Source organism: Amblyomma maculatum, chromosome 8 (genome assembly GCF_055883805.1).
Source record: "Amblyomma maculatum isolate TAMU_Amacu chromosome 8, ASM5588380v1, whole genome shotgun sequence".
NCBI classification, from domain to species: Eukaryota; Metazoa; Arthropoda; class Arachnida; order Ixodida; family Ixodidae; genus Amblyomma; species Amblyomma maculatum.
The window spans coordinates 16,461,337-16,533,425 of NC_139351.1; the positions used below are offsets into that span (position 1 = coordinate 16,461,337).

The 72,089-nt window shown below is 47.6% G+C and overlaps 2 protein-coding genes across 2 annotated transcripts in view; one reads left to right on the forward strand and one right to left on the reverse strand.

Moving 5' to 3' along the window:
- Positions 1-1,433: 1,433 nt before the first annotated feature.
- On the reverse strand, positions 1,434-51,473 carry LOC146180614 (gamma-secretase subunit Aph-1-like). Its single transcript, XM_084576096.1, has 6 exons — positions 51,075-51,473; positions 45,510-45,653; positions 41,681-41,766; positions 21,724-21,846; positions 15,835-15,962; positions 1,434-2,132 (listed from the first exon to the last, which is right to left on the reverse strand). Exons 1-6 carry the CDS (start codon positions 51,185-51,187, stop codon positions 1,947-1,949), a joined length of 780 nt encoding a protein of 259 aa, XP_084432222.1. The 5' UTR covers positions 51,188-51,473; the 3' UTR covers positions 1,434-1,946.
- A 12,330-nt stretch (positions 51,474-63,803) lies between these two features.
- Positions 63,804-72,089, forward strand: part of LOC146180615 (phospholipid-transporting ATPase ABCA3-like) — a 131,579-nt gene continuing 123,293 nt past the window's right edge. Inside the window, exon 1 of the mRNA XM_084577788.1 lies at positions 63,804-64,125. Coding sequence (XP_084433914.1) covers positions 63,804-64,125 — 322 coding nt within the window. The remainder of the gene's footprint in view (positions 64,126-72,089) is intronic.

The following is a 72,089-nucleotide window of genomic DNA, read 5'->3' on the forward strand; positions in this document are numbered from 1 at the left end:
TTTCGCCTCCATCGAAACGCGGCGGCTGCGTTTCGATGGAGGCGAAACGAAGTGGCGTCCGTGTGCTGTGCGATGTCAGCGCACGTTAAAGATCCCCAGGTGGTCGAAATTACTCCGTAGCCCTCCACTACGGCTCCTCTTTCTCTCTTTCCACTTTCATTCCCATCTTCCTCCCTTCCCTTACGGCGCGGTTCGGGTGTCCACAGAGCAAGTGTGACAGTTACTGCGCCTTTCCCTTCCTGTGAACCAATTTAAATTTAACAAGGTGACTTGTGAAAAAGAGAAAATTTAGAGGATACTAGCATTTCTCCATGGCCATCTCCCTCACCACATGGAAAATTCAAGGGTTTTCAATGACCCCACAAAAATTCCCCAACTCTCAAGGCCCTTGAAAACACTTCTACCAAATTCAAGGGTTTTTAAGGTTAAGGACTCGCATGGACCCTGCCATTGGTACAGACAGCAGCCTTTGGCACAGCTCCTACTCTCTTCATTTCATCACGTTCCACATAATACTAGAGGTAATACAGAACATACCATGCCTGCTGCTATGTACAAGGTCGGTGTTGGCAAACACTCTCAAGGATACATTACATGAAACATAGATACCCAAGAATGTAGAAGACTCCAGAGTCACCACTCTATCATGGTTCGTAGAGCACCACCTGCAGTATGTTGTTTTTTTCTTTTACTCTCTCATCAACTATCTTTGACCATAGAACAATAACACCATTCATTTCACCTGAATGCCAAAAAGAAAAGAAAAACGAAGAAGAAGAAGAAGGAAACCTTCTTCCGTTGCTTTCCTTGGTTTTCAGACTGTAGGTTTCCTTCACACGTCCTTGTTACACAGGGCTTCGCTAAATGAATTCTGCAAGATAGTGACAGTGCTGTTTTTTAGGGAGATTCCAAAACCACCCAGATCTTCTGACCTTACAATGTCCATTGTGATTTTGGGATTGATCACATTGTATTATTTCATTGCAAACTATTTTACTGTACAGGCAGTCGTTTTCAATTGAATCTGAGCATTTATTGATGTGCTATGCGTCTGTATTCTACCGTTTGCATGCTTTTCAAGCAGGGAGCGTTGGAAGTCGAGACATGCGATGTTCCTCAGCGCCTTCTGAAAGATGTTGGTGTTCCCCAAGACTGAAAACAGTGGTGGAGAGATGGCACGCCACGTCTGAAATCCAGAGGGCAGCAGTTCAATTCCTGCTCAAAGCAATAATTCTTTTCTGCGCAATTGATCCTTCTCAGGAGACACTTTGTAACTGTGACGTCACCACTGTGCCGACCAATCAGGGCATTTGATAATCACAATGATAGCACTTAGGGTAAACGCGCATTCTAATTACACTGAAATTCGAAACAGGCTGATGACTCACCAGTGCTTTCTTTGACAAACCAAGAACCTCTAGAAGCCACAGATGTAAAGGCCTCACAGAACCATTTTATTGTCAACTGGGAGCAGCAGGCTTAAATAGAAATACAAAACACTTCAGTATTTGTCAATGAAAACAACGTAAAGTTCAATAGGCTGTAAAAAACATAAATAATCCCTATCAGGCAGTCCAGCTTTTTGCAAAAAAAAAAAAAAAAAAAAGGAAAGTCATACATCCACTGTGGCCTCTGATCACATGCCCTCACATATTACGCAGCTCTACATTGTGTGCCTTCGCACATTACGCAACATACAACTTCTTCATACATACATCGCCTTATTACAATCTTATTGTCTGTGCATTGTCACTTCTCTCACAATTACGTGTCTATAAGACAGGCATCTCGCATGTCTTACAGACACGTGTGAACATCTCGCACATCTTAGGGATGTGCGAAGCACACATGCGTCTATACGAAACACAACAGCCTGCAAACTAAGCAGAATAGAGGGCGCATCAATCATTCAGTCTACTAAGCCACCATTTGGTGAGTGTCCGGGTTCAGTGAGGGGATGGTGGTGCCTGCTGTTGCGACTGCTGTTGCTGTGGAAGGCTGAGCCCCTTGAAGCGCAAAAGCGCGTGTAGCCGACCCCCGGCCGCATGAAATGCCAGCACCGCCGATACCAGCAGCAGCAAGTAGATCGGCACCAGGGAGGCGACGTGCAGGCCGGATGGATTCAGCAGCGTCTGCATCAACAGAGCAAGAATGTGGGCTCTCGTTCGAGTGAAGTGCAAGGGCTATTATGCGTGATGTGGGTTATGGAGAACCCTAAAGTGGAGGACCCTGAACACTTGCAGTTCTTTTATGCGCATGCTAGTACTCTCTAAAAATGGGTGCAATTTGGTAGTTACGGCCAATCGAAATGTAGGTACAGTTCTTAAAAGTACGAACTAAAACTACCATATTTATCTGCCCAACAAATGCACTCTGCTAAGGTAACAAATGCACTCGTTTACATTATTGTCAAAATACAGGCTTATTTGCCAACACATGACACGGCGTCTGCAGAACATGTTCGCAAAATCATGTCCGCAGCAGTTGTAATTGAGAAGTGGTAGAGGTTAATGACTGGTGTCAATCGATAGAGGGTGATGTAATGTGTCCGAGAAAATAAGTCAATAAGTTAATTAGGTAATTAATTAGGGGCAAAAAATGTAAAAGTAAAGGCGAAAATGGTCTCATTAGCCAATGGCTTGGCACCACATTTGAATCTATCGAATACTAAAATAGTTAAGTCAGTCAATTAGAGTGCGATCAAGATGTATCAAATACTAAGTAGTTAATTAAATCAGTCAAGGTGACGTTACGCAACCAGAAGTCAAGCCAGAAAAGGGCATAGGAAGACATTGGCGTGCAATTTGAAAGTACCAAAGACTAAAATCGTTAATTTAGTCAGTCAATTAGGGTGACGTCATGAAACTGGAAGAAGAGACAAAAAAAGGCATAGGAAGGGATTGGTGCGCAATTTGAAAGTACCAAAAACTAAAATGGGTAAACAAGAAGTGAATTAATGTGACTTAGAGGATGTGACATCACACAAGCGGAAGCAGAGCTGAAAAAGGGCATAGGAAGGCATTGGCACGCAATTCAATAGTACCAAAGACTCAAATGAGTAAATAAGAAGTGAATTAAGCAACTAGAAGCAACCAGAAGCAACCAACTGCAGCATCCGTGCTTTTGCATTACTCCAATGCAGATTCTGCAGTGCTCTTTAATTTTTTTATGGAGAAAATATGCACGTGCTATGCCAATAAATATGGTAGTATGTGACAGGGCAGTGTGTGATGATGTCTATCGTGGCGAGTGCGCGGGTTGCTTGTGGAGAGGAAAGGAAGTGCAGCCGCGTACGGGGCGAGCCAGTGCGCGCGAGTTTGGTCGGGCAAGAGAACGGGACGGACGTTCCTGGGTGTCGCTGGCAGTTCAACTCATCGTTCTGAGCCTGGCGGCAAAGGCCAGCTCGCTAGCACCGGCCGGGCACTTGGTCCGGGGTCTGGTGCCGCACAGCGCTTCGCCATCTACTTGTGGACAACTTCCGGAGGCAGCTCGACTGCATCGAGCCTGACCACTGCACTTGTGCCACCGCAGTACCCGGACGTGACCCATCGCAGTACCTAGTACCGAGCACTGGGACGTCGGGCGTGGCCTGCCGCGCTACCCGGTACTCGAATGCCTGAGCGTGAACAGGGCCCGCATCATTTCCCGGCCGCAGGTCTCCGTCACCTCAACGGACTTCGAGCATTGTCGGACTCGCCTGCACCGGCGTCGAGTCCACGACTGGATCAAGTCATAGTAGGACGGTTTTTGGACCTGCCACGTTAGCGCTTAAACAAAGATGTATGCGTGTGTGATCCGTGATCCGTTAATGGTCGAGAAAAGAAAAGCGTGTGTGTGTCCGTGAATCTGATATGGTACCGTCCCAAAGCTCCTGAACGGACCTGGGTCCATAACATAATTTACATCACACAGTGGGTGGCCCTCAGCCAAAAGTGGTCTGCCTCAGCTGACAGCAACAACAGGCAAGAATGGTATGACTTTGGCAAAAAATGGTCTTGTTCATGTTCGTGCTCATACCGGTATTAAAGAGGCACTAAAGACAAAAATGAAGTGGGCTTGCGTCGATAGAATGCCAGTTCCTGGTTACAAAAAAGCCACTCTTACTGAAAACAGAGCTGTCATAAAGTAGCAAAGAGGAAGAACAGGAATACAGGTATCGCCGCCACAGCCGGAACGGCCGAGGCTTGCAACTACAAATCACGTGACGCGCAAGGGATCCTGGAGGCTGACAAATGCGAATTACGTTGACCGTTTGAATGCGGTCGTAGGTTTTGTCTCGAATATAAAAACATGCTTTTATCCCACGTAAACGACGGCGAAAACACAACGTAAATTTTGCAAGGCAAATATAAAAATATGCTCGTTTCTTCCGCTTGCCGGTAAATGCCCCTAGTCTCTCAACTAACACGGCGCTACAGGCGTCCACTTCAGTTTCGGTTATGTTCCAGCTCAGGCACTTCATGCGTGCTCGGATAGTTTGGTTTGGGCCTGTGGCACCTGAAATACGAGCTCGGAGCAGCAGATGCGCCTACCCTAAGTGCGTGTCGAATGAAGATCATGACTCGGCACGCACCTGCGAAGTATTCTCCACTCCCCGCGCACCGGCAATCATGGAGTCTCCTATTGCGTCATAGAGTGCGTCATCCTACCCTACTACGTAGTAGGAGAAAACAGTTTGAATTCGATAGGCGGGAACAAAAAAACCTCAACTTCTTATCGCAATATCTCATCAATAATTCGATTTTCTGCTGCCGGATATGCGGCGACAGTGTCACCAAATGCCGTGTATTAGATTTTGATAGCATATTTGGGGTGTCTTTAGTGTCCCTTTCACACTGCCTGAAATGGTTCTCAAGAAAAAAAGAAAAAGAAAAAAGTTGTGGCACTGAGGTCATGAAGGAAAGAAAACCGCCAAACGTCCTAGCTATCAAAAACTTTGCAGGTTTCTATTGACAGCTCAGTGCCTTCAAAAATACTACTAGAGGCAGTATTGCATGCTTGTAGTTTCTTTTGGCCTACACAGGTACACAGAACGATTTGTAGACTGCATTTGCATGCATAAGAAGCAATAAAAAATTCCATGCCTCACAGAAGGTTGGGGTCTAACAAATCAACTGTTGTCTGAAGCTTGTACATCGCTCTGGTAGTCAACAGACACATTTTACAACAGGCTGAAATCTTGGTGTCTATCATAATGAGTTTACGCGGCAAGAGTACCATCACAGGGAAAAAAAACATCTCCACAATAAGGAGTGTGAGCAGTTAACATGTCAAAACATGCAAGGTTAGGGTGCTGCTGGCAGATGCATATGCACTGGTGGTGCCCTGGCAGTGGAGGGCAGTGACAAATAATAAAAGCACAGCAGCAAGGTGATTCAAGCAATAGAATGACACGAAGAAGGCTGTGTACACTACTTCAGCTGTGATCTTGCCCTTACTAAGCAAGTCTAAAGAATGCTTCCAAGGCATCAAAGAGCTGGACTATAGTCGGATACAGGTCAAGAAAAAAGCAGCATCCAGCTATCAAAAGGACCCCCTTCCAACCAATAATTGCCGAGCTATACCATGACGACACGGCCAACCATCTTGCTCCTACGAGTAGAGCTTGGAACGTGGTTTCTTCAAGCGAGTTCATGCTGGCAAATAGTTCCTAAATGTTTTGTGAGTTCCAGCAAATATACATTCCTTTACTCAGTTCGATCGATAGTTGTTTGCTCAACAGAGTACAAAAGGTAAAACGACTAATCCTGATGGTGAATTTCAGTACTGTCGAGCTTTCCCGAAACTGCTTCGTTGTTCTGCGCTTCACTGCCCCAGCAGTGTCAAATCGTAGGGCTCCATGGAGCCCTTATGAGGTGACACTGCTAGCAACACCAACAGACGGACGCGACAACCGAAGGCAGCTATTTTGGTAAAAGTCCGCGAGACCGTGAGAGCGGAAGAACAGTTTTTTTCTTTTTTTTTTTTCTTTTCCCACGTGTGCTGCGACGTCACACATTTCGAGCGATACCACTGGCTGGAGAGAGTTCCTTTGAGGGCTGTTTGCCACTTTCTTTCCTGACCTTTATCTGACTATAACAGACGTGCACCTGATTTACATGCTCTCGGCAGGCGCAAAGGGCCAAAGTGCAGTATTCGCAAACACTGCAGTTTTGAAAATGTTTTACACTGGCAAAGCATTGTTTGAAAGCATTAAGTGCTCTACCTCTGTCACTGGCCGTCTTTCCTGCCACTTTGCACAAAGAAATTGCACGATAACAGTCTGTAGGCGTGGCACACAGTTGGCAACATGAGAAAATGAGTCAAAACAACACGCAGAAAGGTGACAAGGAAGGCATGATTCATGTGGTCATACTTGGTTTGCTCACTGAATTGGCTCCTAAGCTACATAGTCCCATTTGAACAAGTTTTCTTCACTATCAAGCCCATTACACAGCCACAAAGCCCTTCCCCTCTTTTTCCTTTGTGGAGGAAAGGGGCCGAGCCATTTCTAGAGTTCCTACGCTTGAACAATGTTTGGCAAGAGACAAATTTCGTTTAGATCTATGACCAGTTAAGGAAAGAAATGAACTTGGCTCAGCCTTTTTGAACACTCAGTACATCCTCCACTGAAGTAGGAGAGTGGCACTGGGCAAATTCTGGCCAAGGATGTGAGAAAAGAAGGAAACAATGCAAGCCTGTAAACAATCCACCCACAATGACAATCCAGAGGAAAAGAACTACTAAGCAGGTATGAAGTCAATACAATACTGCTTTAGACAAAAGTTTGCTAACACCAATGAAACAAAAGGTGCAAGGTATGGCTACTCAATGCAGTATGAGCAAATAGACAGGCAAAAGCAGGATGGCAGGCCTAAACATGAATATGCAGGCAACTGAAGTCACTTTCAACAGTCTCGAAAGCAAGGAAACAGCAGTTTAAAATAGGCAGTAAAGCGACTGAAGTGGTAAGAAAATACATCTACCCAGGGTGAGGTATACCAAGATACTTTGTTGGGCGAGTTGGTACTTATTCATTATTAATATAAACAGCGCGAACACGAAGACAAAGGACAAGATAAAAGAAAGCCACAGTACAAGCGCTGACTCACAACTATGCCTAAGCCTATTACTCCAAGGCCCAAAAAAAACAAACATGAAGAAAACGAAACAGTCACGTGAAACAACCCCTGGGTTCACCTGCTGCACAAAAAATCACTTAAAAAAGACACCTCTTTGCTTGAAAGAGCAAGAGAAGCCTTGCTGACACACTTATTGTCCGTTGAAATAAAATATGATTCCACTATCTTTCTCGTCATCTTCTTTGTGGCGATACAAAATCCTAACCTTGTCAAACTTAGGAGTGCACTTCTTCTCCTTCTTCATTATTTCACATGAATGGCAACGTGATACCAGAAACATTTTGTCCTTTCCACTTTCCAAGTTGTTCCGGTGTTCCTGTAGTCTCTTATTAATACATCGTCCTGTTTGTCCTATATAACTGGCTCCATAGGCTCCACAAGCCTGTACACAACAGCTGTCTTGCATCGAACATATGGGTCTCTATGTTTCACCCCACTATCTTGCTTCTTCGCTTCTCTTTCCCTTTGAATAGCCGGGCAGGGTGAGGTAGTGAATCCAGATCCCACTCACAAGAGTGAAATAAAGTACATGTGGCAGACACGCTCAGATTATATATCGACCATGAGGAAAATGCACTACAGAAAAACCTCGTTTATCCGGATCTCATTAACTTGGAAATTCGGTTAACTCGGACTCGCTGCGCGGTCCCGGCAGGACTGTGTATGGGTACCGTGCAAAAGTAACTCTCGACGTAACGCGCACCTCTCGACGTAACGCACGCCTCTCGCGGCGGGAAGGAGATTTTTGTAGTGGCCCTTGCGTTCGGCCATGCAGTGGAGACGTAGCGGATCTGCTGTGCGTGGGGCGTATTCGCTGTTCGTTCTTTCGATTCGCGACATTCTATGGTCACAAATAAATTGCTAGGTTGCGGTCCCTGGGTTGCTGCTGTTGCACACATTTTCACTGGCCCGATAAAATATTTTTCACGTCACCGAATAAGCTTTACAAAGCGAAGCGACGCTAAGTTCGGATTGCTGCCGTCCAACGAGCAGTGAGCTGGGAATCATGCCCGGGTTTGCCACGTCCAGATTTTCTGCGAAGCATTTTCCCCGAAAGAGGACACACTACCTTCACCTGCATTAGCATCCTTTCTCAATCCGAAAAAAGAAAAAAAATTAAAGAAATTGGGCAACTACAGGCATCAGCGCTATCTGCATGGTGCCAAATGGCATGCCCGACAAATGGTATGTGCGTCTACTGGGACTGCCGTGCGCGCTCAGTGGGCCGCGCTCGTGGATGCAGTTGTTCATTGCATAATTTTTATTTAAGCTGTCCTGTGGTCTATGTTTCCCTGTCTACGATAGCTTGCATGAGCACCAAAACAATGCAGAGTAATTTTAATTTTTCCTCCCTCTCAGCTCATTTCTTTTTTTCCTTCCACACCCTCTTCTTCCAAGCTTATGCCGCTACTGTCCTTCTACTTTCCTTTGTCCGTCCCCCAGCCTGATTTCTTTTCTTTTTTTCCTCGCCATCCTCCGCTCTAACCCCCCCCCCTTTTTTTCTACTAAAGTCCGCACTTTTAACTGTAAACTTTTCTCTTTGCCTGCCCTGCATCCTGCAACATCGGACGATTGGCCAATGTCTGACCCGCTTTATTCATTTCCTCAAGTATTATCTATAAACTTTCAGCTATGTAGATGAGTACCTTGTTTTCCTGGAATGCAGTGGAAACCAAACAAGAATATGTAAAAAAAAAAAGCTTCTTTATCTGACGAAGTACCTGCTGCCCGCTTTGCCCTCTCTGTGGATGTGATTCATAAAGCCCCTGTCTGCCATTCAATACGCTTTATTCATTTAGTTGTGTTAATGACATTTCGATGTCGAGCTGTTGAACCAGGAATGATGAGCTGTTTCTCATGCCATACTGCTCAATCGAGACTATAGTAAAAAATAAGTAAAAAAGATAAATGTTATTATTATTTTTTTTACTTATTCGGGGACGCTCCGGACAGGTCTTGCATTCATTACACGTTATCCTGCTCAAAACAAGTGTTCGAGCGGCTGGCTGCCACCTGTTACCTTCCCCTGCCAAACTTACTTTTGCGGCTGAGGACATGAAAGTACTGTTAAACAGGCAATAAGGATCGATAAAAAAAAAAAAAAAAAAAAAAAAAAAAAAACGAAAGAAAACTAGCATTCAAATTAGGATTTGAGGCAGGCCGTTCTTTCAACGAAAGAGAAAATTAGGCATGTTAAATTCTGACATGTGACAAAGAGGAAGACATGCATGTGTATTAGAAACCACAGATCGCTTGTTGTGCAGTGCTGTAAGGGAGTTTTCCATTCTCATAGCTGTGTCGCTGCATCAGCGACTGCGTGCCATCTGACATCCTTTCCTTTATCGTCAAGAAAAGTGGCAACCGCCTCACAAGAAAAACAGCTAAGTTCTTCAAAAGCCGTCTGCATAATATAAACGCCTGCGACATTTTCAAGCCCCGGTAATTGGGTTCGCAAGTTTTCAGGCTTGTCGCATTTGTTTTTTGTTTAGGCTTTTTTCTCTTCTTCGCTTCTTCGACTCCAGCTTCATTCATTCCTATTCTTCTCCCATACTCGTTCCATCCTTCTGGGCTACTCGATTCCCCAAAGCTTTTTTTTTCTTTTTTTCTTTTCCAGCCCAGCTTTGGGCGTTCCAAGCTGGCTTTTGTGAAGCTGTACCACACTTGGGAAAAGCGGTGTTCCCCACAAATGTTTTGTATTTTTCTACATTTTCATCGTGTTTTTGCGTCCCCCGCCCCCCACCTCTTTTGTTTTTTGCTCGGCCTTTTCCAACTGCGAGCGCTTCTTCTGTCGTCTTCCGTATCTTGTGTTTCCAGCCTAGAAATAAAACGCCCAGCGCGCGGCTAGGACTCGTCCCTGTCTCTCCGTCTTGTGTTGTGTGGCTCTCGCATTGTTTGCGCTTTGCTACATCGCTTGAGCTGGCTGAAACTGCCACCATTTCGCTGCGCAGGCCGCCTTTTTCAAGCGCGTGTCCTGTCCAGGCGGCCGCGCGGGCCACTACGAAAATGTTCCGGCACTCACTCGTGGTGCTGCCTCTTTGCTGTGAGTGCTGCCCCCTAGGTTTCTACACGGTGCCAATAGTTCAATGGCGGCAGACGCTTTATTTCGGAGGCATTTACCCGCACATCGGTTAACTTGGAAAACTCAGAAGATGAGGGCTACCAACTTTCCTGCGGTACTGTGCAAGACAGCATGGATGTGCATCCACAGCGGGCGGGCAACGGAAAATCTATGCGAGGTGAGTCGGTCTGCGCGCTGCTCGGACAAAACGAAAAACAGCGGGGGGAGGGGGAAAGAAAGAAAAAAGCTCAAGGACACGAAATGTGGTGCCGATGATGCGGATCATGTGAACAGTGGCTAGGTGGCGCTGGCGACCGCGCGATTCAAAGAGAGAAGCCTTACTATCATCATCATCATCATCCTTAGGGCAGCGAGACTGTTTGTATTTTACTGTTAAATGATTGCCACGGCCCACTGCTGTCGCGTGGCTGCGATGGCTGTACTGAATGCACGCCTGATTTCTTTGTCCCAATTGTTTGTGATGCGACGGTGACAGCATGCAAATCATGAAAATCAGTGCCCATTGCTCGGTTCGACTGTGTTTGGGGCCTGTCACCGCTGCCGTTGCGCTCCACAACGATGGCGACCGCCACTCCAGTGAAGCGACGACAATGTTGCAGTCGCTGGCATGCTGACTGATGACAACATGTTATCGGAAGTTCTCGATGAAGACGGAAATTGTTCTGGCGATGAAAGTCATGAGCAGCCACTGCCGCGATGTCGCACTGTGCAAGAGGCCGCCGAGGCTCTCGATGTACTGGGGGAATTTTGCGTCGGATCAAGCGACAATGAGTGTGCACACCACAACTTGATAGGACTGAAAAAAATTGTTATCGCGCAAACAAAAATAACGCAGTTTTTCATGAAATAAAGGTATGTGCATGCCCAGTGCATTTGTTTTTGTCGTTTTCATGGTAAATTCGATAATCCTGAATTCGGTTAACTCGGACATTTCTGCTGGTCCCTTGCGATCCGGATTAACGAGGTTTTACTGTATAACATATCAGCGGTGTAAAGTGCCTATAGAGGAAACACATGATCCAGAGAATGTTGCTAAACGTGCACTGCAAACAGCATGCAAATAAACGAACAACGTGTTTATGGCCACACACACATAATCTAGATCCAGGGAGTCAACCGGCCAGGAAGTCATCGCTACCTGCTTCAGAAAGGTCGGGATTAAAGCTGCGTGCAACTGTCTGGATTCGGGGTGAATGCAATGATGCCAGTGAAAAAGAGGCGCCTTCACTGTCAAATGTTACTAACTTGTGGCAGTAGCTGTGCGAGGAAGGTGGCAGCCTGAGGATGCCAGCCATAAAGGTTTTATCTCTAGTAAAGAATATGCTGTCACAAATAAAGAGCTGGACGACAGTGTCTTAACTGAAAGTCTCCAAGGAATACTCATAAAAAGGACCATTATGATGTCACGATCATGCCCTTTGTAATGGGTAATGACATTGATCCAGACACTGAGGAGTCTATGAGGACGCCTACTACAACAGGATTGCTGAATGCCATTGATAGACTATGTGAGCAGGTATGCCGGCAGGCATTAGCATGAACATAACAAACCTATATGCACCATATAAAGCCTATGCCCTTAAGCAAAATAAAGGAAAAACAATGCACTTTATGATTGCGCTGTGAAAAGCTTGCAACATGTAAGGATAACTCATGCCTATTTCATCACAAGTGGTTCCGTGAGGTTTGGACACAGCCGATGGTTTCTAAACCATGTACGGCACAAATGGCACAAAGCAAGACAAATCAGATGCTCTATTTTGCGGGGAACTTTTGCATGCACGCCTCGTTCACACATGACGGATCAACAAGGCTGCCTGATGCCACTAATGGCTTGCCACAATGTTGTGTGGCAGTCACTGCAGCAACACGGAAAGCTTGTGAAGCTATATGTTAGTGCCGTTTATCTATAAGCAACAGCCAAGATTTCGAGATATCTGCCATTCAGCCACAAAATGCCTTGAGGTAAAGGGTGTAATATAAATGTGCACCACCTGTGGGGACCAGCTTGGCCCTGCAGGAAATGTAAACTTGACCGATATTTTGAGATACACGACTTGACTTCGAGTTAAAAGGGGGGACACCCCTCTTAAAACTTTTTTCCTTATTTATGGGTGGATCTGACTGAAACTTGCACCATTAATGTACTTTTGCATGCTGATTTCAAATATCTGATTAGTTTTCTTGTAGATGAAATAGCTTTCAAAATAATCCCTAATTCATGTTCTTCGTTTGGAGGTGAGTTAATTACTAAACACTTTATGGCATGAGGAGAATAGCCCTGCCAGAGTGATCTAGAAGGATCATAGAGTGCCGCTAGTCATGAATTAACGTGGTAGAAGAATTTGAACCAAAGTTACAAGAAGTCAAACTTTTATGAATAAAAGCCCAGGTTGGCACCTAAGATTGATAATTAATTCGGTAAATGTTGCCGCATAATAACTGTACATATTTTTGTCCTACGGCACTGTCGAAGGTTTTCTCTTTCTAACAAGACAAGAATGAGAGCTATAGCACAAATAGATTAAGAGATATCTCTCCTCCAAAATTGCAGCACCCTCAAAATTGCAGTTTTGAGAAAACGAGGAAAAACACTTCACAGCATGTAGGTGTAAATTATGTCAATGATTGATATGTCAACAAGATCAGAAACAGGTGAAAAGTGATCTGAAGCGAAAATTAATGGCCTATGCCAATTTGAGCCAAAGTTACGCAATAGGAAACGCTTGAAAGGAAAATTCCATTTGGGTACCGAAGACAACATAACCTTCTCAGCAAATTTTCTTTTGTCGTCACTGCATTTACCTTGGTTTCATGAGACTCGCAGGATTCCCTTTCTAGAAAAAAATTTTTAAAGCAATAGCAAGAACAGGACCAGAGATATTGATCTTTAAAAAATGCAACACTACCAAAATTGGGGGATTGTCGGAAGCACTCAAGCCTCACGGCATTTAATCAGGAAGGGCAACCCCAAAGACCTCATGCTATTAAAATGCACCAGGAGCATAGTCGGGGTGCATGCTGTCGCGGTGTTTTCTTTTTTCTGTTTTAGCAACGCCAAGCGAAGCCGCCCGCTTCTTTGCAGAACGTACGCTACGGTGCAAGTCCTTTTCTTCAGCTCTCCTGGACCCAGTTGCTGTCACATTTGTACTGCATTCTTGCAGAATTGCTGCTGCTGTATGCTTGCAGCCGGCATTGAAGCGCAGCACAGCTTCTGCTGTGGCTGCTTCCACAGCAAACAGTGATGAGTGCCGCTCTTTGTGGATCAAGGTCCAGATGACCGAGTGGAAGCTTTCGTTCGAGTTCTGGGTCTTTCCCCGAATGCACCTCTGCAGCAGGCTCTTCTCTGATAAACGACTATAAACAGGCAAAAGAGCATCAGCCACATCTCTTGGCAGACTGTAATTGTGCTTTGGTGCAGGCTCCTCTTTTGCCTTTGCAGCGTTGTGGCGGCACCATGACTTCTCACCGGTAGGACACAAACTGTGTTTGGGGCAGTCATCAGTAGATGTGATGTGGTAATATGTCGCCATCACAGCTCGCTGCATGGCATCCACATCACCTACATTTGATCGAAGTGCTCGACCATAATATATTGCCAGCTTGTCAACTAGATCAGCTGTCAGCCTTCCTCTGCCGCCAAGACTTTGCTTCCCTGCACCCTTGTGTCTCTGCAAGAGGTTGCGCAAAGCTGCTCCCATACGCTTGTGCACGTGATTTATGCAGTCCTCTTTGACTATTTCAATGTAGCCATAGATTGCAGCATCTTTAAGAGCACTGAACGTGCGACTGTCCCCATCGCATAGCATGGTTGTGTAGCGCATGTTGTGGCGCTGCAGAGATCTTTCAAACAGAATTTTGCCAGCCTCTACTTCCATTTGACCAGCCTTGGAGTTGGTGTTTTTTTGGCACTGGTGGCGTGATTTCCAAAGTTCGTAGCCGTCAGTGTTTGGCTTGGGACCAATTTCGCAGCCCAGACAAAAGTTTGACAACACCACATAATCAAGCACGTAACCAGTGAAGAGTTCCACCACGGCACCGACGCCTATATGTGATGAGTGTCCGCGCGTCATCCATGTGCCGTCGTAGCACACGGCAATGTTCCCCCTATGCCCAAAACACAAGTCATCGTATACCTTCGCCACTGCCTGCGCGGCTTGTGCCATAGCGGTCGTGGCGGCTCGGGTAGCAGCGGGTTGCAGTGTGTTCTTCAGATGCCGTTGAAACGTCTTGTTGTGCATCCCGCGCCGCGACAACCCCATCGCCGAAAAGATATCGTTCATTGCTGTCTGGCCGTTACCGGTCGACAGCATTGCTCGACTAGCCAGAATATTCAGCTCAAAAGGATTGCACCTTTTCTCGCCGTCAACCCTCCGCGAGTTCCACTCTGCCGCAATCTCACCGCAGTTGTCGCACAGCACGATCAGTTTTACGGCGAGGCCATAGCTCCGGTCGCTGGTAATTAAACGCACGCATCCACGACACGTTTTGCACCGCACGGCATCCAGAAGGATATTCACAATGCTGAGGTCAATTACCGCATAGGAGGCTGTTCCGTCCGCATCTGACTCTGCGGACGCACCACTTGCATCGGCGAACAGCGCTGTCTTTCGTGCCGTCGCCGGCGTCGATACCAGTCTATCAAGCGTAGCCTGCTCACGGGCACTCACTTGAGTTATGTCACTGTTAGTGACAGGCGCGGTATCAATACGTACACGACTGCAGTCGGCACGAAGAACGGCGCCGTTGTCCAGCGGAATCGGAGAAGCGTCGCCACCCGCAACGTGATCGTCACACAATCCCGCAGCACTGGCACTTGCTTCTTGCACAGTATGCAACGAAGTCGCATTCTTAACGCGTTTCTTTGGTTGCTTTCGCCCGAACTTGTGCAAAGAGCGGTACTTCTTCGCGCCTGGCATGACTCTCGCGTTGCACTAGCGTGGTCGGCAGAAAGACAAAATGGCGTCACTGGGAGTCCGCATTTCAGGGCTAGCTTGCCGGAACCAACCAAACGACGCCATTTTGATCACGTGCCTTAACCGGCCAATAGTAGCGCGCGCTGCATGCTATCTTTTTGTTTGTTTTTTATGGGGAAGGCGGAGCGCACAGGGTTGCTTTCCGAAAGAAAAAATAAGCCGAAAACGCGCGCTTTCGAACGAGACCAAAATCGCCGCGGTGGAGCGCGTAGTTCTCATGCGCCGGGCGATCGAAATTGGGTGTCGTTTGTCCACAATTTAAAGGGCAGTGGGTGTGGTACTGCATTTTTTAATCGCTATAACTTCATAAATATGCGGGGTATAAGGATGAAAATTTGCGTGCAGATGCGGAATAGTGCGAGGAATACGAAAATGAAAAAATTGAAAATCCGATTTTCAGGCCGATTTTCGGTGCCAAAGAACCGTGTCCCCCCTTAATGAAGCTTTACTGTATTACTCTCGCCATGCTCTTTGCTTGGCGTAGGCTGCAGTCAGCACAGATTCGTCCCTTGGAAGTCAAGAGAGCCTCGCATTCTCTAGCTTTAAGTGGCGCACGCCGCCATGCTAGCACTGGTGCATGCACGACGTCCTTACTGTCGTACGAAAGTTATTCTGGCACATGACATTGAATGCTGCTGTGCTTGTGTATGCCACTCACCAGGCAAGAGGCCGCCAGGTGGGTGATGACCACGAAGGCCACCAGGGGCCATCGGCCGTGGTCCAGGGCATGGAAGGACACCACCCCCCAGAAGGTGTGCAGCAACACAAACGCACTGGTCGTCAGCGCTGGAACATAGGATACGCTGGATCAGGGATATATACCTAACAGTATCCACTTGCCGCAGAGGGCACGCTAGCACATTCTCAAACAACCATCAACGGTTTTCTGTGGCTGTAGGGATAACCGTTTAGACAAGCGACACACACAGAACTCTGCAAAGGGGGTAAAGGGCACCTGAAAGGCCGAAAAGAACGAGAAAAAAAAAAAGGGAATTTTTGAAAGTGACACTTTGGAAACCCACAAACCACCTTCAACATACCTGCTAATTTACTCACTCCATGGGTAATTCATTCCATATTATAAAGTGCAAACGAGCCGAATAAATCCCATCACAGTTCATTTTTTTTCTCGCTTTCTCAAAACACAAATTTTTGATCGTTTACTAGTTTACAATAAGAGGTGTCTTCGCATCCAGAGCAGATAAAGGAATAGTTCATATTGCAGCAAGCTCTTAGGTGGTTAAACCATACAATTTTAAGGACAGATTTATCATTTTATGCTTGGTAATTTTTTTGCATGCTCAAACTTTAATGGCTCGTCAACCACTTTGTCTTGCATCAAACTTCAACGAGCTGTAAAATGACTAATATTGCCTCGATCAAAAATGTAGTTCCTACGTTGTATTCCTCATTCTATAGACACATGTCACATGTTAGTGGATTATTCTCTACTGTTTCTATAAACAGAAGAGTGAAAATGTCAAATAGTTTGAAAAGTCACTGACACATCAGAAAAGTAATTACATATCAGAAAACTGATTAGGACTCTGCATTTTCATCGCATTTAGCTTAAAGATAAAGAAGAATGTTCCAAGAGCCCTGCACTCCCCCCCCCCCCCCCCCCCCTCCCCTTTAAAGGGCCACCATGATCCTCCCTCTGGTGGAAAATATTTTCTTCCACAGTGACTGCGAGGTGCCCTCCGAATGCAAGGCTGCAAATGCAAACATGTTTTGAAAGTCATTAATACCGCAGTTATAGCCACTGTAATCGACCATGTTCTACTCCTTTCGTTCCCTCTAAAGAGGTTTTTTGTCCTGCCTAGCAGACTAGTCTCTGCAAGCCAAATTCCCCTTCCTCCTGCAAGTTTGGCGGGAGGCGTGGTGTTTGGTGGAGTATGTCACATGTGTACGTCGTAGCCCTGCCTTTTGAGACATTTTCTTTTCTTTCTGCCCCCCCCCCCCCCCCCCCTTCCCCCAATACCAATGGGTGCCGCCTCTGGTTGTACGTCATCTCCGTGGCTCGTCCGGCCAGCACAGAGAACGAGGAAGCTGGCCCTCCACACAGGAGCACGGGAAAGCTTTTATTTGTATTTTTGCTGCTTCCTGGCACGCGCATCGCTGCAGTATTCTGCAGAAACTGGCTCTGATGCCTTGCCGAAGCTTTGGACTTTTGTTTAAAAAGTCACACCCCAGTCAATCACATTTAAAGTGGCCTAAACATAATGACGAAACAGTATTTCTTGCTACGCCGTTATCAGGCATGCCTTCTACTCTTGCATGCCACTGCCTTAAGATCTCAAAATAATCCCTCTTTATTTTTAATTTACCTACCCTGTCCTTTCTCCCTTCACTCACCTCTACGATTTCCTCTACTGCTTCCTCACTATCCCTTCATTTCGGCCGTCCCAGTTCAGGCGCTTCAGATATCACATAGCAGATACTGGAGCTGGCAAACATCTTTTCCTTCCTTTTTCATAGCTAATAATAAATAACCACATACTACTACTACTACTACTACTTGTTCTTCAATATCAACAGCAGCTACAACAGTTAAATTGGCAATGACTGGATCTTCAGTAGTGGTGCTCAAGAAATCCAAATTATGGTTGTCCAACAGGACGCTTCAAAGATGGCTACAATAGCTTTGTCACAATGTTTATCTTCAATATCACCTTTGCCATCGACATTCTGCAACAGCTCCCGACTGCCTAAAGCAGAATCAGGCCTTGCAAGGAAGGTGGTCAAATCAAGGCTAGAAGACTCAGATGGCGGAACGCTGGTGCAGTGCCAACAGTTCTTTTTCATCTGCTTTGTTTGCATTTCTACTGCGATGCAACATTTAGTTAGTTCTTCATTATTCCTATGCACTCCATTACTGCCAAATGCCCCTACTGCATCCCTAAAGTTCACAAAAGTTTACTCTCCACCATTGACACAAGGCATCAAATAGTAACCTTAATAGGTTGATTAACATTTATTTATCTTTTTTATTATACAGTAGAAGGCCCAATGGTCGAAAATGCAAATAGGGCCTTCTGTTCGAAAACCGAAGAGAGGGCCTTCAGAACACTGTAGCTGCAGAAAAAAGGCTCAATTTCCTCGCATCTAAGACATGTAGGTAAGGATATACAGTCGCCGACCGATAAATCGGACGCTCATAATTCGGACATGCTCGTTTATTCGGACAGGTCTGCGGCACCGCCACTGGCCCCATAAACATGATGTGTAAGGACGACCGATATTTCGGACAGCCTCCGGCTCTATATTCGATAATCCGGACTCTAAACAGGGTGCCTTGATGCGCGCGCTTCCCCCGCCGCCGTTCCTAGTTAAAAAAAAAAAAAGAAAGAAAGAAAGGAGACGAGCGCCTTCCTTTGGCGCCTACTCGCAATAAGCGACTGTGGCCTCCGTGATCGGCGAACGGTGCGCCGTCGGCATTGCTGGAGCTGATCACGGAGGCGGCGGTGCGACAGGACAGTTGCGACGGGAGAACAGCAGGCGGCGCTCCACTCCGCATGACTGGCCCTCGGGCATGTTTGGCCTCCCCGCGTCTTCGCCATCGGCCACCAGTTTGTGCTCGTTTGTTCAGTGCCTCGTGCGTGAGTAGCGTTAGGCTAGGTTCTTTCAAGTGACCATACGACAACGTTTCTCTTGAGTTTGACAACAACAGGCCACGGCAAATGGCGCCAACGGTGCCTTCGCGGTCCGTGCCGACGGCGGCGAAACGTGGGAAATACACGACGCTGACAATGGCGAAGAAAGCAGCCATAATACAGCAAGTGCTGAGCGGCCGTTCTCAAGTCGAAGTTGCCCGTCATCGACAAATTCTTCCCGAAACAGGCACCCTAAAATGTAAATAAACAGGTATTTTTTGCTTCATTCGTTTTTTCGGACATTCGATATTTCGGACTGGTTTACATTCCCCGTGGAGTCCGAATTATCGGTCGTTGACCGTATTTGCATGATTCTAATGCGCCTCCGTTTTAACGCGCAGTATAATATTTAAGGTCCCGAAACCACAAAAATAACTTAGTGCCGATCATACTGCGCACACGGAATAACGCAGTCAACAAGCGTCTGAAAGTTGCTTCAAACATTTAATTGAACTCAAGAACACTAATGGGAACACACGAACAAAAATCGGAACACAACCACAAGATGGGAACATCATGGGCTACTCGCCGTCAGAGTCGGAAGACAGCTCTTTTTCACTGTACACTGACCACAAATGGTCATCTTCAGTGCCATCTAAGGCGTCGGAAATTCCACATTTTTTTAATGCATGCAGGACCATTGCCTGCGGAATGGCCTTCCACGCACCGTCGATCCATCTTGTGATGTCTCCGAGTGTCGCTCTCTTGAGACGGTCAGCTGGCGTGAGGGCCTGCTCACTAAGCCAATCGCTGTACACGGTCCTTTATGGGCTTATTTAAACAGACATCGAGCGGCTGGATTTGGGAAGTCATCCCGCCAGAGATGACCACCAGATCAGTGTGGCAGGCCGCAAGCTTCTCCTTGACGCGGTCAGAAAACAAATCCAGCACAAGCATTGCGCACATACCAAGGCTGGCTCCAGGCCTCTTCCGCCAGACCGAATCGATCCAATCGACCATGAGGTCGGTGTCCATCCACCCTTTCGGCTGCATGCGGACGACGACATTGTCTGGAAATGTAACGCCTAATGGCACAGTCTTTCTTTTGAATATCAAATACGGACTCAATTTGTGTCCATCTGCTGTGCAGCACAGCATTGCCTCTATCCTGTTTTTCTCGTTGCCAGCCGTCAGTATACGCACCTGCTTGGCACCTGTCGACTCAACCATATAATTTGACGGCATGTTAAAGAAAATGGGCGTCCAATCGGCGTTTCCGACCTGCCCAAGCAAGTAGTTTTGCAATAGCCGAGGTTTGATGATGAACTGCTGGAACGCTATCAACTTCTCTTCGTAGGCTTCCGGCAGCTTTTGGCAGATGCTGGTTCTACGCCTCAGCGAGAACCCTTTCCGCTTCAAAAATTTCTGTATCGAACTCCTGCTGGCTTTGAAGTGGTCCCTTGGTATGCTGTATTCCCTCACCAGTTGTAGAGCCTTCGCCTTGATTAGATCCGAGGATACGGGCAGTTGGTTGACTCGTAGGTCCTTGATGTAATCCACAAGCGTATCTTCGAGTTCGGGAAAGCGGCTACGCTGTGGACCACTGAAGCCCTTCCGTGATGGTTTGCACTTAAAAATGCAGTCCCTTTGTTTCTGCCAATCGCGAATGCATGTCTTCGGGACATCTAATGCACGGGACGCTGCCCGGTTCCCTTCTTTTTCCGCTAAGAGGATTAATTTTCGCTTAAACGACGCCTCGTAATGAAAGCGTCGTTGCCTTTCCATCTTGTCAGTAAATGCACGTATCCAATGCAGCTTCTGGGTACACCAGCGAAACGGAACGTTTGCGCAAAATGGCGATCGAAATGCTGGATCTGCCCATAGATGGATCCGACTCAAAACGGCTTGCTGATACCGATGGCAAAGCAGCTAGCTATCGTTCATTGAGCTGCTTCGTTTCGGTTTTTGAGATGTAGGTTTCGGTTTGGAGGTTTTTTTTTTTTGTTTTGAGTTAGATTGTAATGCACATGTAATTTTGAACACTTATTTCCGAAAAAAAAAAAAAAAAAAAAGGTGCGTGTTGGAATCGTGCAAATACGGTAGTACAGAGGTCCTGTTGACATCTCAGTGCAGTAACCGCATTTAAACCTCCTGTGTTCTGTGCTGTATACCCTTATCAGTACGGGCACTAAATGTTTTTTGTAGCAAGAGCTACATTGGCCACAGTCTCACCTATTCGCCTAGCCTGTCAGCGAGAAGAAGAAGACAGATAACTCGGTAGTTGATAGAGGTGAACAGCAACAGCAAGATGCAAGGACAGAAGGTTGATGTCATACCACTAGAAGTCGTCTACACCCGAACGAGAATGGTCAACGACAAGAGGCAAGGGGTGCTCATATGTAAAGTGATTCCCCTATGGCATAAATAAAACTGAAACCATACTACTATACATACATACATACATACATACATACATACATACATACATACATACATACATACATACATACATACATACATACATACACATAGTAAACTACTATGTGCAAAAGCCATGTCTTTACTTTGAAACCGAACCTAAGCGTAGTCATGCAGATTTCTCTCACATAACTCCAGGTTTAACCACAAGCTAAACCACAGCTAATTTGTTCACAGTACATATTTGCCACAAACTTTTGCAGAAGGTGACACTATATAGTCCTATATGAAAAGAAAACAACAATAAAACTACATAACAAAACTCGGTGATTCTTCTCACAAGTTGAAAATTGACTGCGATGTGATGATGTCTACAACGCAATATTTTTTCCCCTCACTCACAAAACACACACTGTCTATAGCGGTCATTCAGCACAGAATTCAAGGTCCAGTTAGGTTTCGAAAACTGTTACAGCGTTCCTCCCTATTGCTGGACTACGATCTGCACTGTGGGTGAGAATAATGAGAGTTGGCACCTGATATGAGGAAGAAGGAAGACGAGCCACCATTCAGCCCAACTGTGCCGGGACCTACGGCATCCGCCAGCACGTTGAGCAGTGAGAAGACGCCACTCATCACACCAAAGCCCAGGCCAGACACTGCACGTGGCAGAAGAGGCAAACGCATAGATGCAACTGTGAACAATATCAAGGTATGTGAATGCCAAATCTTTGGTCATTTTTTTTTTTGTCCGCTGAAAATGTGTGTAACATGTTACTATACACTGATTGCCACAAGGAGTTTGCCAGCGTTGGATTTTTTTTTTCTTTGTCGAGTTGTTTCAGCATTGGTTTCCGCAGCTGAACAGCGGCTATGATATAAAGCACTGTGGCTACTAGTGGTAAAATGCAAATTTAAGCAACTTTTGGAGAATTAATACTTCTGATCTGAAGAACTGTGTACAACAGGAACGTCGAATGGGGACTAGCATGGAGCATTAAAATCTGCGACATAGAGCCCCTTGGAGCAAGAAAAAAATCGATTCTGAAGTGCTTAAGCTAACAAACGTTTCAGAATGATGTAAAGCTGTGCTTTTAACGCTCTTTAGATCATCCATTACGCACTGGACAATATCAACTCATCCGAAGTGTTCAATTTCAATTTTTACGCTATACAGTAAAACCTGGTTATAACGAAATCGTAAAATGTCTGTGAGTTTTCATTACATCCAGGTTTTCGTTACATGCAGTTTTTGCGTGAAGACCCAAAAGGACAATGTAGAAAGAAAACCAGATTAAGAATTATGTAAGGGAAACCACTTTGAAAGTGTTTACAGTAAATCAGGATTATTCGGAGTCACAAAAGCGGTGAAATGTTTTGCGATCGCGCTGATAATGCGGTGCGTTGTGTCTGCGATGGAGCGGGGAAATGGGGGTGGAGGAGAAATCAGTCTGGGGGAGAAAGCTCGCTCGCGTTGGCGTGGCTACAATGCGGCGCCGCCGCGCGCACGCTCGTTCTCTACCATTTCCCAAGGAAACCACTTCTGCCTCGCGTCGCCAGCTGGCATCGCCGTTCCCGCTACCGACAAACGGAAGCCCGCGAGCAAACGCGTGGCAACGATGAACACGCGCTGCTCACCCATGTCTTCGTTCTGTTATTTTTGGCTGCTTTTAAGTATGAATTATTGTAGCGCCATGTTCCGACAGCATAAGCAGCGGGGACTGCTGCGTCTGCCATGGAGATGCGGCGTCGGCACTGAAACACGGTGCGTTGTATCAACTGCGGTCACTCGTTGCTATAGTAGGCGTTCCTCTAGCATTTTATCATCCTGAAACTCGTGGGGTTCTGCCAAATGTCCACTAACTTGGCACTAGCTAATAGACAGCCGACGCTGCTAGTTCGTTATATCAAGGTCAGCCACCGCGACGTGTTTGCTACATGGAGTTTTCAAATACATGCACTTAAAAGGGGGCGTTGGGGAATTGAAAAACTTCGTAACATGGAGAAATTCGTAACACAGAGGTTCATTACATAAAGGTTTATGTATATCTTAACAGCTGACATCTCTGCGAAACATGTCGCGCAATTGTGCATATACTCAAGGGCACAGTACTCAAATGTGCTGAGGTGTGGCTCCTCTCTTTACTGAATTAAAAGGTATCTATTATTGTATCTCCTCCACATTAAAAGCTCCCTGGTGTATCACTTATACAGTAGAACCCTGCTGTTGCGTTCCCGGGTGCTGCGTTTTCCCGGCTGCTGCGTTCTTATGATCGAGTCCCAGCATGACTCACATAGTGTTCTATGCATTAGAAACCCCGCTGTTATGTTGTAACTTCGGGCACGTTCCCGCATGATACGTTGCGAACTGGCAGGCCTGAGTAACAAGCAGCGACGGGGTTTACTTTTAAGGCTAATTGACTTGGCCTGAGTTGACCTGACTTGGCCTGTCGTTGCTGGCGTGTCTACAGAAGGCGCTCGCGGCACTCGGGCAGGCGGCGTCATCATCATCAGCAGTAGTCGCGTCTTTTTTTTTTGCATCTTTTTTACCTATCATTGTGCCATTTTTGTTCTCCGATGCTGCTTTCTTTGTGTGGTTGGTGCTTGTGCGGCTGACTTCGTGCTTTGGACTCCTTCCATATATCATTGCATCATTTTGCACCTCCGGCTAGGAATCATTTCACGTGTATTTTCCTGCTGTGGGATACGCAAGAAGTGAATTCGTACCGTGGTTGGTGTGCCCACGCGTCCAGCGCGCTCAATCGCCCACCTCACGCTGTGTTGACCCTTTCACGCTGCAATGTTAATCGCTGTGGGTTAGCAGTTGCATCGTTCTGCCGCAGCGCGGGAACTTGTTACAGTGATGGAATCAAGAAAGCATAAAGCGCTATCCTTGGAGGAAAAGCTGAACATTCTTCGCACCGTGGATGCAAACCCGACGCTGAAGTGACTGTGCATTGCAAAAGATCTTGGACTCGCGCCATCCACCTTGAACTCCATTGTTTCGAAAAGAAACGAGATCGAAGGAAACGCCCGGTCATTCGACATCAAAAGCAAGCAAGCCCGCAGTGCGGGGCATGTGCAGCTTGATGAGGTTGTTTACACATGTTTCAAGCAAGCCAGAGCTGCAGGTGTGAATTTTGATGGCACCATTTTGCGCGAAAAAGCGCTGGAGATAGCAGACAAGCTTGGGATCAATAATTTCAGTGCATCAAACAGTTGGATCGACCGCTTTAAGAGAAGGCACGGAATTCGCTATTGAACCGTGAACGGGAAGGCTGCAAGCGTGGACACTGCTACCGTAGACAACTGGAAAGAGTCAATGGCAGGCATTATCGAGGGCTACAAACCCAGGGATATTTTTAATGCCGATGAAGCGGGCCTCTTTTATAAGGTACAGCCATCAAAGACGCTGAGCTTTAAAGGCGAGGCTTGCCACAGCGGGAAAAGCAGCAAAGAACGCCTCACCGTGTTGTGTTGCAACTCGGATGGCTCCGAGATGATAAAGCTGTGGGTGAATGGAAAATTTCGAAGCCCACGGTGCCTGAAAAACATCCAGTACCTGCCCTGCCACTACAAGAACAACAGCAATGACTGAATGACGTGCGCAATTTTTGAGGAGTTCTTGTCCTACACGGACTCGAAAATGGGCAGTCAGAGAAGAAAGGTTGTTCTTTTTTTAGACAACTGCTCCGCACACCCTAAGGACACTACGTCGCTGCGGAACGTCAAGATGGTGTACCTTCCGGCCAACACAACAAGCCACCTTCAACCCTTGGATGCTGGCATCATAAAAAATGTCAAGCATTTTTACAGAAAGTGCATAGTGAAGCGATCCCTGGCCTCAGTGGATCGCGGGCAGCAGCCGACTGGCATTACAGTTCTTGATGCCATGCGCTATTTGGCTACGGCATGGAGCTCTGTCACTGCCGCAACGGTCAAAAACAGTTTTGTGAAGTGTTTCGGCGACGCAGACTGCGCAGCAGAACCTGTAAGCACAGAGGACTGCGAACTCGACACGACGATGGAAGCAGTTGGCGCCTACGGGATCGTGTACAGCAATTATGTTTCGGTAGACGACGCTGTTGTCACCTCCAAGATGATGACCATTGACCAGAGAGTCGACGCGCACAACAGTGGTGACGAAGAGGAGGAGGTTGTGCCGCTGCCTGAACCCACTCTCACTTCGGCTGCAGCGGCATTAGACCTTCTCAGAAGGTATGTTTGCGACAACCGCGAGAGCCACACGACACTGCAAGTATTAGAAAAACGAGTCGTGCTCATGGGACGCGCGAAAATGCGACAGACAATGCTGCAAGACTTTTTTAAGCGTTAGCATGGTAATAAACATGCATTCCCTTGCCCACTACTGTCATTTTTCATTCTTCCCGGCTCTTACGTTTTTTTTTGTTTTTTTTTTACGGTACCATGAAAAATGTATCAGCAGGGTTCTACTGTATCAGGCACTGCTGTCATTTTCATGAACAGTAGTATTCGCCTCAGAGAAAAGCAATTACAGTATATATCGAACTCGAAGGGGATCACGAAAGAGTTCGATATATCGATACTTCGATATACAGAAATCGGCTTGTGACGGCACTTACGATGCGACAAAAACGATACCGTATTTGTCGCGTAATCAACCCACTCGCATAATGAACCTACCCTCCACATTTGCACCCGAGAATTTGAAAAAAAAGAAAAAAAAAGAGAAAATGCGTTAAGGCCAGCTCGTTCACATGCAAGCGACTGAGCGATCTCAGCAACGAGCGGCAGCGACAGAGCGAAAATTTTCAAATTTTTTGGAACTGCGTTCCTCTTGCCGCTCGAGCCACCGCGGCAGCTCAAAACAAGGTTTCTGCGTCGCTGCGGCGGCAGAAATCGCGAGCATTTTCGCTTGCACGTCGATGGCGCGCGACAGTCCGTTTCGGTCGTCTCATCCACAGCTCATTGGCAGCGTGCCAAGATGCTGCGCAGCGATAACGTCAGGGCGCGTTTATCTTTTGATAGCTCCTGCGGTGGCGGGGAGCGAACTTGGCAGAGTGCCCGTGATGGCTTGATTGCACAAGCCTGGTTCGATTTATCACGCTGCGCTTGGGGCGGGCGTCATGATCGCAGCAGCTGACCGCTTGCTTTCGCTGATTCATACATGCAAGGATAAACGATAAAAAAAAATAAACATCCCTGCAAAAACAAACAAACAAACAAAAAAAAACCTACCGCTTCCTAACGTCCGCAGCCGCCATACCTTACGCTACGCCGCGCGTACAGCACAACGATAAGAAAAGATGACTCTCGCAAAAAAAAAAAAAAAAAAGAGAAAAAAAAAAGGAAACGGAGAGAGCTGCCGCTTCTTAACATCCGCAGGCGCCATAGCCACATCCACCGCCGCGCCGCCGCACGCAGAGGGTTCACAACACACGCTGGAGAAAGACGGGCTGAGCTGGCTTGGCGCATGCGTTGTGCGTGCTGAAGGAGAAAGATAGCTCGGCAAAAGAATGGGCACACCCACACACATGGCTTGCAAACGTCATGTGTTGGCGCGCGGGAAACAACAACTGCAGATGCGCGCGCCTTTGGGGAATGGGCGCGGCGCTGCCCAGACCTGCCGTCGCCGAACTGTCCCCTCTCATTCCTTCCGCGCATGGCTTGAAAACATCACGCAGCAAACGGCCAAGGGTGATGCGATCATCTTTGGGGAAGGCACACTTTCCAGTGCGTGGTGCGGAGTTCGATATATCGAATGACCGGTGAAATTAAGTTCGATATATGACGTGGCTTTCCTATACTTTTACATGGGATTTTCAAGGGGATATTTCGTGAGTTTGATATAACCAAAATTCGATATATCCGGGTTCGATATAACCGGGTTCGACTGTATTTGCTTCAATCATCATATCCGTGTGGGTCAGGACAATTGCGATCAGTTCCTCTGCTGGTTGAAGCACTGTCTTCAATAATTCTGCCTGCACAGCACATGAAGTCTGCCTTAACCCTGATCAATAGAATAGTGCTTTTCTTTATTACGCTAATGGTGAAGTGCTAGGGTCAGCATGCTGTATGCATGTTAGTATGCGTCAGTGCTCGACAAACACCATGTTCTTGCAGATATGATGCATTGGAGTATAATCAATCAGAGATCACCGTATATGTGTGCGTGAACTGTGCCCCCAAACGATACCTGCAACACAACTGCACAGTCCTCAAAACATCTGGCTCACGTTAGGCCTAATCAGCCAGTGCATGTTGACTAAAAGTAGGATCTAAAGATGCAAGTGTGAGGACGTTGATCAGCATCCAACTCGACGTGTGCACTGTTCATGTTTTCTTAGCAAAAGAGAAATTGGCAACGGCTCAAAAGTGCGTGTCAAAACTTTGCCGGACCATAGGTGTCTCATGCATACGGCATAAAAAGCACACCAGGCGAGTCTGCATTACGTGTTGTTTCCTTTAGTGTATGTAAAGCTAACTTTGGGACATAAAGATGATGCCACGTGACAGCCGTTTTTCGTTACAAGTGGATTTCAATATGCCTTGACATTTTAAAACAATGATGTGACGTCACTGGCTCAAATGGCATAGCCATGTTGGCAGGCGCTGCTAACTTAGGCCTCGTCTTTGAGTTTGCAGCGTGAGATCAGAATCCAGCCACAACCAAGGCTATGTTGGCCTGCATAGCCAGAGCCTGCCGCTGTCCAATTCAAAAGCATCGACTCCGGAGCATACTGGTGGAACTTTCCAACTTTTTACCAGAAAGGTGCAGCTTTTAACCTGGTTTGGCACAGCTTGGAACATTAGCCACAACACAGTATGAGGCACCAAAAAAATTGCAGCTGCTTTCGCCAAATGCCATGTACCTACGTATGCTAGCACACCAAATTTTATTTCACTTCCTGTTCAAGACTAGGGCTTCAAGGTCGGGGTTCAGGCAGAGATCAACGAAATCCGTGGCTGGCCACCTTAGTGGTACTGCATTTTGAAAATTAGAAACCGCCTGACGCACCTTAAGAAGGCAATGTGACAGCAGCATTTTTTATTCATTGCACACGCATGAAAGTTGATGAATATGACAATATGAAATGCACTGCGCAAGAGAGTGGCAGTTAAACACACAGGGTGATTGGCTCTAGTGATGAAATGGTGCTCTAGTACAGTGACCAACAAGGCTGATCTGTTCCCGCAGCCATGGGTTGAAACTCAGCCTCAGCGCAGTTGTGGCCATATTTATTTTATATCTTTCAAGGTACGAACTCTTTGCCTCCACACCAGCTGTCCTCCTCTCCCTGAGTGGTGCAGCTGGTGCTAGCTATATATTCACAGCCTGGCTTAGGGGCTCACGGCAGCATCTACCGTATTTTCCAGTGCATAAGACGCGTTTTTTTAACAAAATTTGTGGTGGTTGCGTCTTACACAATGGTGCGTCTTATGTGTTTTTTCATCTCGTTTTGCGCAATGTTCATCGGCGAACTTTATCGCAAAACGGTAACGGTAGCAACGCCTGCGATTACGTTTACAGCCATAGTGTTCTGGAATTGTACAACCGTCTCACTGCCAGAATGCCAAAAGGTGGCGACGTCCATGCTCCTCGCCTTTCCACGCTGTCAATAAAAACCAGATCAAGTCGACTTTCTTTTCCAGTTACGAATTACAACATTGTTTGGTGGCTATTGCATGTGTGTTTTCTCCTTTCTGCATGAGATTATGAGTGCAAAGAGGACGCCTGAGCGCTGTCACGAGAAACTGGTGACCGCGTACCAAGATGAAGCCTTTCAGGGATTTGAGCAATAATAAAGTGTATTTGCTCTCCCTGAGTGAGAGTTTTTTTGCGCATAAGCGTTGCCTCCTTTTTCTTTTTTTCCGATTATTCGCAAGTGCACACTACAAATTTTCTCTCAGACACATAGCACGCGATGGTCGAGCCAGCATATATTGTCAAGTCCTACTGGCCTAACTTGCATAAATTGAGGTGTGTCTTATATACCAATTTTTTTGTTGAAAGCCTCTAAATATGAGGGGTGCGTCTTATAAGCTAGAAAATACGGTAATGCTAGTACCTTAAAGCTGCTCCGTATTCGGAGCTTTGTCATTTCAATTTAGTGCTGCTCTTATACCAGCTTGTCCCAAGTGCCAAGAATTGCAACAAATCATGCAATCAAGCTCCAATGCAAGTATTTTTGCCTGCATCTGTAACGTATGGATGATGTGAATAAAGATTTGACTTGATTTGTGCACCCCTTGAGTCACGTAGCCAAAACTTTAACATAACAACCACAACTCGGCTGCTGAAATTGAAATATTGTCAGGGAAAGGGCTTAAGTCATTTATGTAGTGTGGGCAAATTACATGTAGCAAAGCATGTTTACTACTCCAACAAAAAGAAAGAATGCACTTAGCAAAAATTTCGCACCTCCAGTCCCTGAAAGAAAAATGAGTCACCACAAGGGGAGCGTGGTACAAGTGCTCTTTCAAGTGACAGAATCAATTATCAATGCAGTAAAGGCACATATTCCCCCTTTCTTGTCAATTGCATTACGAAAAATATAGCGAAATACATCAGGTTGCAAACCTGAAGTAGCACATGAGCGATCATAGGTGTTTAATATGGAGCCTCACATACGGGAAACAGCTGCTCATAACTACAGCTGTTCGTTTTCAGGTAAAACCTGGCTTCACCCAACAGCTGCACGTCTAACACATATCTCAAGATATGTTGGGTTAAACATGATTTCTGTCCATAAACGCACCTTTTACGGTGCGTTTATGGACGGTGCATAAACATGATTTCTGTCCATAAACGCACCTTTTACGGTGCGTTTATGGACGGTGCTAAAGATGAACACACTGTACGAAAATTAGCAAATTTGCTGAGCGTTTTCAGGAGAGACATTGGAAACTTCATTTAAAGCTTGTTATTCACGGTGTAACCGAACCTGAGGCTATGCCTGAAAAGAATGCTTCACAAGGAGGAGATTAAAATGATGAGAGACCTAATCTCTACAGCTTGGTGAAAGTACAACAATCGTTCAGCAAGTGCAACGTGCAATATGGCGAGAACAAGATGTGCGCAAACCATAAAACATCAGTGGAAACCATCTACACAATTAGCACATACCTAAGTCTGCTCTTAATGTTGTTTTTATCAACGTTCATAATTCTCACAGGATATCAGGACGCCATGTTCCTTGTTGGTTATTCTTGGTCAAGACTACGGATATGCCAGTTCCTAAATTTGCTACTTTACAATTCTTATTCACCAGCTACAGGGTTATTAGCACCAGCAAAAATTCTTTAAACCTTTTAAATGCCCCGTCCCAGAAAACAATAAATCAGCATTGACAACCCCTATAAATGCAGGCAATTACACAACAAAATAACTGGAAAAAGGTGAAACTAATCATTTACTTTTCCCGTCAAGAAGAGATAGGCATCTGGTACAAAACCGTGCTTCCTGAAGGCACAAGAAGATTATGAGCAGAAAAGGGTGAAAATAGCAGATAAGCAAAAAGTGACAGATGATAAATGCAACTGATGCGGAGGGGATATGTACTAGCAGTGGAACACCTCCCATTATGTGACTAATTTGTGTTGACAAACTGAATTCCCTCAAGGCTCTCGTGCCTTGAACTGTCGCCCACGTGAAACGCTTGTGTGAAGATACGAAGGGGTGACAATGCACTGCATAGAGTACACAACAATACTGTATTAAACGCTCATCAGTGAGAGCAGGCTAATTAGTATGGTCGATGACTCGTGCCGATGAACTGAACTCACTCACTGAACTCATGTTAATTATATGCACTCCAGGGCATCTCACAGATGCTGCACTTGAATTCTGAGAAGCCATCAACCACATGGTTGAACAGTGTGCTTAGCCACCTCTGCCCCGTTTGGTGTGCAAAGCAAGAACTGATTACATAAAATGCAAGGACGCCATGGTCAAATAGCCTACACTGGTGCTATCCCCTCTCAATCATGTACTTCTCCTTTCTATCATCACACAGTTAAGGCGCGTGCCGAACCATACCGTGCTTTTCGTCTTTTCTCCGAAACTTTCTACATTTGTAGGTTTGATGCATTGAAAAAATTGCCATGTAAACTAAGCTACGCTCCAGCTTACGCTTAAATTTCAGTGAGAGCTGTACTTCAGTTATAGTATGGCTAGAACTAAGTTTTGTGAGCCGCTTTTGTGGATTCCACGAAAGCCCCCACTGGCTGTCCCTGCTTTAAGCTGGATTCACTTGTTGGACAGTTGACCTGTTCGTATTGTCACGACTGAAGTCAGAGGGAGCCGTGAAAGTACACGTAGCCGAGGACCCGAGAATAAGGTCGGCTTGTAGTTCCGAACACAGAGTCACAGAGTCCAGCACCAGCGCGCCGCTCGTGCCAACCACCACTTCGTCGTCGTCGGCACCAAACACGGCTGTCGCGCGGCGCTAGGCACGTGGCATTATTCCCCCCCGTGAAAGAAAACATCGTCTCGATGACAAGGTGAGAGGAGAAAAAAAAGTTAGGCGTGAGGTGAACTGTACAATAACGCAAGGTTTCACTTGCAGGGAACGCTCAGTCACACGAAAAGTACGGCTTTAAGCGCACCACATGCACAATTTCAGGCCGCTGGCGTCGAATACTGACGGTCACAGTTCTATCTGGAATGACTTCGTAATTAACGTTGTTTAAGCGGCACAGGACTTTATAGGGTCCGAAATAGCGGTGGAGTAGTTTCTCGCTCAAGCCTTTGTGACGCACGGGGGTCCACACCCACACTTGGTCCCCTGGTTCGTAGTGGGCCTCCCTGTGCCGAAGGTTATAGTGTCGAGCGTCGGTGGCATGCTGCTCCTTGATGTGCAAGCGGGCCAGCTGACGGGCTTGCTCGGCCTGTTCTGCGAAATGGGCGGCGTCAGGTTCGACCGCTTCTTCCCCGCACGGGAGCATCGCGTCCAACATCGTGCAGGCCTCTCTGCCATATACGAGACGGAACGGCGCAAACTTCGTGGTTTCCTGCGGCGCCGTATTGTAGGCGAAGGTGACATACGGCAGGATCTCGTCCCACATTTTATGCTCAACGTCGATGTACATTGAGATCATGTCCGCCAAAGTTCTGTTTAGTCGTTCCGTTAATCCATTTGTCTGAGGGTGATACGCTGTTGTTGTGCGATGCTCGGTATGGCTGAGAGTTAAGGTGTCCCGCAGTAGCCGAGCTGTAAACGCCTTTCCTCGGTCAGTAATGATGGTCGACGGTGCACCGTGTCTGAGCACAATGTCGTTCATAAAGAATCGAGCAACTTCGCCGGCAGTACCTCGGACAAGGGCCTTCGTTTCAGCGTAGCCTGTTAAGTAGTCTGTGGCGACTACGATCCACTTGTGTCCGTTCGAGGATAAAGGAAATGGGCCTAAAAGGTCCATGCCCACTTGCTCGAAGGGTGTGAGGGGTGGTTCAATAGATTGTAACATACCGGATGGCTTGAGCGTGGGTTTTTTTTTGCCGCTGGCATTGTCGACAAGTCTGTACGTAACGTCTAACGCTCGGAGAAAGATGTGGCCAGTAGTAGTTCTGCCGGACTCGGTTTAGGGTGCGTGTAAAGCCAAGATGCCCTGAAGTTGGTTCGTCGTGGCAGGCCAGGAGGATTTCGTGCCTTAGATTAGCCGGTATGACTAGCAGGTATGTTTTCGCACTCGACGTAGAATTCTTCTTATAAAGCACCCCACTGCGGAGGCAATATGACGACAACCCCCAAGCAAGGTATCGGGGTATTGTAGGATGCCCACCTTCAAGATGGTCAATAATCAGTCGCAGCTCGCCGTCGGCACGCTGTTTGGAGGCGAGATCGGACGTGGTGACTGCTCCGAGGAAGCTATCATCATCGGTGGCATCTGACGAAGGAGGGCCGACGGGCGCGCGGGACAGGCTATCAGCATCGGTGTGCTTCCGGCCAGACTTATAAATAACATCGAAATCGAACTCCTGTAGGCGCAATGCCCAACGTGCTAAGCGGCCACAAGGATCCTTTAAATTTTTCAGCCAACACAACGAGTGATGGTCAGTGATGACGCGAAACGGTCGGCCATAAAGGTACGGGCGGAACTTGGCAGCGGCCCATACTACCGCCAAACATTCTTTTTCAGTGGTGGAATAGTTATACTCAGCACGGGAAAGTGCACGGCTGGCGTAGACAATTACTTTTTCGACCCCGTCTTGGTGCTGAACTAGAACAACACCAAGGCCGACGTTGCTCGCATCCGTGTGTAATTCTGTGTCGGCATCATCGTCGAAATGTGCCAGGATCGGGGGTGACTGGAGCCGGCGTCGTAACTCGTCGAAAGCCATCTGCTGCTCGGCGCCCCAGGAAAATGATGCGTCATCTCGAGTCAGGAGAGTCAGAGGGCTGGCCATCTGTGCAAAGTTTTTGATAAAGCGACGATAATAGGAGCACAGCCCCAAAAACCGTCGGACTGCTTTTTTGTGGGCGGGGACGGGAAAGGCAGCAACGGCAGCAAGTTTCTCAGGGTCAGCTCGGATGCCATCAGCACTCACGATGCGCCCAAGAAACTTCAATTCGGTGAACCTGAAGTGGCACTTTTGAGGCTTGAGAGAAAGGCTGGCAGACCAGACAGCTTCGAGAACAGTTCTCAGGCGGCGCAGGTGGTCCATGAACGTCGGTGAAAAAATTATTACGTCGTCGAGATAAACAAGGCATGTCTGCCACTTAAGACCTGTGAGCACAGTGTCCATCATCCGCTGGAAGGTGGCAGGAGCACAGCAGAGCCCGAATGGGAGGACGCGGAATTCATAGAGCCCATCTGGTGTTACGAAGGCAGTTTTTTCACGGTCCCTCTCATCAACTTCAATTTGCCAATAACCACTCCTGAGGTCAATGGAGGAGAAGTACTTGGCTCGGCGAAGTCGGTCGAGAGAGTCATCAATCCGTGGCAGCGGATAGACGTCCTTCTTTGTCATACTGTTCAGTTTCCGATAGTCAACACAGAAACGAAGTGTTCCGTCTTTCTTTTTAACGAGGACTACAGGCGAGGACCATGGGCTGCTTGAAGGTTGAACGACGCCATTGGCGAGCATCTCCTTGACTTGCTGTTGGATAGCGTCTCTCTGCCGAGGAGACACACGATAGGGCTGCTGATGGATGGGTCGAGTGCCCTCATGCGTGATAATCCGGTGTTTAATGACCGACGTTTGCTGCACTTTAGATGAAGACGTGAAGCACACACGAAACTCCAGCAATAGATCTTGGAGTTGCCTCTTTTCAACGGAGGAAAGGCTAGAATTGATGTCGACAGCGTGTACGGCATCATCCGGTTCAGTGCTAGGCGTAGCTTCCTCTGAAGCCAAACATTTGGCGACTTCGTGCAGATGGTCGACGTAAGCAATGACAGTGGATGGATGGATGGATGATAGTGGCTCTGCCCTTTGTATCGGACGGCAGCTTGCGCCGTCTAGCCAAAAAATTAAAAATATATTTATCTCTTCCCCATTTTTAGCTTCTAATTCGCCCGTATCTGCCCCCCTCCCTTTTTTTCCTCTCTTTATTCTCTTGACTTTTTCCACCAATCCTCTAACCTCTCTTTTGTTACCAGAACGCGTTCCTCATCCATTCGTCCATCTTCCCCAGCAAATCCCAGCGCTCTCTCCAGATCTGCCGCTTTTTCCGCGGGAAGGGCAGGACGAAGTTTTTGGCACCTTAGAACAACATGTTCCGTTGTTTCCTCCTCAGTTCCGCACGCCGCGCGTAATATATCTACTTCCTGAAATTTTTTCCTGTACGTTTTTGTTCTGAGGGCCCCTATCCTAGCCTCAAACAGCAATGAGCTCCCTCGTGAGTTGTCGAATAAACTTTCTTTCTTTATATCCTGTTTTCGAGTTCTATACATACCCAATGCTGATTTTCCTTGCATTCTTTCCTCCCACATTTTCCTTTCTGCCTCCTTTACCTGCTTTTCAATGCTGCTGTTTTGCTGTGGTGTATCTCCAAACTCTAGGTACTTAAATCTGAGCTTTCGGGTTCTGTTAGTCCATTTCGTATTCAGGCTTTTCATGAAGAGGTGCTTGTACATTTTTCGTGCCCACCTTGATTCCTCCATTTCGGTTAGTCTCTGATCATATTTTAGTTTGCTAATTGCCTCTCTAACCTCAAATGATGCCCAGCCCATATCTCCCTGGACTCCTTCATTAGGTGTGTTGCCATGTGCTCCCAATGCCAATCTACCTACCTTTCTCTGTCTGATTTCAAGGCCTGACTGTACTTCTGATTTCATGCACAGGACTGCATTTCCAAAAGTGAGTCCTGGTACCATAACACCCTTCCATACCCCTCTAACAACCTCGTACCTGTTATAATTCCAGAGGGCCCTGTGTTTCATAATATCCGAACTCCTTTTCCCTTTGTCTATCGTAATTCTTTCATGCTTTTCTAGGTAATTTTTTCCTTCGTTGATCCATATGCCCAGGTATTTATAGCTCTCCACATGTTCAACCTTGGTGCCTTGTATTTCCAGCACGTCCCCCCTTTCATCATTAAATACCATTATTCCTGATTTTTCGCTGCTAAATTGCAGTCCCAGCTTTTCGCCCTCTTCTCCACAGATCTTAAGCAGCTCCTGCAACCCATCCCTCTTATCTGCCAGCAGTACAATGTCATCCGCGTACATCAATCCTGGTAGAACTTGTGTTACTTTCTGTCCTCCCTGCATATAGCTTGCATCGAACCCCATATTACTTTCCTCCAGGCGCCTTTCCATTTGGCTCATGTATATCATGAAAAGCAGCGGTGACAGTGGGCACCCTTGCCTAAGCCCCCTTTTTATTTTTGCTGGTTTTGTTGTTTCCGTCTCCCATACTATCACTGCCTCATTATCTGCATACACTTCTTGTATGAACTGAACCAGGTTTTTATTCAGGCCATATTCCTTCAACTGGTCCCACAGTTTTTTCTGATCTACACTGTCGTATGCCCCTTTAATATCTAAAAACGCTATCCATAATGGTCTCTGACTTGCAGCTGCTGTTTCTATACACTGGGTAACCACAAATAAATTATCCTCTAGTCTTCTGTCCTTGCGGAAACCATTTTGTAGTTCTCCGAGGATATTCCCTCCTTCTGCCCATTCCTCCATCATTACTTTTACTAACTGCATTGCTACCCTGTATATAACTGATGTAACTGTGATTGGCCGATAGGACTTTATGTTATCTCTGCTTCCCTTGCCTTTGTATATTAGTCTCATCCTGCTTAATTTCCAATCTTTTGGTACTTGACCGCCCTTTATTGTTTGTTCAATCAACTGTCGCAATTTTACTTTGCTTTTTTGTCCTAATCTGGTAATCAATCCCATGGGTATGCTATCTGGTCCTGTCGCTGTTCCCAAGGGGACCTTCCATTCTATTCTTTCCCATTCTCTTGCTGTCATCTCCTTGTATTCTTGCTCCTCGTCCCTGTGGTCCTCATTATTCTCCATTTCTTCTGCGGCATTCACTTCCAGACTGGCAAAGACTGTTTCTATTGTGCGCCTAACATATTCCTGTGCTTCCTCTCCCTCCACTCTTTTTCCTTCCTGTGTGGTCAGTGAGTGTTGGACCCCTTCCGTCTTTTTTGCTTGTAGCCTTATGTGGTTCCAAAACCTCTTTGCAGCATTTTTATCTTTTTTACTTATGTCCATCATCCACTGGACCCTAGCTTTCCCTATTTTGATTTGGATTAAGGTTGACGCCTCCCTTTTTCTCTCAAGGTACTCCTCCCATTTGGATTCTACTTCCCTTGGTGTGGCTCCCCTCTTCTTTGCTAATCTGTGCTCTCTGGATGCCTCTTGACGTCTCGTTATGGTTGCTTTAACTTCAGCATCCCACCAGCTTTTTGGTTTATATTTTCTCTTTCCTCTTCTAATCTTGCCCTTTTTTAGCTCTCTTTTAAATACTTCTACTAGGTCATCGTATGTCCATTCTCTATTTGGTTGTTGGTTTACTATGTCCTCAATGCGCTTTGACCCTTTTTCCAACTGCATATCATTGAGTTTCTGGTTGCTTTCACATACCTGCATTTTTGTTGCGGCTGCTGTCCCGCCAAATTAGAGTTTAATTCTTTTGTGATCGCTTCCTAAGCTCTTCGCCCCTTCTTCATCAATTTCCATACCTACTAACCTGTCATACAGCTTGTGGGACATCAGACAATAGTCGATTGTGGAATGAGAGTTATTTCTTTCCCATGTTATTTTTCCCTCACACTTTATCTCTGAATTAACTATTGTGAGATCCTGGGTTTCACAAAATGTTCCTAACATTTTGCCTGTCGTATCGGTAGCTCCATCAAAAAATTCCATATGGGCATTCATATCCCCTAAGATTATCACTTCCTTATTCTGGCCAAATTCCTCTATGTCTTTAGCTAAACATCTGAACTGTTCTGAATTTTCCTCATTCGAGTCATTTCCTGTTTTTAGGTAAACAAACCCTAGTACTGTATCTAGGTTTCCCACTCTACCCTGGAGCCATATATGTTCTCTGCAGCTTTCTGTTATCCTTTTCCAATCTTGGCCTTTGATTAGCGCCCCCAGGCCACCTCCTTTTCGGTCCTTCCCTTTTCTATTGCACCCCAGCCATGAGTATCCTTCAATGTGTGGAGGTTCTTCACTGTCTCTAAGGTGGGTTTCTGCTACACCATATACTTCAAAATTTCCAGTTTGCAGCTGCTCCTGAATTTCATCCCATTTAATTCTACTTCTACCCCCTTGCATACTAATGAAGGCCAAATTTACGGGTTGTTTCTTTTTCCTCCTCCGTGCCTTCGTCCTGCCCTTCCTCCCTCCATCTTTGTCTCCTACTTCTCGGTATGCAGGGGCAATCTGCTCGCCTGTAAAAAAGCTAGCGCCCTTCGCCCCATCCGCAGCCCAAGCTGCCATCCCGCTGGTGCGGTGTAATGGATGCCATCAGGCGTGAAGGGGAGGTAGTTCCTATCCCCATGTATCACCCTGTTCACATCCATGACATCGCACCTGAGGGTCTTCCCTACCTCCCAGATCATCTCATTAGCCCTCAGTACTTGGTGTGCTACATACGGGCCCTGTCCCTTGACTGCCGGCACTGTGCACAGCACTATGTGCACATTCTCAGCTGTAGCCCGCAGCTTCGCCACCCCTGTTCTGATCTGCCTGCCTAGGTTTTGTCCCCTGTTCTTTAGCACGTCGTTTACTCCGGCATGGATGACTACCAGATTGTCTCCTCTATTTTCCCACAGCATATCCCTTGTCCTCTCCACTACCTGCCCAAATGCCACGGAACAGATGTCGATGTTCATTGGAGAAATTGGTGACAAGTACCTCCGTCTCTCTTCCACGAAGGAAACAAAGACCTCTTGCCACAGAAATTCCCAAGGCGAGTGAGAGGGAGACATTAGGCTCAACAACCCGGAGGCCGTGATGGGGCTCATCACAAGTAACTCTGGCGAGGATGCTGGCGCGTGGTGGCACTGTGAGGCTATCATCGGCGACTCGCAGCGTGGAGTGGGACCCGCGGTACTCATGCTTTTCAGTGGCCAGTTTGGCGGAAAACGTCACCAAGCGGTTCGGTAGATCTATAGTGGCACTGTGCTCACGAAGGAAGTCGATGCCAAGAATAACATCACGAGAGCATTCGCGTAGAACGAGAAAAGTCGCAACAAATGTGCAGCCTCGCACCGTAACCCGGGCTGTACACATACCCAGTGGTGCAACCACATGTCCGCCTGCCGTACGTATGTCTGGTCCGTTCCATGGCGTCATCACCTTTTTCAGTGTCCTTGTAAGCCGCCCGCTAAGGATAGAATAATCGGCTCCCGTATCAACTAAAGCGCTGACCTCCTTCGTGTCGACGATAATAGGGATGTCCAGGGAGACCCGGCCAAGACCAGGGCCTGTCGACGTCGGTTCGGAGTGAAGTGAGCAGTGTGGTGGCGGAAGCTGGACGGCGGTCAGGTGGTCGGCGTCGGGACAATTCAATGTCGACGGCAGGTCGGAGTGAAGCAAGCGGTGCGGCGACGGAAGCTGGGCGGCAGTTGTGTGGTCTGCATCGGGGCAATTTAAGCGACACGGCGGTGATAACTGGTCGGCGATGCGGACGACGTTGGGGCGAATCGAGCGGTGCGGCGGTGGAAGCTTTACAGCGAATCGGTGTGCGGCGGCCTCGCCCCCAAAGGTCGCCGGAGCTAGTTTTCCCGATGAGGGCTCGAGGAACCATGGCGTCCAGCGGTATACCGTGACCCAGAGGGTGAACAGCGACGAGGCGAAGGCGAGCGCGACTCGCAACGAGGAGAATGTGGCAGACTGGCGGGTGACGTACGCTGGCGGGTGACGTACGCTGGCGGGTGACGTACTATGCGATGTCCTGAGGCCGCTGACCAGGCCGTGGACGAGGGCTGTCGGGGGAAAATCCCCTAAGGCCCATCTGACGATAAGGGCACTGCCGGTACAGGTGACCTGCCTCGCCACAGTGGTAGCAGAGAGGGCGGTTATCTGGAGTGCGCCAGAGATCAGTTTTCCAGGGCGCCTGGCGCCGATCTGCCCAAAGGGGCAGCGGTGCCGCAGCGTGTACAGCGACCTGAGGTTGCGTGTAAGGCGAAGGGGTAGGTAGCAGGGCTGGGCGGCGTGTGACATCAGCATAAGTCATCTGCTCGGTGGGGCCCGGGGGTGGTGGTGGAACGACTGTACTTGTTGGTGGCGTGAGTGCGCTCTGGACCTCCTCACGGATGATGCTGGCCAGGGAAGCTGCGCCAGGAGTAAATGATCCATGAACTTTCTGGAGCTCCTCGCGAACCACGGTGCGAATGAGGTCGCGAAGGGAGCTCATATCTGCCCCGGGATTTTAGTCGGTTCGGTCAGACGGCGGTAGTGTGGAGATGGAATTCAGCGGCCGACCGTACTGGCTGCGTCGCTGCTGTAGCAGTTTCTCCATGATCACAGCTTCAGCCAGAAACGCCGCGACAGTGGTGGGCGGGTTCCGCACGAGGCCGGAAAAAACCTGTTCTTTGACGCCGTGCATCAGGTGCCGAACCTTCTTCTCCTCACTCATAGACGGGTCGGCGCGATGGCAAAGGCGCATGACGTCTTCAACGTACATTGCGACCCCCTCGTTCTGACGCTGAACTCGAGAGGTCAGGGCACGCTCGGCATTCTCTCGGCGGTCACTGTTGGCGTACGTACCGAGGAGCTGACTTCGGAAGGCCGGCCACGTAGAGAATGTGGCCTTGCGGTTCTCGTTCCATGTCCGAGCAGCGTCTTCAAGGCTGAAGTAGACGTTCTGCATTTTCGCAGCGTCGTCCCAGCCGTTAAACGTCGTGACCCTTTCATAGCTAGCCAGTCCTCGGCGTCTTCAAACTGCTCACCGTGAAATGGTTTAGGGGTACGTGGGGTCTGAAGGATGAGACAGGACGAAGGGGTGGAAGAACAGTCATGGTACGGGCGGGCGGTGTCGTTGCCACAGCCAGAGTCTCTTCGTCAAGAGGGAAGGCCTCGGGGGACAAGCCTCGGAGCCGTCGGCTGGTACGATGAACAGGAGTGGTCACAAGAGGCGGCCGCGTAGGGTCGTCCGCAGGAGAAGGGATCATCGATGGCACCTCCACCAGTGTCACGACTGAAGTCAGAGGGAGCCGTGAAAGTACACGTAGCCGAGGACCCGAGAATAAGGTCGGCTTGTAGTTCCGAACACAGAGTCACAGAGTCCAGCACCAGCGCGCCGCTCGTGCCAACCACCGCTTCGTCGTCGTCGGCACCAAACACGGCTGTCGCGCGGCGCTAGGCACGTGGCAGTATATTTATTATTCCTCAAAGGTTCTTCAAGGGACATTACATAAGGGATCATGCGTTGTGTGATGTCATACATCCATTCTGTGAGCTCTGGTTCTGACTGGCAAATGTCAGCATGATGAAATATGTGCACATATCTAATTCATTTATCACCACCTACCGAGCCAAACGTTGGAGGAGTAGTGATAAGCAGATAAGACAGGTGCACGTCTTTTTTCCGTACAAGGGCTAGGCATGTACCTAACGGAGCAAAAGTAGGATATTACCTAACACTTGACCTCGTTTTTCAATCATCGCTTAAACCTCGTGCACAAACATGAATAAATGCTGTTGTTACTATGCACTTTGTCTTGCCTATGATATTCCTCAAAACTTTAGTGCACCCAGTCTTCTTGTGTCAAGGTCCATGGATGGCCCTAATGAACCAACCCTAACTAGGCCCTGTCTCATGTTGCTAACCAAGAAAGAAGTTCGCAAGTCCAGAAACACCCCTAAATTTTTTAGAATTACCATGCCTTGTCACCTTCCAGTGCTCAGAATAGTTGGGCATTTCCTATGACATCAAACATTGTATTGTGTTGGTTGCTCCTCAGTGTGCTGAATTTGGAGGCCTGCCTGGCCGCTGTCATACACTGCCCCCAGTAAGTAAGCACACCACAGATTGATGCTTCCTCTATGCAAAGGTGTAGACAGGAGGAACCCGCTACCACTCACCATATGATAGCGTTGTCCGAGAACTGGAGACAACAGCACCGTCTGCGCCCACCTCGGTGACCTTCTTAAGACCCAGCTCAGCTTTCCTGCACAGTGTCGGTACCCATCAAACGAGCGAATGCAGCTGCACTTGGCCTGATAATTCTGCACTACAAAAGCAGCCCGATGCCACACACACACACACACACAAAAAAAAAGAGAGGCGTAATGTGGAATTGACAGTCATGAGAAAAGGCAAACGGCATTTGTGGAGTTTTAGGGCTATCTTGAAAGCTATGAACAAAAATAAATCTTGCACATTTAATGGGACGCCGAGGACACTCGGCCCAGTTACTGCTCTGGGTTAAAATTTTATTCTCTGCCTCGTTCTGGATATACACATACTTGTCCAACAGCAAAAGACGCATTTATATTGACAAGACAACCAGATTTAAAACTCTTCCCGCCAATTGATTCAAACCTAGGACGTTCTTACTAAAAAGAGTGGGTTGCCGTCTCTTTGCAGTGAATAGCGGTGTAGAGCAGCATCTAGGATATATGACCAAAAATTCGATGTCGAGACACATAACTAACTTTCAAAATCGGACAATGATTTTGACTCTTATATTCTGTTTTAGAAAGCAGCTCTTAGGGATCTGTTCCTGAGCTCAGAATCAATGGAAATGATGGTGGTGTAATAGACAATGTGAGTAGGGAGCAAAATGAAGGATGAAAGTAAGAAGACAGACAAGAGAGTATGGGGAGGAACGCAGAGCAGGAAGGCGCCATGAGAGTAGTAGTGGGCTGTGGCACACTCTGCCAGCTTCGCCTATCAAAGCCAGGGCCAAGCGCAACATCCATTACAGCACAGCGCATTCCATGTGAAATTGCTCGCAGTAATGATAAAGGCTCAACTCCCCAGAAAATCCGGGGTCGGCAACGTCGGCGTTGCGAGCGAAAAATTGTGGGCAGCTGATATGGCTGGATACTGACCGGTTATCACAAGGTTGCCCGAAGTCAGAAGCTGCTAATTTCAGGCCTCCAATTTCAGAAAGGAGAGTGAATTCAGGATTCAGCCTGCCAGGATCGTTGCATTCTGAGTCTAGTTTGCTACCACTTGGTTAACTGGAATTTATATCCATGTCTAGTGGCATTTCACAAACAAATGTATGCTAAGGAGTGTGCGTAAGACATTAGAGCCACAAATTAAGGCTCAAAGTTCATGTATGCGAATAAGAATCTGCAGGGAGAGCCAGCAAATGGGAACCATCCAGTCGTGTCATACCCTTAACTACGGATCTTGTGAGTCAGCTTACATTTTATTTGTTTCTGAAGTTACAAGAAAACTCTGTTTTCTGGTGAAAGTACTCTCTTTGTGATTAGAATGTAGTACCCTCTCAATAAAAGCCAACTTGCTTATCATCAAGTCAGCGTCTCCTTAGGGTTACGCTGCGGAAGACTGCAACCAACTATTGTTCCTTGAAGAAATTAATTTTCCAACTCTTTCTGGCTTTGCTGATGCTTGTTTTACAAGGAAATAATACAGTACTATATAATATAATTATCATAATATAACATAATACGGTGTATCACTAAAAATAAAACATTTCTTTTCCCTTGTCACTCTGTCCAAATTTGTAACGATGATGAAAAGTACTCCACGATCACCGGCTGGAAGCAGATGACTGTATAGCGGTTCACGCACAAGAAATTGTTGTGATGCCACTGCATTTCACATGTGGGAAAAACCGGTGGTGCGGGGTACCAGTCTTTGAACTTCAGAGCACTTTTCTATCTCATGAAAGTGCCATTTTCAGTTTGAACAGTACTTTGGACAATAGAACACATCTATATTGATACAGGCCAACATTTTAATTTGCCTTAGCCATTCTTCACAATGTTTGCACGATCCCTGTTCTTCCCTGCAGCTTCAGACAGTTTCAGCTCAATAGGAAGAGAAATGCATTCACTTTCCAGCTGTTCAAGTCATTAATAGCAACCACAGCACAGTTCGCACAAGTGGAGTGTGAGAGCAGTGGAGTGCGTTAAAACAATACTTTTGCTTGATCAGCCTGCTTGCATCAAGCGTGCACACAATGTCCAGACCTCAGCAAGTCGCACTTTAAGGATGGCAATTAACATCTGAACCACACAATTGAAAACTAGTCAAAGAAACTTTACACTGTTAACAGAATATGTATACACAATCCATAAATGTTTTCATCCATTAGACTTGAAGTTATTAAGCCTCAAACATATATAATTTTTTAGACCTTCAAATGCTGCAGAAGCACCCCTATTTCAGGTGAAGTAGTTTTTCCTGAAATCTTAATGTTGACAGCAAAGTTAAAGAAATGTATTATCCAATTCATGCACTCTATCTTTAATCCCTTACCGCATACCATCAATAAGAGTTACTAAAGATGCATACTGTTGAAAAGTAAATACGTTTTTTTTTATTTTAATGAGTTATAACCTGTCTTTCTACCACAGGAAGAAGGGCCTCAGTTATTGCAAAAACACTGTGAGAAATGGCTAGAGGTCATACAAGCGTAAGACTCCAGCCTCGAGAGAATGCCGGACAAAAACAAAAATAAAATTGATCAAAAAGTAAAAACCATCATTGGATTTTGGTTAAGAAGGATTTACAAACTAATAATTTAATAGGAAATATGTACCCTGAATTTGCTCCCAATGCGAGTAGTAAAAATGCAGAAAATGAACGATTTTTCCGCAAATGCCGTGATCGAAGGGTCACCGGCAGTTCCAAAAATGTTTCTACAATCTGTTTTTGCCCCTTCTGACTTATTTGTTCATTTTGCCAAGAATGCTGCAGAAACAGAAAAAAAAAAAAAAACATAATGTAATATCAGCCTTGCAAGCCATGACTAAATGAACAAGTCAAAATATAAGTTAGTGGTTAGCAAAATACACCAGGTGTTCATTCAATAATTTCCAACTCCTAGTGTTCATAGGACCTTACAGCAACCTACACTGCTTAGCTTTAGCATTTAGCAACTTCTGAAAATTTCTCCACACCAGCAAATTTGCTCCACAGCATGAAAACATCAAAATATGAGGTAAAAACTGCAAAACTGCGAGCAGTTGCCTGTAAACAGTATGTATCATATTGAAAAAGGAAGTCTTTTTACCCAGAAAGAAACAACAAAAAAACAACAACAAGAAAACTCGTAAAACAAAAAAAATGTCTCACGGATCTCCAGTCATTTTTCTCAGTTCACATTTTGGAGCAAAACTGTACACTTGCAAAGACTGCTGCTTTTATACTGTGCAGCCGAAACATGCTCTGAAGGTGCATTCTCGACCAAAACTACCAAAGAACAAGATCAGGCACTTATGACGCTTAGTCGTAGTACTTTACGGCAGAAAGAGAGAAAATTTTGAAACAGCACATCCCGCAAGAGATTGAAGCCATACAACAAGTGGTGCATTTTCAAAAAGAAGTTGTCTTTAAAAGAACAATCCCTTCTTTCGACACTTTCCTGAGGTCACGAATGCTGGACAAATGAACCAGCTAGAAGTATCTTTGAGATGATGGTTTCCAAAATTGACACCCTGAATAGCTCGTTTTGATGTGAACAGCCTTTTCACACTCAAGATACAATATTAGAAACCTGTAATGTTCTAGTGATATAAAAATACACTGTTCCTGAAAATTTAATGGAAATCCTTGCAGCTCCGCTTAACCTCCGATGGGGTTTAACTTGTTAGCACCACCACTATTCTTGTGACTACACAGCCACACCAACAATTAAGTTTACAAGAGAACTAATCATCCGAAGTAGAAGCATGAGGAAACTAGAGTGCAGCAGAAGCTGAGTGTGCCCACCTGAGCAGGCGGTAGAAGAGGAAGCGTCCGGCCTCCTGGAAGATGACCGAGCAGACGACCCCGAAGGCCAGCTGCTTACGAAGGGGCACTACTGCAAACCACACAATGGACGAGAGCAGCAGCGACAGTAGCCAGAAGAAAGCCCTGCGCAACAAAGGGACCAATCGGTTTCGGTTCATCAGAAGAAAAGCACACAAGATTTCAAACTACTGCTTCTAAATATAGCCAATCCCAACTGCGGGGTATAAAACTTGCAAAAATGCTGTGAAAGCCATGATAAGTCTCATGATGTAAACTGATGTAAACATGAACTGAGGTTCAACAACACCAAGGTGGAAATGCCACTGAACAGTCAACGAAACATAAAGATGTGATAATGACAAACAAAAATTCAGTACGGAGCACAAGAAAGATCACTCTAAAATTGTAAAGAAAAATCACCAAAATGAGAGGATGATCTATGGAGTAAACGAATGTATTAAGAACAATAGAATGAGGTCAGCAAAATGCAGAAAGCTTCTTCCAGTCTGCTGCATTCCAGCTTCATAAGAAATAATCAAACTGAACTAACTTGACCTGTGCACTCCACTACTAACACAAGGTGCAAAACTGCAACCCCTAGCATATGTAGTTTAAATACTGACCAAATGTATTGCAAGCACCAGCCAATTCATTCTATGGGTAGCTAAAACAACACAGAAAGTGGATTTATAGTAAACATGACAATAGATACTATTCCAATTCATTGAGGCTTAGTTTGTATTAACTAATAACAGTACCCTAGCACAATGGAACACTTGATCACTATGATCATAACTTTTTTTACCAGATGCTGTTGTCTTTTCATTGCCTTTGGCTTTAAGTATCACTAGATGATAAATCCATGGATCATGGAAAAAGCAAGAGAGTTCCAGAAATCCATTTACTTCTGCTTTATTGATTATGCAAAAGCGTTTGACTGCGTAGATCACAGCAGATTGTGGCAAGCTCTCCAAGAGATGGGAGTTCCAATTCACCTCATCTGTCTCCTCAGGAACCTTTATGAAGGGCAAGAGGCCACAGTCAGAACTGGACATGGTCTTACTGATTGGTTTCCGGTTGAGAAAGGGGTGAGGCAAGGCTGCATACTGTCGCCCCACCTATTTAACCTATATGCAGAGTGCATCATGAGGAAGGCCGGTCTGCACGAGTCTTCAGCTGGAGTGAAGATTGCTGGAAAACGTATCAACAACCTTAGATATGCGGATGATACCACTTCAATGGCAGAAAGTGAAGTGGAACTCAAGAGACTTCTGATGCGCGTACAAGAAGAGAGTGAGAAGTTTGGGCTTAAACTGAACATTAAAAAGACGAAGATCATGGCGTCTTGCCCTATCAAGTCCTGGAGCATCAATGGACAAGAAGTGGAAGCTGTGACAGATTTTCTGTTCTTAGGCGCCAAGATTACCTCGGAAGGAGACTGCAGCCATGAAATTAGGAGACGCCTGCTTCTGGGAAAGAGAGCAATGGTTAGCCTTGACCGCCTAGTAAAGAGCAGAGACATTAGTCTGCCAACCAAGATCCGTATAACCCGTGCTATGGTCTTTCCAGTTGTGATGTATGGATGCGAGAGTTGGACTGTGAAAAAGGCTGACCGCCGAAGAATTGACGCGTTTGAATTGTGGTGCTGGCGAAGACTCTTAAGAGTTCCTTGGACTGCCAGAAGATCAAATCAGTCGATATTGTCGACCATAAACCCTGACTGCTCATTGGAGGGTCAAGTTCTAAAGTTAAAGCTCAGCTACTTTGGTCATCTGATGAGAAGAGAGGAGTCGCTGGAGAAAGATTTGATGTTGGGAAAGGTTGAGGGTCGCCGGAGAAGGGGTAGGCAGCGAACGCGATAGTTAGATGGCATTCTCGAGGCATTGCAGATGAAGCTATGTGATGTTAAGAAGATAGTGAAAGACCGGAAAGCGTGGCGTGACATGGTCCATAGGGTCACGAAGAGTCGGACACGACTGAACGCCTGAACTGAACTGAACTGAGATGATAAATATTTCAGTTTATTGATTTACTGGAGAAAGCTCGTGTAAAAGCTGCACGAAATAAAACACTCCACTTGAAATAATACACCACGAATTACAGTACGACCCATTGTTGACATGTAGGTTTGCTGGAACACAAAGGCATTACTGGTGTTCATAACATAAAAAAACAAAAGCAAAAAAAAGAAACTCTGGTTTACAATGTTTAAACTCTCAAACTAATTTGGGCTACGAAGGACATCGTAGTCAGATGGGGTTCATCCCACAGTGCGCGCACAGGTGCCATTGCCATGACTTTTCCCTCCATTGAAAAACAGCCCCACAGCTGGGATCAAACCCACTTCTGTGAAATTAGCGGTCAAGCACCACAACCACAGAGCCCCAGTGGTGGCACACAAAAAAATATTTTACAGCTCAGCAGCTCTGATAAGCATGGAACTTAAATATTAGAGGCACGACTGCTTTCCGTTATTCATTTTCGGGCATGTGGATCAAATATGCTGGTACTTGGATTAGCCACACAAGCTAACAGTTGGGCTTTGCGCTGAAAAGTTAAACAAAGATCAGATTAACTGCCAATCTGCTGACACAGTTGTTATTTGGATTGCACCGACAGGAAGAAACCTGCAGCCCTGTTAGTCTAGTTTCTGAAGACTCGGTGAGTAAACAGTGGCATATGCACATCTCATATTTATCCTTCAATGTCAATGGTATGGCCAGAAATGCGTGCAGGCAATCACTCCAACACTCATACACCTTTCTATTGATTGTTTGAGTAAAATGACAAGTACAGCATCCTTAATAAGGTGGATTGTTGAGCTAGTTGGCTGTACAAGTTTAAAAACTGCAGAAGAGAAGAAACAGCTACAGCATGGAAAATCCCACACTAACAGCTGTAATATTACCCTAGATTTGTGCACCTTTTTCCTTCATCGTTTCATCTGCCTGCAGCTCTGCACAAAAGCTAAGCTAAGCTAAAAGATAAGCTGACTCGACAAATTTCAGAAGTGTGGGACAGCAGGATTTCTGGTGAGCAATGTGTTAGCACGCTATCGGTATCCCTGCCGGAGAAGGAAGAGAACTTCCTACGTGCAGTGGCAGGCAGGTGAAGTGAAGAAAGAAAATAGAAGGCGCACGAATAGGAGGTAATAATTCAGCTGACAGTGTAGCATTGTCCTTGTCTGGGTGCTTGTATGGTGTTGTCATTTTCTCAGCTGGGTTTGTAATGACAGCAGCCTTCGCTACTCGGATAGCCAAGATCTTTTCTCAGTAGCAGGCAAATGCACACTTCGACAACACGCCTCAATTGAAAACTTGCTTTGGTATGCCCGGTGATCTGATCTGATTACTAGCACCTTTGTTTTGATGAACTGACAGATTTTTGCAACTGCCCGAAATGATCAGCAATAAAGACGGATGCGCCACCTTGGCTGCCTTAACACTCAATTTAGTAATAACCTTCAGTAATCACCAGTAGCAACATACATCTTATGCTCAAAACAGAGGCATAGCTTGTAATTATAGCTGTTAATTACACACAACGGTACATTAAAATGCAGCTTTTTTTCTAAGATTATTTGATAAACAGAATACGTTATCAGAACCACTTGTCATCTTTTGCCTTTACTGCCAGTTCAGAGAGTTCTCTGATAACCTATTCTCTCAAGATGCCTTTTTGTTTACAAAGCTCATGAAACAAGCACATTCTGTTGTCCTTGAGACCACGTCACTATTTAATCATGAGTTATACTACCGTACACTGTTTTGGTGTTCTTGTGTGATATGTAGCCAAATTTTGTACCTATTCTGCATTATTTTATTTCAAACGGGAATCTACTCCTGTAATGGTACTTTCATGGACTGACAGTACAAAAAAGAAAACAAGTAGGCCCAAACAAACACAACTTGATAGCACTGCCCATTCTCAAATTGATTTGTCCATTGCCAGGTGAGTTTTTAAGAGCAAAACAAAACATGATCTATAAGCATAGTGCACCTACAATGATTTAGTTGTGCTTTTATAGTTTCACATTAGCTTTCATGTTTTTAAGCAAGCTTTCACACTTCATTTGTCGCTTTATGCGGCAATCTTACACGGCAGGAGTGCAGCATGTAGACATTCTGCTATCCCAAGTGCACTCCAATGCGTGGAGAAAGCATGCCTTCAAACTGAACACTTAAGTAAGAAACGTCACTATGAAGAACTACAATGCACTCTGCTTACTGGTGATGTGCGTTCAAGGTAGTTCTACAGCATGAAATTTCAAAAGGGCAGCCCTGACTCTGCCAAGTAGTCCATCATAGCGCTCAAAACAATAGTTGACCTGCCCGATTCAATAAGTCATCTCTTTTAGCACGTCCTCAGTTCCTGCAGCCAGGGAGAAGAGAAAATATTTTACATCTTGTTTACATTATAGAAGTTTTAAATGCAACTCCATATGCATCTAGGCAAGTTATCAGCGTATGTGAACATGGAACAAAGACAAGTAAAGGAAGGTGTCATGGATAACTGGTTCCTGTAAAGACAAGTAAAAACAACTTTTTGGCCTGCTGTGAAAAAGTGCAGGAAGATTACGATGATGCTACTCTTTCATCTGTGCTTGAATCAGGCACACAAATCAGTCCTGCAAAGAACACGAAAAACAGGATGTGCTCTTTTCAAAAGTTACAGGTGCTTTTTACTGGTTTCTGTAGCGAAGAGATGAATGACTAGTAAATCAGAGAGTGCTCAGCAGGCCATACCCTCCAAACCTTGTCTCAACAAGGCCTCTTTTGGTAGTAACACATTCATATGAAATAAACAATCATTTCATAATTGCCTCCTCTTCAAAATGTCCATCTGAGCATACATACACAGGATCCAATAGCTTCTAGGCTTCATTGCACACAGCCACCTTTTCACACATAATTTCAGGGTTTCCTTATCATTAGGTACTGCCGCAACCTCTGTCAACACATTACCGGCCTTATGCTGACTGAAATGATATTGGATCGCTAAGTTCTACCCATCCAAATACCTTTGCGCTACGTTGAAATGTGCGAACTCTGTCGAAATAAGCCTTCAGATGCTGCAAACAAAACTAGCCTCTAAGCAAACGAAATATTGCGCCACTGTAATGGCTTGTACTGTCAGCAAACAAGGGAAGGCGTTGAGCTTGCGTTCCCTTAAGCGGCCTGCTGCTAAGTGCGCCTGTTTTAACTACTGATCGAAACGATCTATAGCATAATCAGCCTTTTTTTTTTTATTTACCTAGGTCCTCACCGGTGATACTGTACCACAGAAACATTTAGCGCTGATACCATGCACGTGAAGTTGAAAAGATCGCGTTACCAGAAGGCGTGTCATACCTGCGCTGTGGAAATCATAAGCCCCCCGCGCAGTTGAACCACGGTACATTGCGCTGTTCGAATCTCTACTTGCGCAATTATATGATGAAGCCAGACAAGCACTCGTCGCGGGTACCGTTCGTTCACCGCACATTCACGTCGGAGCCCACAAAGGCGGCATCACGTGAGTGGCGGGAGTGCATGCAGTACTCACGCTGTGATCAGAATGATTATGCGAATCGGATCTCTGGCGATGGTTATGGCGAACATGGATAGCGCTGGTCCGAAGCCGATCAAGGCACACCCGACGAACTCCATGAGCGTCATGATGCTGTCGGCAGTTCCGGATGCAGAGCGCCAGCGATCACGACGTAATCGGGAAGCAGTCGCTCGGGCCGAGGGCGGCCACCGGAGAGCACAGAGCGCAGCGGATCGCTTGGTTAAATCGCCGGCACGAGAGCGACGCACCTCAGCGAATAAATCTGATGAACGCTTAGAGGTTCAGGTAACCCAGGCCCGCGCTAGCACAATAAAGTTATAGTGCCTAGGCACTATAATAAAGTTATCGGACACAGTACACTACAATAGCATGTAACATCGCGCCAATGCGGACTGCTATCGGCAGCGCTTGGCTTTGAGGAGGCTCGAGACGGAACGCTCGAAGCCTTCAAGGCTCGAAGCGACAAACGTAGGTTGGGACATTGGTTGGTGTGAGACTGCTGATTCAAACTGCCGGACCTCAACCAGCCTCTCAACACCGTGCTCTCAACTTGCGACCCTGTTTCATGTTTTTTTCTTCTTTACCTTATGGTTGACATCGCGACCTCCAGTCGGCGCCATCATCATCATCGCTTGCGATCAGCCGTCGAGGCCAACAACCAATGAGGAAAGGAAATCAGTCGTCGGCGCGTCACTTCAAGTACTTCAAGGGGGTTTACGCTTTGCTGATCATGTCCCAAGTTTACAAGATTGAGAAAAAGCAGCTTTCGTGCGTGAACTGAAACACGAAGAGCTGCAGGAGAGCATTGCGATAATTTGATAATTTATTTTGGATTGGATTTGGTAATTTATTTTACTGCTATGAGAAGTGTTTGTGTGCTAAGGCTCCAGATTGCCCTAGAGAGCCTACATATTGCGCCGCGGCTCCTGAAAAAAAAAAAAAAAAAACGGACATGCAGGTTCTCTAGATTGCCTCACTTCGAAACGCATGCATGGTGTTCACTAGCATGGTCCCATACCACGTGAGGGCGATGCCCGACTACTGTTTCGGAGTACCCGGGTTCGAACCCGACAACAGCGACTGCGTTTTAATGGAGGCGAGACGGAGATATAGTGCTCACGGAGAGGCATACCCGTGTACTGTCAGTGCCTCCTGGAGAACTCAAGGAGGCACTTTGCACATTACCAGTGCCTCCAGTATTTTTCAGTGCCCGGCGAAAGAAAATACACAGCGCCACCGTCGGCGCTAGTATAAGGCGTCACCGCAGTGGGCGTCACTGAAATGGATTTCTCGGTCGCGCACAGGCAAGGCCACGAGAAGCGGCATAGGCACTGACCAGGTCAGTCGCCGCTTGGAGGTTGTGTTGAATTTCGCATTCATTACCATGGGCAGCCGAAATGGTCACATCGTCCGCGTATATGGCGTGTCGAACTCCCGGAAGGCTGTTGAGCTTATTGGGAAGGTCCTTCATAATGAGGTTGAAAAGCAGTGGTGAAAGTATCGCGCCTTGAGGTGTGCCCCTAGGGCCCAGACTGATGGGTGTGGAAGTAGCTCCGTCCACATTAAGGGTGGCTTTCCTATAGGCTAGAAAAGCTCGTACATAGTTGTAGGTACGAGAACCACAGTTGGTGGAGTTCAAGCTGGAAAGAATGCTGCTATGGGTAACATTATCGGAGGCACCGCGCAGATCTAAAGCCAGGATGGTGCGTACTTGATGTGGATTTGGGCGCGTGATAACTTCCGATTGTAGTTGGATTAGGATATCTTGTGTAGAGAGGTGCGCGCGGAAGCCAAACAGAGTGCGAAAGGATGCCTTCATCTTCAACATATCTGGTGAGACGGGTATTAATAACTCGCTCAAACAGCTTCCCCAAACAATAAGTAAGGGAAATAAGGCTGAGAAAAGGCAAATTCTTAATATTGACCGCTGGCGATCCCCCTCACAGTGCCACCTCGCCAATTGAGGCCATCCTGGACGGCCAAATGATAGAAGCGAAGCCGGAGATCAAGATACTCGGCCTCGTTATCCTAACGGCCGCTCCCATTCCTCTATTCTCAATCATTTAGTCAACACTACCAATCAAATTATATGAATGCTTCAACGAGTTAAACATCGAAACTACGGCATTAGGGAGCAAGACGCACTGCAGCTTTGTCAACGCATTCATTATCGCCCGCATTACCTACGGCACGCCATACCTTCCGCTTCGTAAGCAGGAGCTCTATCGATTGAACACTCTTGTCAGAAAAGCGGTCAAGACAGCCCTGGGGCTTCCCCAACGCACTTCTACTGACCGCTTACTCCAACTTGGCATTCATAACACCATTGAAGAGTTGTATGAAGCACATCGCCTGGCGCAACTTGTCCGCTTAGCGGCCTCGTCCACTGGAAGACATGTCCTTCAAACTCTCAATATTGATTCGCCTTATACCACCCAAAACCGCGAAGATCTGCCACAGAATTTCCGCCGAGCCATTACCGTCAAACCTCTCCCCAAGTACATGCATGCAGAATATCACCAAAACCGCCGACAGGAGCCACTCACCTCTCTCGAATATGGGACAGCCAACCGAATACTCTGTACGTAGACGCTGCTGGCCCTGTTAACGAACACATAGTCTTTACCGTAACATCTCCAGTGAGCACTCTCCTCAACTATGCTATAGTGCTCTAGAATAACTATGCCTCTCTTCGAACCACCGAACCGAGTATTGCCGAAGAAGCAGTCATCGCTCTGGCCGCCACTAATGCACAAGCTACCATCATGTCAGATTCCCGCACGGCCTGACATAACTATCTTCGCCGACGCATCGGTGCGCCAGCCGCCGAATCCTCGTCGCTAACCCTCCGAAAAGGATCAGTGTGATCTGGATTCCGGGACGCCAGTCGATGCCCGGCAATGAAGCTGCCCATCGACATTCTCGCGCGCTCCTTCCCCGAGCCTCCCCTCTCCAGGATCACACGTATGCCTCCTCGGTCCTTACAAACACAGAACTGCTTGAACACTACAGGCTGTCTCGCCGTACATTACTTCCCCCTTCTCCCATCCTGTCTACTCAAGAAGCAGCAACTTACCGCTGCCTGCAAACTAATACTTTTATTACACCATTTCTCCTAAACCTCTGGTACCTCTCCCTTTATTCCCCTGACTGCCCACATTGCGGTGAGCGGGCAACACTCTACCACATGGTTTGGGCGTGTCAAGTTACCCCTTCTCTATGCCCTCTCCCCCACCCCTGGATAGAAGATTGGGAGGCCACCCTGCAGGACCCCTGCCCGGAGCGCCAGCAATGGCTGGCTCGCCGCGCTGTTACTGCAGCCACGGCCAACTGGATCCCGGACTAAGGGTCCCCCCCCCCCCCCCCTCTCTCTGACTAAATAAATTAAGATGTTTTGTCCTCCTTCTCCTCGGTCGCGCACCACGCGATTCTCCGTGTCGTCTGCTCGTGAAGCCGGGTTTGTATTCGCGTGCGATGTCGCGCGTTTTAGGCGTTGTCGATGCATTTATGAGACCGAAATGGGGCAGTTACATGCGAGGGTGAGTTTTATGCCCACAAATATGTCTACCCGCTCGCTGCCTACCGCAATAAGGGGGCAAACATTACAAGCTGTACGCCCGTGTAGCACAATAAACTCGGCGCTGCAAGCACGCTGCGCGCCCCAGCTAGACAGCCCGCTGACGCAGCTACCGCTCTGTGAACCCATGTACAAAATGAACTTACAGCATCCTTATGACGCTCTGATTGGGATCAAAACAGGAAAAAGCAAAAGGAAATCATTTACCTTTGCAAGCGGTCTAGAACGACGTGCTCAAAGAGCTTCTGAGACAAGAGGTGAGGCAAATAGGGCGGATATTTTTTATGTCTATGGGCTTGCCGGACTTGGGGATGAAGGTTACCTTAGCGTGGGTCCACTCAGAAGGCAGAGTGTCTTCCTGCCAATGTTTGTTAAATAGGTCAGTAATGGCCTTTAGAGATGATGTGTCCAGGTTACGGAGGGCTTTATTAGAGATTTGATCTGCTCCTGGCGCGGACGTGGTGTGGAGCTTATGTAGCGCCGAACAAACCTCCCCCAGTGTGATATCTGCGTCAAGCGCAGAATTAGGGGTGCCGATGTAGGAAAGGAGGGGGACGGAGGGGAAATGCAGAGATAGCGATCTCGGAGTGCAAGAAGGAAATCGGAATCGGATAGTGGAGATGAGTGTAGGAGGCGCGGGTAAAGTAGGACACGTAGGAGCGTCCACGTATCCCACAGTTCAAGGTTACTGGCCATGCGGTTTCAGGTCTGGTCCCACTGCTGCCTGGTGAGATATGAGCTCAGCGTCGGTATATGGTGAGAGCCGCTTTGACCGAAAGGTGGTTGCAGGTCATATACCGAGAAAGGAAGGCGTTAAGGAGTCCAGACGAATGTCTGTGACATGCATAGCCAGGCATTTAAAGCCAATTTTGACGATGAGAAATCGGTGCCCCTGGCTCTTTTCTCTCGTGCTCTGTGCGGTTACTCGAACCGCAGCTGCTTATAAGAACAGCCGCTACTAGCTCTTTCTATACAACGGGTGACGCTATAGGAGGCATCCATGGGAGGTCACCGACGCCATTTTGCGGAGCAGTGGTCCCGTGCTTCTGCCTCATAATCCATCCCACTGCTGGGATGAAATTTCTAACCAGGTGCACGGACCTAATAATTTAGAATCAGGCCTTAGTACAACACTTCGAACATACCTCCCACCGCTTCAAAGCTCCTAAGGCTTCCCTCATAACTATCAAGAACTGGCAAAGGACGACTGGATTGAGAGGCGGGTATAGAGTGGTACAAATTCCGTTTCAAAATTATTTACGAAACAAGCACGTAGACACCTGTGTTGAAAATTTGCACTACCGAGTATCGTAAATATCAGGCATGTTTCTTCAGCAAAAACAAGTGACTATTCCATTGCGCGTCAATATTGCTGTTCAGGATATGAACATCGCTTCATTGCAACAGGTGGTCGTTACGACCGCAAGTGTCCCAGCCAAATTACCTTAGTGTATACAGTCCATTAGCCGTCGTGGCGACTTCATTCCAAAATGTGCTCTCCAGGCGAGATATTTTTTGTTCATTACATATATAGTTCGCAATTTATGTGTATTACACTGCCTCGGATACAGCCTGTCAGCCTCTCTATGAGACCTGTCTGCCTCTGTGAATTGTAAATTGATGCCCCAAAGAACTTCGTAACCCACTCGCTCTAAGCAGATGGCATCCGGTGACCCAGGACCCGCGGTGTAAACACTATGACAAAATTGCAGACAAGATACAGTCTGCCTGGGCATACTTATAACTACAAGGAACAAAACTGGAAAATGGAGTTCTGGGAGGCTTTAATGATCGGCCGAAATGAAGACATCCAAAAGAGAGAGAGAGAGAGAGAGAAAACTTTTAATGAGCATATAATCAGTAAAAATTCGCAGGAGCTGGGTGGTCGGTGCCCCTAGTCCAGGGCTCCGCTGGCAGCAGCTGACTTGCGGACTAGCTGGATAATCCAGGCTTGCTGGTCCAGGTTGTCGGGCCGCCTCCCACTGCTCGTGTGTCGGGCATGGCACTATTAACGTTGGGTCAGGTTTGTCCTGGCATTCCCAAGAGATGTGATAGAGTGTGGGGCTTGAACCGCACCAAGGACAGTAACTCGTGTATTTTGTTGGGCTTATCTTATTTAAAATTTGAAGATTAGGAAATGCGTTTGTTTGTATTTTTCTCCAGTCTATAGCGTCCGAGGAAGGAAGTTGTTTGTGTGGTGGTGAGAAAATTCTTCTTTCTAACCGTAGGTGTTCCAGCCTGTCGCCGTAGGGTCCTAGGAGAGGGGTGAGGTAGGGATGGGGATCCGCCCGGTTTGTGAGAGCTCGGGCTAGATCATTCGCTACCTCATTTCCTTCTAGGCCTTCGTGTCCAGGTGTCCATGTAATTGTGTGCGTCTGGGAGATGGAACGTAATATTCCACACGCTCTTTTGTGAGGTTTTCCGGCCAGGTAGTCCCTGCAGGCTGGTTGGGAGTACGTCACTACGTGTGATGACTTCTTTTGGTTGTCTTGTGTTTTTATGGTGACGGCTATTGCCAGTGATTCCGCTTCCGCAGGATCCTTGGCATAGATCGAAGCCTGAATAATTGGCCTCTTCTGGTGGTCAACTGCAGCTGTTGTGAACTTGCCAGGCTCGCCGTAAGCCCCTATGTCCACGTAGACAACTTCCGCGTCCTTAGACAATTGTTTTTCCAATGATTTGACTCTGGCTTTCCTTCGACCCTTCTGTAACTCATGGTGCATGTGCTTGGGTATCGGGTTCACATAGATGTTTCTTGTGGATGTCGGAATTTGTGATTTGATCTCAGAAGTTCTTAGTGCCTGCCATAGCCCTAGTTTTGACAGGATTTCCCTACCCGCCTGCGTTGTTGTTAGGCGTTGTTTCTGACTCTCTAGAACCGCCTCCTTGAGCTCCTCGAAGTTGTTGTGCACTCCGAGTGCCCAAAGACGTTCCGTTGATGTTGTTGGCGGGAGGTTTAGGGCCGTCTTATAGGCTCCTCTTATGATAGTGTCAATGGCCCTTTTATCAGTGAATCTAATTTCGTGATATGGGAGCCCGTAGGTAATCCTGCTAACGACTAGGGCTTGTACAAGGCGGAGGGTGTCCTCCTCCCTCATCCCTTTCCGGTGCCAGGTCACCCTTCTAATCATTCTGGAAATTTGGTTGACTGTGGTTTTGAGTGTTTTGATTGTATAATCCACTCTCAAAATGCTTTGCAACCACAGCCCCAAAACTCTGATCTTGTCCTTCTCTTGAATTATCTGGTCTCCTAGAGAGAGCTGAATTTCTCCTGGGGACTTGTAATTTCTTCTGTGTAGCTTGATAAGTTCGGATTTTTCTGGGGAGCATTGAAGACCGCTCTCCCCGGCAAATTCCTCGACTAGGTCTATAGCGGCTTGCAGAGCTTCTTCTTTTTGCGCCAAGGATCCCTGAGTAGCCCAGATGGTGATGTCGTCCGCGTATAAAGTGAAGCCAATATCAGTGCGGGTCAACAGTTTTTTTGCTAAATTTATCATTGCTATGTTAAATAGCATTGGAGAGATTATAGAGCCCTGCGGTGTACCTTTGTTCGGCATGGGTACTTTTGGTGATCGGATCTCTCCAATTCCTATGGTGGCTGTGCGATCTGAGAGGAAAGCCTTCACGTATTTGAAAATTTTCTCCCCGCAGTTGAGATTGTTTAATTCGTGCAATATGGTTTGGTGGCCAATGTTGTCGAATGCTCCTTTGAGATCTAGTGCCAGAATGAAATTTTCGCCTTTTCGGGTATGGTGTTGATGACTTCTTTCCTAATCCGGAGGAAAGCATCTTGCGTGCAGAGTCCCTTGCGGAAGCCCAGTATGCAGGAAGGAAAGATGTTGTTTTCGTCGATGTAATTTTGGAGCCTTAGGTGGACTACTTTTTCATAGAGTTTTCCCAGGCAAGAAGTGATGGAGATAGGACGGAGACTCTCCACAGCCGGTGGCTTTCCAGCCTTTGGTATGGTGATGATATCCGCGTGTCTCCAAGCTGATGGGACCTGTCCCTTCTCCCACAGTTCTTCGTTGATGTACTTCGTTAGGTCTTGCAAATGTTCGGTGCTTAAGTTCCTAATCATAGCGTAGGTGACTTTGTCTCCTCCAGGGGCAGTGTTTCTTGTAAATGTACAAGCGGCTGAGTAGACCTCCGCCAGTGTTATGGGGGAGTCAAGGGAGGGGTTTGGTTGACCCGCATATGAAGTTTGGCAAGCCGGAGTAGGGTCTCCTATGTTTTTTTTTGTGCATGACGGTGATCAACTCTGCATCTATGCCCGGGTATTTATGGGCTATGGTGTGGAGGGTTCTTCTTGTGGCCGTTTTGGTTTTTGAGGTGTCTATCATGCTTCTTAATATTGACCATGCTTTAGCCGTGCTTAGTGTACCTTTCAGCGAATTGCAGAAATCTGCCCAGTTTTGCTTGGCGAGCTTTATAGCATACTCTTGTGCTTCAGCAGTAACCTGTGCTATCTTCAGTTTAAGTTTTCTATTTAATTTTTGCATTTTCCACCGTTCCAAAAGAAAGTCATCCATTTGGCCCTGGGCACCGCTGAATCCCAAGGGATTCCAGCCTGTTGAATGGGGAGGAAGATGGAGACGGTCAAAACAAGACTTCATCGCACTCCGATTTCTTGATAGGTTCAAATACAATTATTCCATTCAACAGGTCGTCTTTAGCCAATAGCACTTGATACAAAAAGAACACAATAAATAATCTAACAAAAAGCCCCTTCTGCACCTGTGCTCGGGCTCCTCGCTTCTCGGAGCTACAAGTCGAAGTTGTACGATTATACCTCCACATTAAACCATGACGTCGAAAACAAGCATCCAAAAACTGTCGAAAATCATCAATTAACAGAAAACGTCAGAAATCACCGTGCGGCCTCATTTAACTACATTTTCAGGGTAGCAATCTGGATAGCCAGGATTAAGAGCCGGTTGAAGTCAGGTTCTAGCCGAAAATGAAGAGGACGAAATGCATACCTGCGCTCCTGCGCTCATGCAGTGCGTTCCTCACGTGGAATCTTCCTGCACGGCGAAAGAACGTACATAATACTGCGCACTGCCTGTCTTTTTTTCCCGACGTGGCGCTGCGTAACACAGCGGCGCACAGGACGTTGTCTCTGCTAACCGCAGTCCAAAGTATACTGACGACGCCATCGTTGTCTGGTCTACGGACACTGACGAGCCAATCTGACGCTTGGAATCGCTTCAACTAGGCCTACCTGCTCGTGCCCGACACCAGCGCGACGTTCTTGATTCGAAGACAACTCCAGCTGGTAACGTTATCGATTTCCGCATTTCTTCGCTAGCCGGCACTTTTTATTTTTAGACGTTTGTTTGGACTGGCATTAGTACTGTGTCGGTCTCAGTAATCATGAATGTAGGAATTCAATGCCAACTAGTTAGGTTGGTTAGGCTCTTGTGTGTGCAGTGCCGGTGTCACGTATGTGTATTTTTGTCCGCTAGTAATCGTACTGCCCATAACGACGAGACTGAACTAGTGTAAACACTGTTTTTGGTTTGATGGTCGTCTGTCCACCTGGGTACGCAGCGATACCCAATATATACGTCGGTATTCGTAAAACTGACACCTATATGAAAATCTGGTGGTTATATCATGCGATCGAAGATACATTTTGTTTGTTTTCAAGCTGATTAATACGTTATGCTGGTGACGTCAAACCGTGTACCAAAACCAAGCAAAAATCGCAGCCACGACTGAGCTCACAGATTAGGCGTCCACCATTCCCCAGTTGTTGCTCTTGCGACTGTAAGAAGAAAGAAAAGAAAATGCATGGGCCTGTTACTGCCTCTATAGCATAGCCCCCTCCGCTACCTCGTGCGGACAGAGGAGAAATTAGAAAGAAAAAAGAGGGACAGAAACACGCGCGTTGAGAATAATAATAATTGGTTCACAAGAAATGAAAGGCACAGTATCTGTCACACTTGTTCTGTGGACACCTGAATCGCGCTGTAAGGGAAAGGAGGAAGGTGGGAGCAAAAGTGGAAAGACAAAGGGGTACCGTAGTGTATGGGCTCCATAGTATCGCGACTGAAGGGGTCTACGACAGAGAGGTGCGGAAAGTTGTCCAGTCCAGGATACAAGCTTGTGTTTGTCGGCGTTTCAGCGGACGCATGCATTGTGTTGATTATACAGTGGTCACTACCTATACAGTGTCCTCTGTGTTTAGCCAGTCACCGTGGTTTATGTTGCGTGTAAATGTGAGATCCGGGCAAGTGTTTCGTTGAATCGAATACCTACACGTGTTGGGTTGGCGGGGTCAGTGACAGTGTGGAGGGTGAGTCCAAGTGTGGAAAGAAGTTACGCAAGCTTCCTCCCACGTGTCCTCCCAGGGGTGCCCTCAAAGCTTGCTCGGAGCGTTAAAATCACCGACAAGGGGCACGTTCCTTCCCGCCACGTGCATAGCTTGTGTGAAAATATCGCTGATCTTAATGTTCTTAAGTTTCGGGGGGCAGTAAATGTTTAGAATGGTTAGAAGGTGGATCAGACAGGTGGATCAGTACCGACACCATCGCGTATGCAAATGGTGGTGTTGTGGGGAGTGTGACCTCCTGCACAATATATTGCTTGTGAACAAGTATACATGTCTGCGGGTTGTGTTGAAATTCAGTGTTGTTTGTGAGCTTGACGCCTGTACCGGGTTCCTGAAGGGCAACCGTGGCGACGATGAATTCATTTGTCAGGTAGAGGCGAAGACCAGCCCACTTCTACTTCTTGAGACCTCTGCAGTTGTACTGTGTTAGTGTAAGCGGCTGAGTTGTTCTGGCTCTGGACTTAGGGTTGAAGGCCATGGTCGGAGTCCGAAAATGGGATCACGTTGTCAAGGCTTCCTAGTCCACTAATGACCAACGCAGACATGCAGGAGTCTTCAGAAAAATCGTCGGGAATGAATGTTAAATTTTGAGGGGCGGTTAACATCCCTCATGGCGAATACGCGTGCACGCGCGAATTTTCTCGCATCCATTTTTGGAAAATGTGAGTTACGGCTAGCGTCACCTGTGCAATGACACTCCATCTGACGCGCGATTGTGTCATGGATAATTTTGGGAAGATCAGCCGGCTGTGTTTCAAAAGCGGTGACCCGGGTCTCCAGGGTCGTGAAGCGACTGGATTAGGAAATCTCCTTGTCATGGTTTCCTCCTCGTCGCTCGAAGAGGGCGGAGTAGTGATTTTTGCTTTCAGCGGGTTAAGCTCGCTGGCTAGTTTTTCATTTTGAGTTTGCAAAAGGGCGAGCTCGCGTCTTGGCGGTGGTGGTCAGGGAGGGAGGGGAAGGGGAAGGAGAGAAGAAGAGGCGATCCTCGCTCAGGTGCCTACCTTGGGTTGTTTGCTGGCGGTGCCGCCAGTAGGAGGGCGTACAGCTGGGAACTCCGCGTCTCTCGGTGGTGGCGTTGATGTCGCTGTCTTTCCATTTGGTGGCGTACCACCGCGGTTCTGCGTCCCCTGCTGGCGTTTTGGTTTTGCTGGGGGCCCCGATGTCCTGGGCTTTGGCTGTTGAGGCCTGATTAATTTTTACGTGCACTGGGGGAGCTGGTGAGGTGCGGGCCTCTACAGATTAGGCACACTGGTTTGCATTCACGAGGGCCATCTCCTCAGTACCAGCCCCCACATTTTGGCCACAATGGCCGCATTTTTCATTCACTGGGGTGGGACAATTGCCCGCCCGGTGCCCCAGTGTGCCGCAATGGTAGCACGCTGACACTGTTTTTTGTATCCCCTTACTGGAGTCCGTTCTTCGTTGTAGTGGACGTACCACGGAACGTCACGTCCCGCGAAAGTGAGGTCAGCTGTGTTTGAGTTCCCCAGTTGGTGGACATGGGCGAGTTCTCCACCACGCCACTGCACATTATGTTTCAAGGAGTCACTGGTTTCCAGGTTATGCACAGTAATCACTTCGCGACACACGTTGCCGGTGAGCTTGAGGTGTCCGTAAGTGGGAGCTCTCCTTTGCTGGTGTTAATATCCGTGAGCAGCTTCTGAACTACCTCGGCGTTCTGCTTGCCGCAGACAATATTTTGTTCCCAATTGGAAGAAATGATGGCGTTCGTATGCTGCCTACGATGTATTGGGAAATGGCAGCGCCGAGCTTACCTTGTTGAAACGCTGTCTTGAGGGCGATCGTAGTGCGTGGCTTAATCACGATCACGTAGTCGTCAGGATTCGTCCTGAAGGTGGGGACGAAATCGTTTCTGATGTTTTAGAAGACGCAGCTCGAGCATCTCCCGCATCTGCATTATTCGGAGGAGTCTTAGCACTTTTCCCCCATCTTCTCGTCATTAAACAGCCCTCAGCTGTGGGAGGCTGCTTTGGCCAGCTCGGAGCCGCATATTCAACAGCGGCTTACGTCCTGGGTAGCGGAAGTCGACGCCAGGCGTGACCTAGAGGCCACGAGCAGCAGCCGGAAGGCTACCCACCACTAAACGGCGGCAACATAATTTTGTTTTGGCCTTCTCTAATTTAGTTTTCACCACCACCACCTTGGCTTGGCCGCTCCTCGTGCGTTCTCGACAACTTGAAAAATGGCAGCTTGCTCCGCCGAAATGGGGAATTGGCCATCCTCTGGCTGGCTTATGGAGATAGACGACCCCGACATAGTCGTTGGATCGTAGCCGCGTTTTTCGGGTAGAGCCATGTTATGACTAGCTCCTCCCTACGTGGTGATGCGACCCTTGAGCTTATCTGGATACGATCAGCGGAGGCGAAACGAAGAGGCGTCCGTGCGCTGTGCGATGAGAGTGCACGTTAAAGATTCCCAAGTAGTCTACTCCGGAGCCCGCCACTACGGCACCCTTTTCTCTCTTCCGGCTTTCTCTTCCACCTTCCTCCTTTCCCTTACGATGCGGTTCAGGTGTCCACAGAAACAAGTGTGACCGATACTGCGCCTTTCCTTTCCTGTGAACCAATTATTGTTATTATTATTATTGTTATTATTATTATTATTGTGCCCGCGCTTTTTTTCTTAAGCAAACGTCAAACATGGCGTTGAGCTGCTTCAATGCTTGTCGTCTCTGAATAATATCTTACAGCTGGTAGCCTACCCAGCACCTTCGCTGTAGTCCTGATGTTTTTGCTTTACTGCCCGCAGGGCATCCGGGGCAGTCTGAACTATCACCGAAAGCGAAGCCGCCATGGAAAGCGCCGGTTGCTGGAGCCAGCTGGGGCTAGTGGCATGGCGTCAGGTGTGGCTGATGCGCGTGCGGCGTCACTACATGGTCACGCTGCTTGAGCTGGTATGCATGCTGCTGTTGCTTAGCTCAATGTGGGAAGAGTCAGTGGCGCCGTACCGAGCACGACCAAACAAGGACCAGTTCTTCGACAGTGCCGACGCCATCGAGTTCTGGGGACGGCCCAACGAGTCGTGGTCGCAAGGTTTACTCGCATTTTCACCCAACGAGACCTTCTTTCACGATCTGATTGCTACGGTGTGCAAGAAACTCGGAGAAAAGTGGAGTGAGTGTAAATCGTAAATAGTTTTATAGAAAAAGGTAAGGCGCAGCATATGTTACACAATTTGGATGCCTAAGCCGAGAGTTAGAGAAAAGAGGAAGGTGGAACTGAAGAGAGAAAGAGAGAAAAAGAGGCGCCACAGTGGAGGGCGACACAAGAATTTCTAATGTCTGAAGATCTTTAATGAATGCTGTTTTTAAACTGCTTTCAGCTATTACTTGGGTCAAAATTTGTTGGCACTTCTGGCACACCTACAGTTGAAGCAAGATAATCAGGGACGAAAAGTTAGAGATTTTTCGCCTTGAAAAAGTGGCCGTGGTTTAGCTCTGGTTAACCCTAAATGAATTGCGAAAGCAATGGCGGAAGTTTCTTTTGCCTGCTACATTATTCCCCTATTACGGCCTATCAGTGTAAGGTGCTACATTATCGGGGACACTTAAGCTCATCATTTAAGGGTATGATACGAGAGCTTAAGCAACCAGCCCACAAGTATAAAGCCATGCTTCAACCAAGCCATGGACGTGCCTGCGTGTCGTAGGGGTAAAGAGAATGCAAAATGTTCTGGCAGGCTGATTCTGATATCACTCCTATGCAACAAACCTAAAACACCGATCCGTATCGGTCTTCATCCCTCTCAAGCGGACACTACACTGGACCTTGCATTCTCATCACCGCGTCTTATTCGACGCTGGGAAGTCCTTTCTAATTCTTGGGGTAGTGACCACTTGCCAATCTTGCTCACTCTCAATCGTAAACGTCTTCGCGTTCGGACAACATGCGCGCTTTTCAACTGGGACAAGTTTCGGGCCATTAATCAATCACCTCCCATAAGAAAGGAGACCCGAGTTGACAGCTCCTGTCCGTGGCATAGGGGTAACGTGAATTCAAATGTCATGGCAGGCTGATGGCTCCCTCGACGCTGCCGCGTCAGCCTCCTACGACGCAGTTGTCAAACGCTTCTCCGAGCATTTCTTGCATCCCTGTAATGAACTTGTAGCAACTCGCGCGGCATGCGTCCGGCACGTGCCGAAGAGAAGGAAGCAGCGCCGGCACGAGAGCTGAGGAATGCTACAGATGAGTCATCTCGCTTTCACAAGCGCGTTCAGCAACCTTATGAGAGTGTCGATGCATTTTATGCAGAACTGTTGAAGTCAGTCAAACTTTGCAACTACCCGTCACCGTCGGTGGAAGAACGCTTGGTCCGCGACAGGTTTGTCGTTGGATTGCTCGACACGCGTCTCTCCGAAAAGCTTTGCTGCTCCCCGAAGCCCGAAGCTAACTCTCAAAGAAGCTTGGACGCAAGTTCGTCGATTCGAGGAGGCGGACAAGGAACGCTCACTCGCACAGGCTACCTCGCAAGGCAAGGTCAACATTAATGCTGTGACTCAAAAGTTCTCGCGACGGCCGGTCGACGCCAGAACGCGCTCAACGGACGCTAAGTCGGAACGCTATCGGGACATTCCGGTCTGTTTCGTCTGCGGCCGCGCATATCATGCATGCTCGGAGTGCCCGGCAAAGAACTCTATCTGCAACTGTTGCGATAAGCAAGGTCATTTTGCTGAAATTTGCCGCTCCAAGATAGTCGGGGCAGGCCAAACTCGATGCTATCCAAATGCATGCTCTCGAGTCGCCAGCTAAAGCCAAGTATGTGAATGTCACAGACGACAACTACACAGCTTAGGTCAAAGTAGACAGGTGCCGAGGTTTCCGCAGTCCCAAGTGACTTCCCCGGAGTCCCGGCTGAGCTCGACAAGTTAGATTCTATTTTGACAGGGCCCTGTGGCCAACCTTGGCAACAGCTATCTTGGCAAGGGAAGACCAGCTCCCAGCGTCGATCGTTAGTTACGTTATTGAGTGACTTTCAGTACCTTTACTGGGTCTACCAGCCAACCAAGCTCTTGAAGTTAAATTTTCAGCACTCCTGAGACGCTTCATGCTGAACTGTTCCATGGCCTCGGCACGCTCAGAGATGAGTACACCATTCGCTTGAAACAGATGTGTCGTTCTCAATTAGTGCACATCGACGGATACCAATTCCGCTGCGTGAAGTTGTTCGGCAAGAACTAGAAAAACTAGAAATCGATGGCGTCATTCGCCGTAGTGATAAACCAACTTTGTGGTGCGCCCTTACTCGAGTGAATTCAGCGGCATCACTCCTTCCTACAAACCTTCCTGGTCGTCCCTGGGAAGTTCTGGGCATGAATCTCTTCCAATGGTAGTGGACTACTACTCCCGGTTCCCGGACTTGATGAGACTGAAAAGTAAAACAGCTCCAGTGGTCATTGAGGTGCTCAAAATCCTGTTCACCCGTCATGAGATAAACGCAACAGGCTAATTCAGGTCCGCCCTTTTCCTGACGTGAATTTGCTGCATTCGCTGCATCTTAATGTTTAGACCACATGACCAGTAGTCCTCGATCATTACCCACAGCCTAACGGAGAGGCAGAGCGAATGGTCCGGACATCTTCCGTAAGGGAAAAGATCCTCACTTGGCCCTTATCGGCTATAGAGATAAACCAAGTGTGAGTGGTTTCAGCCCGGCTCAGCTCCTAATGGGAAGGCAACTGAGAACTCGAGTCCCGCCGGATGCAAATCTTCGTCTACACTGGCCTGAAAGGGAGGAGGTAGCCCTCAGCGATGAATTTTACAAGAAAAGGACTGCAAATGACTTCAATCGACGTCATCGCGTCGGGGATCTGCCATCACTTCAGTCCAGTGAACAGGTCTGGGTTCGATCCGACCACGTGCGTGCTACAGGTCTGAGCAAGGCACAGCGTCCAATGTTCTTCGTAGTCCAAACGGAGCGAGGAACGATTCTGCAGCGGAATCACCACCTTCTTCCCTTTGTGCTGAGGGCAGCAGATCCCGCACATCTCCAGCCTCACCCCCTAAATAAAGAGGCAGCAGCACCTGATCCGCCGCATGTTACAGTGGGACCTTCTTCACGTCCTGGTGATGGTGTTGTGTTTACCCGTAACGGCCGCCGTGTAGTATCACTGGACAGCTTAAACTTGTGACTGCCAGCACTCCATCACAACTTTGGGCATTCTTGATATCCTGCATGTTCACAGGAAGCATATCTGTAGCAGAAGCCACGACTTTGGTAGCAAAACGTTCCACTGTTGTTGTTGTTGTTGTGGCTGTAGGAAGAAGGAAAAGAAAATGCACGGGCCTGCTACTGGCACTGTAGCTGAGCCACCTCTGCTGTTGTTGCTGTTGTGGCTGTAGGAAGAAGGAAAAGAAAATGCACGGGCCTGCTACTGGCTATGTAGCTGAGCCACCTCCGCTGCCTCATGCAGACAGAAGAAATAGAGAAGAAATAAAGGAAGAGGGAGAGAAAGACGCGCGCCGCAACAACAGCCGTCGTCCACCACTGAAGCGGTGGCGGGTACAATGACGGCCTACAACAGATAAAGTCGATGGCAGGCTAGCCACCGCCGCAAGCGGTGGTGACCTACCTACCCCAGCCCCATCAGGGGAGTGCAGCCACCTCCGCTGCCTCGTGCGGAAAGGAGAGAAATAGAGAAGGAAAAAAGATGAAGAGAAAGGCGTGCTACTAGATGCACTTTGGGAGGGATGCGAAACAATGCATTCGCTGTAGCCAACATTTTTTTGGGCACGTATGGCAGATTCCGCGACTGTTGCGGTGCTGACTTTGATGTTCGCGACAGCTGCTGGGACTTCTGCCCTACGTTATCTGAAAGTGGTAAGGCATTGTCTTAAGCCCAAGTGTTTGCACCCTCGGAGGAAGCACGTCAAGTTCCATTCTGCCAAACAATGACACGAGGGGAAGATTGAGAGTCTGATTGTGATGTCACCCTCTCATATGAAAGGAGACACCCAGTTGAGCACCCTTTTTGCTGAGTACACGCTTGCCCGAAATACGCCGCTGATTAGCCTATCATAACTGCTATCATCCTCACGCTAGAGAAGGAGAATTGAGCTGCGCTATTCACGGTCCCGGGAGTGGCTCAATTGGTTAAAGCGCTCGGTTGGGGATCCGAGGATTCGAGAGATAATTGGTTCACAGGAAGAGAAAGGCGCAGTATCTGTCACACTAGTTTCTGTGGACACCTGAATCGCGCCGTAAGGGAAGGGATGAAGGTGGGAGTGAAAGTGAAAAGAGAGAAAGGGGAGCCGTAGTGGAGGGCTACGGAGTAATTTCGACCACCTAGGGATCATTAACGTGCGCTGACATCGCACAGCACACGGACGCCATTTCGTTTCGCCTCCATCGAAACGCAGCCGCCATGGTCGGGTTCGAACCCGGGTTACTCACAGTAGTCGGGCGTCTTACCACTCTACCTCCATCTGAGAGATGGTAGTGGTGGTGAAGAACTTTATATTTGGGAGCCTTAAGTGATTAAATGCTAATGACGGGACGGCTCTTGGCTGCGTGTTGTGGCCGGAAGCTGGTGCTTCCCAGCGACACCCAAAGCCCAGTCCGTCATCCGCTTTTGAACGGCCGGGTCAGAGCTGGACACGGCAGCCTCCCATCGCTCGAGGTCGGAGAGTTTCCAAGTGGCTGGAGGGTGGAATTCCGAGCATTTGATTATAATATGCTCAAAATCAGCTTTAGGTGCCCCACACAGGGTGCACTGCGGCGAGAACAGTCCTGGTAGGATCAAAGATAAGAAAGCAGGGGATGGGAATGTACGGGACTGAAGCTGGCGCCACGTCACATGTTGTAGCTTAGCCATAGATTTATGAGGAGGAGGGTAGACGGTTCGTTGATCGCGGTAATGGGGAGAGATTTCGTGATAGGATACCATGCGCTCGCGAGTATCTCCCCGGGCAGTGGCAGTCCCTGCTCGGCTGACGTATCCTCGAGCAAAAGAGTGAGCTGCCTCGTTGCCTGGGTTACCCGTGTGAGCGGGTGCCCATATTAATTGAATAGGGTGTTCGGGTGGGGGGAGGGAGGCGAGGAACCGGAAGGCTGGGGTAGAGATCCGACTGCGAGCGAAGTTCCGTACGGCGGATTTAGAATCGCTAAAGATGGTTGTGGCTCGGGTAGTAGCTATGGCGAGGGCAACCGCCGCCTCCTCCGCCTCCAGGGAAGTGGAGGCAAAAGTTGTACCGGCCGCGACCAGTTGCAAAGAGTTGGAAACAGCGCTGAGGGCGAACGCAGGGCCGGAGGGGTATGAGGCAGCGTCTACGTAAACGGTCTCTGGCTGGAAGCCATAGTGTTTGTGAAGAGCTTCTGCGCGTGCCTTGCGGCGAGCGACATGGTGCTCTGGGTGCATATTCTTTGGCAGGGGATGCACCTTAAGAACGCGGTGTATCGCAGGTGAAAGTGTATGTTATGTAGAACAGTGACCGGGAGGTGAGAGATGGATGCGAGCAAGGATGTTCCGGCCGGTGAGGGTAGATGATAATCGCTTCAACTGGACTGAGCGGTGGGCTTCCGTGAGCTCAGCTAGGGAGTTATGGATGCCCATATGAAGAAGGCGTTCATTGGAAGTGTAGCGGGGTAAGTTGAGGGCGGCCTTGTACGCCTGTCGGATAAGGGCGTTAACCTTGTCTTCCTCCACCCGCGTGAGGAAAAGGTAGTGGAGCGAGTACACAACACGTCTCAGGACAAATGCCTGTACCAGGCGTCTGAGGTCATTCTCGCGCATCCCACGATGGCGATTGGCTATGCGGCGAATGAGGCGGATTGTTTGATGAACCATCACCGTCAGCTTAGTGATGATTGCGGTATTCTTGCCATTATTTTGTATCAGAATACCAAGAATCCTGATGTTGTCCACTTCTGGTATCCGGGTGTTGTCAATTGTCAAGAAGATGGGAGGAGGAGGGCCTTTGTCTGTACTACACCTAGGAGGTCGGAGTATGAGAAGATCCGATTTGGTAGGGGAACAAGCCAAGCCGACATTTGCGGCAAAAGATACTACAATGCCTGCTCCGGCCTATAATGTATCTTCCATGGCGCCAATGTTACCTGTGGTGGTCCACAGTGTAATATCATCGGCGTATAAGGAGTGGTACAGGGCAGGGATTTGGTTGAAGGCGTGTGCCATGGGGATAAGGGTAATATTAAAAAGCAGTGGAGCGAGGACAGAACCCTGTGGGGTGCCAATGCTACCGAGTTTGAAAATGGAGATGAGAGCGAGCCGATGGTGATTTCTGCTGTGCGATGACTAAGAAAGGCGGATATGTACTGGTGGACACGCGAACCGACTTGAAGCGATGAGAGAGCATCTAAAATGGCTGCGTGACGGACATTATCAAAGGCCTTTGTGAGATCTAGGGCAAGAATTGTTCGGGTGCGCTTTGCGTGGCGGGGGTGAAGGACATCTTCTGACAGTTGCAGCAAACATCCTGCGTGGAGAGATGTGGCCGGAAGCCGACCATTGTGTCAAGGAAGAGGTTGTGGTCATCTATGTGGTTCTGGAGGCGTGCGAGCACAACATGTTCAAAGAGTTTGCCAAGACAGGAAGTTAGAGATATGGGTCGGAGATTCTTGATGTCTAGTGGTTTGCCAGGTTTAGGGATAAATGTGATACGGGCGTGTGTCCACTGGGCCGGAAGGGTTCCCGTACGCCAGCATTGGTTGAAGAGGTCCGTGACCGCATCGACAGACGGGTCATCCAAGTTACGAAGCATCTTATTCGTGACTCGGTCCGTCCGTGGAGCTGATGTCGTCCTGAGGCGGTGCATCGCCGCCCTGACTTCAGCTGAAATTTCCTCATCAAGGGCAGGGTTGGGAGAACCGGTGTAGGAAGGGAGGGGGTAGAAGGGGTTGTAGTGATGTACTGATCTTTTAAGGTCTGAAGGAGGACGTCATCGTCTAGGGGAAGGTGATGAATAATGCGGGTAATATTCTTACGCTGCGTGGCCTTGGTGTGCTCAGGATCAAGGAGGTAGCGTAAAAGCGACCAGGTGTCTTTAAGGCCTAGATTACCGCTCATACGATCACAGACCTGCCCTCACTGCTGGTGAGCGAGGACCCTTGTATGAGCTTCAATTTCTTTCACAAGGCGGGAAATTCGCCGTTTGAGGGTGCGATTATGCTTTTGGGACAGCCAGCGTTTCTGAAGGCTGGCGTGTGCCTCCCACATGTGGAGAAGGCGACTATCCGCAGCCGAAGTGTCGTCTGGTTCCGGGATAGTGGATGTCGCCGACTCCACATCCTGTGTGAGATGCCACCCAGGCCTCCAGGTCCACAATGGTGTTCGGGGCGTTTTGCCGTATGCGGCGAAATCGATCCCAATCGACCACGCAGGCCCGATTGCGTTTGGGTGGGGTGAGGGAAGAGATGGAGAGCTCGGAGCATAAAATGTAATGATCCCTGCCTAATGAGTGAGTGGTATTAGTCCAGCGGCTTTCTCGAACGCATTTTGAGAGAGTCAAGTCTGGGCTTGTGTCGTGCTGAACGCTAGATCCAATTCGGGTGGGATAGGAGGTGTCGTTGAGAATAGAAAGCCCTTCGTCCTGAACGAAGGACAAAATTGCCGTACCCTTACGGCAGTTCTTTCGGTAACCCCAGCTGGTATGGCTAGCATTGAAGTCGCCAACCACTAGTAGGGATCTTCCCGCGCTAACTGTGAGGGCTTTCTTGATTGCGCCAATAAGGGGGGCAGGAGGGCTCTTGGGAGGGCTATAGAGGTTGAGAACAAAAAGGGTGTGTGCTTTTCGTGTGCGGGGTAGGAGTTCCAGCAAGAGACCATCCACGTCATTCACCTCAAGAGGGTGTTCGAACGCAGTAAAGTTGCGGTGCACCAACGACGCTACCCTGGATTGAGGCTGGGTGGAGGGCTCGTAAGTAGTATAGTCGCGGAGCTTAACCGAAACAAGCGTCTCCTGCAGCGCTATCGCTGCCGGTATCTCGCTAAGGCATATGGTAGATAAGTGAAGTTGCAGATTATTCCGCTTTGTGCGGAAACCTCTGCAGTTCCACTGCCACACGCTAATTCTGTTAGGGTGTGCCGCCATGTTGGGTGCTATAGTAATAGCTAAAGGGATGG

Excerpts from the sequence above, each read along its gene's own strand:
- LOC146180614 (XM_084576096.1), bottom strand. The coding sequence starts at position 51,187 with ATGACGCTCATGGAGTTCGTCGGGTGTGCCTTGATCGGCTTCGGACCA. Across the intron at positions 21,847-41,680 it reads TCGGACAACGCTATCATATG|TGTCTGGCCTGGGCTTTGGT; the intron begins GTGAGTGGTAGC and ends TGCCACGTGCAG. Across the intron at positions 2,133-15,834 it reads ACCTGGCGGCCTCTTGCCTG|ACGCTGCTGAATCCATCCGG; the intron begins GTGAGTGGCATA and ends CTGTTGATGCAG.